This window comes from Mustela putorius, unplaced genomic scaffold (genome assembly GCF_011764305.1).
Source record: "Mustela putorius furo isolate JIRA1106 unplaced genomic scaffold, ASM1176430v1.1 tig00000407_pilon_pilon_pilon, whole genome shotgun sequence".
Taxonomy (NCBI): Eukaryota; Metazoa; Chordata; class Mammalia; order Carnivora; family Mustelidae; genus Mustela; species Mustela putorius.
The window spans coordinates 11,222,393-11,294,481 of NW_025421373.1; positions in this window are offsets into that span (position 1 = coordinate 11,222,393).

Sequence of the window (72,089 nt, forward strand, 5' to 3'; positions counted from 1 at the left end):
ATCTGATGCTGTCTCTAGATAAACAGTATCAGAAATTAGTAGAATTATAGGGCACCCAGGTGGTGTCTGAGAATTGCTTGATGATGTAGAAGCCTGCCCCTGATTTCCATCAGAATTGTTTGCTGGGAACCTTGTAAGTACCTTTGGCATTATGATTAATTCGGTTCCATGAGTGGTGTACTCTAGAGTTGTGCAACATGGTGGATCTGCCAGTGAACATGGGTGAGGAAGCATATATTCCCCAGTAGTTGCTGGTAGCCATCTTGTGACCATAAGGGAAGAAATCTTTGGGTTCAACACAACATGTGGAGGACAGATTAGAGACCAAATGAAACTTGGTTTTTGGTGACACTCTTGAGCTACTGGGGCAAGTCTTGCTGAACCTCTCTACCTCTGGTGGCACCAGATTTCCTCAATTGTTTAAGTTGGTTTGAATTAGATTTCATATTACTTGTAACCATTCATATTACCTATAATTAAAAAGGTCTGAACAGACATACACAGAGCAATGGATACCTTAGATTTGTAGCATTAGTCTCGTCACTGTAGATACCCAGGTCAGACCACTGGATCTTAGAGAGACTGTTTTGTCCTGAGTGTCCAATTTCACACCCTATTTATAGTCACCAGATAATTACTGAGAGTCTGTTTCAGCTTGAATTGGCCTGGGAATGTCTACACACATTTAACAATTCTCCTCAACAAAACTTCAGCAAAACTTCCTTTACACGAGGTACTTTGCTAGGTACAAAGTAATAAAATATAAATTTAAAATAGTAAATGTGTTTAAAACAATGAACAAGACAAGAACCCTGCCTTTAGGATCTTATGGTTTCACGCACAATAGGGGTTTGTAGAGGAGGTAGGAAAAAGAAGGAGGCCACAAATGCCTCCTGTCATATAAGGCACAATTGTTAAATATAAAAAATGAAGGGCAAATACATTGCCTAGGAGGAAGAAACTAATTCCGAGATGGGGCATCAGCAAAGGGGTCAAGAATAAGTTTGCCTATGAGCTGGACTTGAAGAATTCACAGAATTTCCATAGCTAGCAGTGAGGAGAAGGGCATCCCAGGCAACAAAGGGTAGGCAAAGGCCAGGAGGCAGGAAATTACGAATGAATAATCTAGTGTGGCAAATGCTGGTGTGTGGGAGTGAGGTAGTGAAGGATCAGGCTAGAAGGTAGAAGGTCCAGAGTGTGGGGGGCCTGGAGCTCTTCTTAAAGGAGCTGGACTTTAATACTAGAATAGTATTCATACAAATAACAAGTATTTATTTTGTGTCAGGAATCAGTCTAAAAAGCTTATATATATTGATTAATGTAATTTTTACAACACCTTCATGAAGTAAATACCATAATTTTTATTCCCATTTTACAGATGAGGGTACTGAAACACAGGGAGGTTAGGTCACTTGTCCTAGATCACACTGAATCACACTGGACTGGTAGAGGTGGAAGTCAAACCCAGGTAGGCAGGCTCCAAGGTCAGGTGAGTAGTTCTGTCGAATGAGGACTCAGGCACGACAGTGGAGGAAACACGGCAGTCGTGTTGTCCGAGTAGCTCAGGTAAGAAAACAAGGAGGGTCTGACTCTGTCAGTGGCAGAAAGAAGGAAGGAGAGAAGATAAAGTCAGGAGAGATACAGAGGAGAGACTCCATACAAGGATTGCAAGCTGGGGCACTGACCTGCAGTGATTCACAAATTTAATTTTGAATGCATTTTGATGTTGAATATACTCTGTTTTCCTGTATCCCACCCATACTCTTGCTATATTTCTCTCTCCAGCCTGACTTTTGAAAGCTAATAAATTTATGACCCTTGATTCCATAGAATTTGATGTAAGGGATAAATGAGTCAGAGATGAGTAAGAGATGTTGAACTTCAGAGTAGAATTGGGGAGTAGTGTCATCGTTGATGTGACTTAGTATATGAGAGGCCAGGGACAGAGGACTAACTAGCCAATCTGGGATATGGGAAGTTGAGAGATTCATGGTTGAGAGGTTTGAGAGATCTAAGAGATTTGAGAATGGCTAGTAGCTATATGGAAATATACCCTAGAGCTGGGGAGTTAGGAATGGTTCTAGTTATAGGAGTAGATAAACTAGTTAAAGTCAGGGAGGAGGTGTAGGGTAACACATGAGTTCTGGGAAAACATGCCAGGAATGGACAGATAACTTACTTTAATCATTCATTTGATCCATCTTACTTAGCAGGATTTAACTGTACAGGTTTAATTCAAAGAAACCAGTGGTTCTAGAGCCTTGACTATACATCAGAGTCACCTGGGGTGTTTTCAGAATGCTGACTCCAGGCTTCTTCTCCCCATTGATGAACTAATTTAGAATCATCTGGGCATCGGGTATAATTTTTGAAGCTCCCCATGTCCTGACAGGCAATCCGACAGGTAGGCAACACCTGGAAAAGTTATCAGCCGATTGTGAACTTTGTGGTAGAGAAAGAGAAAAGGAAATGGAAGAGGCATGCCAAGCCCCAGTTCTAGGAAAGCTCTGATATTGTGCCTATTACCTTGCCTGGAATGAAGGAGTCAGGTATTTGGTTAGTCAGAGCAAAGCACATTAGTGGACCTGGATAGTGTCTGCAGTAGACAGTAGCAAGGCTTAATGCTTAGACCCTAACTGTTACATGGAGCCTGGTTCAGCCCTTGCTTCTAAAGCCGGGTTAGGCCCCCATGACAGCAGTGGGACTGATCCTGCGGGTGGCGGGCACATTGCCCGGCTGTGAAGGGAGATGGATAAAGACGTCAGGAACCTGATGGAACATTAATGCTTTTTAGTGAGCACATGGTGAACTTAGTTCATCTTTTACTTTAGAAAATAAAGTCATCATCAAAGTAAAAACAGTAAATAGATAAATAGATAAAAGCACGTCAGGTGACTTCAATGTGACGCTAGGTGGATGCTAGTTCCCTCTCCTCTCCGACTGAACTGCATTTCATTCACTGTAGCTGAATGCAAGGACAACGAAGAGCTTACCTAATTCTGACTATTTAAAGTAAGATATAATTTTCCGACTACAAAAGTCATAGATGTTCATTGTTGAAAATTTGGAAATTGAAAAAGGGTAAGAGAACATCAGAATCACTCAAAGTCTTACTACTATGGATAACTGTTCCATTGTATTTCTCTCTGTTAATTTTTTCCCCCTGGGGAGCTCTTTGTTGTTGTTGTTGTTTTAAGTTTTTATTTTAATTCCAGTTCGTTAACATACAGTGTAATATTAGCTTCAGATGCACAATTTAGTGATTCCGCACTTCTATACATCACCTGGTGCTCCTCGCAAGTGCCCTCCTTCATCCCCATCACCTACTTCACCCATCTGTCCACCCACCTCCCCGCTGGTACTCACCAGTTTGCTCTCTATAATTAAGAATCTGCTTAATTTCTTTCTCTCTCTCTTACCTCATTTTTTGCTTATTTGTTTCTTAAATTCCATATTTGAGTGAAATCATCTGGTATTTGTTATTCTGTGACTTATTTCCCTTAACATTATACTCTCTAGCTTCATCCATGTCATTGTAAATGGAAACATTTCTTTTTTATGGCTGAATAATATTCCTTTATGTGTGTGTGTCCATTCGTCAGTTAGTGGACTCTTGGGCGGTTTCCATAATTTAGCTGTTGTAAATAATGCTGCAGTAACATAGGGATACATGGATACTTTCGAATTAGTGTTTCGAATTAGTAGCAGTCACACTACTACCCAGTAGTGTGACTGCTGGATCATAGGGTAGATCTATTTTTAACTTTTTAAGGACCCTCCATACTGTTTTCCACAGTGGCAGCACCAGTTTGCATTCCCACCAATAGTGCAGGAGTGTTCCTTTTTCTCCATAGCCTCACCAACACCTGTTGTGTCTTGTGTTGTTGATTTTAGCCATTCTGACAAGTAGGGTAATATCTCACTGTGGTTTTGATTTGCATTTCCCTGATGATGAGTGATGCTGAGCATCTTGTCACGTGTCTGTTGGCCATTTGTATGTCTCCTTTGGAGAAATGCCTGTTCCTGTCTTCTGGCCATTTTTAACTGGGTCATTTGTTTTGGGGGGTATTGAGTTGTGTAAGTTCTTTATATATTTAGGATACTAACCCTTAGAGGATATGTCATTTATAAATATCTTCTCCCATTCAGTAGATTGTCTTTTAGTTTTGTTCATTGTTTTCTTCAGTGTGCAGAAGCTTTTTGTTTGATGTATTCCCAATAGTGTATTTCTGCTTTTGTTTCCCTCGCCTCTGGAGACATATCTAGAAAACAATTGCTACTTGTAGTGTCAAAGAGGTTACCACTGCCTGTGTTCTTTTCTAGGATTTTTATGCTTTCAGGTTTTACATTTAGGTTTTTATTCCATTTTGAATTTATTTTTGTGTATGGTATAATAAAGTAGTCTGGTTTTATTCTTTTGCATATAGGTATCCAGTTTTCCCAACACCATTTGTTGAAAGAGACTTTATCCCATTGTGTATTCTCTCTGTTCATTTTATTTAAATTTTTGAAGATTGATTGACTTATTGATTGATTGATTTGACAGAGAGAGGAAGAGCAAAAGCAGAGGGAGAAGCAGACTCCTTGCTGAGTGGGGAGCCTGATTCAGGTCTCCATCCTAGGACCCTAGGGCCATGATGTGAGCCAAAGGCAGATGCCTAACTGACTGAGCCACCTAGGTGCCCCTTTATTCATTTTAAAGTGCATTCATGTATAATACATGGCTGACATCATGCTATAATTATAATTTTATGTAATTCTATTTTTCACCTGACATTATATTATAAGCATTTCTTCATGTCATTAAAGTGTCTTTGGAGACATAGTTTCAAATGGCTTCACAATTTTAACTTTGTATGGCTATACTATAATTTACTAATTATTTGCCAACCACTGAACACTTAGATTTTTTTGCTTTTTTGTATTATAAATGATTCTGATATTCTTTGTGTCTAAACTTCAGAATAATTTCTTAGACTGAATTCTTAAAAGTAGAAACACTGGATCAAGGAGTATAAATATTTGAAGTATATTCAAACTGTGGCTAGTTATGCAAAAATGAGATTATTGGAAGAAGCCTAGGAGGAGTTCTGACTGTCTGAAATCAGGCCCAAATTAATCAGCAGATAAGGGACACACACATATATACACGCACACATGTAGCCACCAGGAGAGGCATCATGAGCACAGCACCCAACAAAATCCATGGCTACTACATGAAGATTTCTAGAAACGAATTTCTGGGCCAAAAAAGCATGGATGTGTTAAAAGCCCTTAATGGAAATGGCCAAAATCTTGCCAGCAATGTACCAATTTATCTTGCATCTAGCATTGGTTAATATATATAATTTATATATGTTGTATTAATTAGTAATGTTAATTATATAATCAATATGTTAATGATAATATATAATTAATGTATTAAATATATATTCATGTATTAAATATATGCTGTAATAATATATAGACATATATTAAATATAAAAATATACATTTATTTATAAAATATATGCTAAATATATGTATTAATATTAATATTATATAGTCACATGTGAATTTAATATACTTATTAATATTAAAATAAAATATTACAAAAATAAAATAAAATATTACATATATTTATATATTATCCATTATATAACATATATTGTTAACATATTAATTATATTAATATATTAATATATTCTGTATAATATATAAATATTTATGTATATTTAATTTTTCCAAAATTTGATAGGTGGAATATTGTATCTCATTTTGTCATTTTAATTTACTTTTTTTTTCTTAGCATGCAGGGTTCTGAACATACTGGTGTTCAGATACTTGTGTTTGCTCTTCTTGTACTGAATCTTTGCTTCTGTCACTCACTTATAAATTGAGATCTTGGCTATGTGAATTATTTAAAAGCACCCGTCTATTCCCTCAAACCAAAACTCCTTAGTAGGTTCTAAAATAGCCATATCGTTGAGGGAAAGTATTTGTTTCCTTGAATAATGCAAGTGGTTTCAGTTTATACTTCATGTACCTCTTTAGTGTGCCAAAGATTTGGATCTTATTCCAAAAGAATGTTTAAGAAAACACAAAAGCTCCATATAAAAGTCTTAAAATTTCCCTTTATTAAACATGATTTAAAAGTCTTTGATTTGTAAAGTACTAAAAAATCCCTTTGCCTTGTGTGGGAGTTGGGAGCACCGTTTTTTTTCCACTCGCTGCCGGTTAATACTTGGAGAAGAAAAATACTTTCCTCCTGTAGACAGAGGAATAAACCTATCAAAGATTAGCAATCAGAGTGCACAGCCTGAGCTGTTTATGGATAAGGCAAGGAAGATATAAAATTATGGGGGTTTTAATTATCATTAAATAACTCTTGATGTGCCAAGTCTGGAGGTCCTTCGTTTTATGTTTCTAAAGAAAATCGTTTGAGGCTAAACAGTTCTTGGCTCCTCAGAATTTGAGATCTCCACTTTAATAAGGAGAAGAAATCTATAAGAAAAATAAAAAGAACCTAATTAACTTAAATTAATAATTTAATTAAACAAAAGAAGACATTAAACATCAAATGGAAACGAGACCAAAATCTCCTTTTTGACCTTTGTTCCATTTTGCGCTCCACCCTTGCCATTCTGTAAGTTTACATGGCCAGATGGTTCAATTCATCGTGCTTATCACAAATGCACTTTTTGCAATAGGTTTGATAAGTCCAAAAAAAAGACAAATTTGTTGAGTCTGAGGTCTCAAAATACTCCCAGTGATTTCATCAGTCCTTCGAATCATGTTGAGCTTGTAAATAGCTGGCCTGTCAGGAACCTCATAGAGATAGACTCTGTTTGAATTCATGTCCAGTCCTGTCCCAGGGCTCTATTTTTCAGCTTTATAGGGTGGAGGGGGGAAGGGGAGCAGGAGAGAGAAATGCTGCACACAGTATTTGGGTGGCATTAGCCTGACCCACATGGGCTGCTCTTAAAGGCCTAGAGGGGAGTTAGGGTAACACTACAGGCATTTGCAGTTAATTGAGATATGTATTTTTCTCACATCAAAAAGTGTGTGTGGGGGGGAACCCTCCAAGGTAAGTTACCAAGCTCCAGAAAGCTCTTTCCTATCTTCTGTTTGTGAACTACACTTCCCTCCTGGCTACAAGATGGCTGCAGGTCCTCCAAAATTTTCACATGACATTTTCCCAAACAGAAAGGGATAGAAGAAGGCAAATACGTTTTCATTCTGTGACTGGCTTTTCACTTCATTCTGTGGCTGCTTTTTCAAGAAAAAAAGTCTAGAAACCCCGAGCTGACTACTTCTTATATCTTACTGAGTCACCTGACCTAGAACTTGGTCATCTGACTGGCTTCACAGGTAAAACTGAATAGGCCTCTTGTAATTGGTTTAGACCAGTTGCACTCATCTCCTGGGGTGAGCACATTGCTACCTGGACAAAACTGGGGCTCTGCTAACAAGGAAGGTGTAGGCCTGGGTGTCAGAAAGCAGCCTCCTGTCCTGGCCTACTTCATAACACCTTCTACTGGCAAATCACTTTACAAAATAACCTTCAGTATGTGACAAGACTTTGTAGTTTACCATTAAAAATGGGCAACCGGGAGAGAGAGAACATGTATGAGCTGGTAGTGGTGGAAGAGGGGTAGAGATGAGGAAAAGGGAAGACCTTGTGGACCATCTCAAAGCAAAGAAAGCAGTTCACGGAGTTCCTGTTCTCTGACTGGGATGGTGCTAGGCTATGGTCTGATTCAGAGGTGCTGTAAATGTACACCATGGGCCTTATTTGCAGGGGGCTCGTAGAGGCTTCTTTTAGAAAAACAAGCTTGAGCAGTAGAATGTAGGAAGAGCCCACGGTGAGCTCCTGGCTGAATACAGTTGGCCCATCAGGAGACCCACCTTCCAAATATCAACAGGCCCTAACTGACCAATAGGCTACTTACAACCAGGCACAATTACTCAAAAGAAAAGGACTATTCTGTATATTGCCACACCCCCTCACCTTCCCTTTTAAAAACAGCCCCCCACCCCCTGCCTCTGCCTCACTGCAGACAACATCTCCTTTGCTGCCCTGCCCACCACTTTCTGGCAGTGTGTTCAATAAACTTCTATTTCTTTTGTTTTGCCTCAGGTGAATTCTTTCATCTCATGCGCCACCAACTTTCACGTAATTATTGCCCCACATTGGGGGACCAACATCTGATCAAGAGCCACCCCATTTAGACACCATAGGAATTACAAGCTGTCCTGGTACCAGTGAGAGAACAGTAGGAATCATAACATTTAGCAATGGGTTAAATGTGATGTAGGGAAAATAATGACTAGAGGAGATCAGGGTGAGGAGACATCACTGTGACTCAGAGTCTGGAGATGGCTTCAAGAGTGAGGGGTTTCAGGGCTGGGTGGGATTTAGCTGAGCAGTGAGGACATTCCCGGTGGGAGAATGTCGCAGTGTTGGGGAAAGGACAGTCACAGGCTGAAACAAGGATGAATGTGTATTTGTGGGTAAGAGGACCCATCAGGGAAGAAACCTGAGTTTGCAGCAAATTTGGAAAACAACTGCTAGAATTCTTGGAATGTTAACATTCCAAAGTGTACCTCTGAGAGCAAAATGGTGTCTGACAAGTGAGTTTTGCTTCACAAATGTTCCTGGAGGAACATTTGTGTTGTTGTTGGCAGCACAGTCTTGCCTCTAATGCTTACAGATATGTAGCCCTGAGTTCATTGGTTAGAAATGTTACAGATGGGGGTGGGGCTGGGCTGCTTCCTTCTGGGGACAAATGTCCATTTGTGTGTTGTGCACGTAGATTGCACAAAGTCAAACATTCCTTGTAGCTCTGAAATTTCATAGGGTTGCATTCAAAGAAATAGAAATCCTGCTCTGGCCCTCCTTGAAGAATAATATCCATCTTTATTACAGGTTTTCTTAAAGGGTGCCTACTAACCTCTTCAAGCATCTTGCCCTTACCCCTGAATTTCCCCTCACAGCAGCAGCTGAAACCCTCTTCCTCTATATCCCCCAAACAATGTTTCCATCCTGTTGACTGCCCCACCCCCCTTTCCTACACATCACAACTTTCCCAACAACCTGCACCCCGTCTCTACAAAGACTTCTACAAAGACCTGCAGTTCTAAACTTGACTCAAGAAACCTGGGAAAGGAGAATGGAGAGCTGACCCTATGAGGCTTCTGTAGGGGTTGCAGGCATGGGCAACCATGAAATTCGTAGAGATCACTTTTATCTCAGTTTACATCCAATCCACCAGCCTAACAGACTTCATTTTTAAATTATGATAAAATATATATATAAAATAAAATGTGCCACTTGGCCATTAAAAAAATAGATTTATTTATTTGGGGGGGCGGGGTATGAGAGGAGAGGGAGAGAGAATCTCAAGCACACTTCCTGACATGGGTCTTGATCTTTTCATGCCCCTGAGATCATGACCTCTGCCGAAATCAAGTCGGACACTTAACCAACTGAGCCATCCAGGCACCCCAATTTGATCGTTTTTAAGTGTATAATTCAGAGGCCTTAATTACATTCACAGTGTTGTGCAACACATCACCATATCTATTTCTAAAACTTTTTGATCACCCTGAAGAGAAACCCTGTACCTCTTAAGCAATAACTTGCCCTTTTTCCCTCTCTCCGGCCGTTGGCAACCTCTAATTTACATTCTGTTTCTGTGAATTTTCTTATTCTAGATAGTTCATATAAGTAGAAGCATGCATTATTTGTCCTTTTTTGCCTGACTTCTTTCACCTAGCCTGATGTTTTCAAAGCTCATCCATATTGGGGCACGTATAGACATTTTATTTCTGTTTATCACTGAATATTATTCCATTGCATGTATATACCACATTTTGTTTAGGCATTTATCTGTTGATGGAGATGGGTTGTTTCTACATTTTGGCTGTTGTAAATAATGTTGCTGTGAACATTGGCATGCAAGTATCTGTTTGAGTCTCTTTTCAGGTCCTTTGGAATATACCTAGGAGAGGGATTGTTGGATCATGTGGTAATTTTATGTTTAACTTTTTGAGAAAATACCTGACTGCTTTCTACAGTGACTATACCATTTTGCATTCCCTCTAGCAATATACAAGAGTCTTAATTTCTCCACATCTTCACCAACACTTATTTTCTCTTTTCTATTATAATCATCTTAACAGGTGTGATATGGTAGATCATCATGGTTTTGATTTACATTTTCCTAATGACTAATGATATTGAATATTTTTTCATGTGCTTATTTGCCATTTATATATCGTCTTTGGAAAAATGTCTATTCAAGTCTTTTGTCTATTTTTAAACTGATTTGTCTTTTTGTTGAATTGTAGGGGTTCTTTATATAGTCTAGATATTAATCTCTTATCAAATACATGGTTTCCAAATATTTTCTTCCATTCTGTGGGGGTATATTTTCACTCTTATAACAGTTTCATCTGATGTACAAAAGTTTTTAGTTTTAATGAAGTTCCATTTATCTATTTTGTTGTTGTTGCCTGTGCCTTAGTATCACATTTAAGAAAGCATTGCCCAATCCGAAGTCATGAAGATTTTCCTATGTTTCGTCTAAGAGCTTTATAGTTTCAGCTCCTAAATTCAGGTCTTAGACTCATTTGAGTTAAATTTTGCATATTGTATGAGGGGAAAGCCCAACTCTATTCTTTTGCATGTGAATATTCAGTTTTCCTAGTACCTTGTGTTTGAAAAGACAGTCTTTTCCCCTTTGAATGTTCTTGGCATGTTTGTTGAAAATCAACTAACCAAAAATGTGAAGGTTTATTTCCAGGCTGTTCGCTCTTGATCCTGTTCTATTGATCTACATGTCTATCCTTATGTCAGTACCATTCTTTTGATTATTGTAGCTCTGTGATAAATTGAAATCAGGAACCTGGAGTTTTAAATGCAAAGGCCTTTTCCATTTTGAGAAATCATACTTTCTCTACCTAGAAATTGTTTCAGTATTGAGTACAGATATTCCTGCCAGCCTCTGGTCTCTCTACTTGTTGGTCTCTACTTGTTCTAAGATTGGCCCTTGTTTAGGTCACAGTTGGGGGCAGGAGAAACCCCATCATTTTTAATTGGGGCAGGACTAAGAGAAAGCCTAAAATAAATGCACTGAAGTCTTTCCAGAGGAGCTAGGTTAGTTTTGTTGTTTGTTTGTTTGTTTCTCCAAGTAACAGTCAAGAAGGAATGGAAAATTCAGAGCCATCCCAAATAAGGGAGCAAATATTGATGAGAGGACATGAGTATCTGTCAGATTGTACTTGGGGATATGGGAACCACTTTAGATATTATCACAGAGAGAATTGAATTTAGGGAACAGGAGTGGAGAATTGGGGAAAAAGAAATAGAGGTAACCCAAAGATGAGAAAGAGCAGGAAACCCAAGGCCGCTCCCTAAATGACAGGAGCAAAGGAAAGAAACAGGTGGTAAGTTAACAGTTTTAATGTTACCAAAGCCTAGGATTCAGTATCATTCTATGGAGGCTCCGGATTATCAGGCAGGAGGTGGAGCCACAGAGGAGATGCAGCAACTGCAAGAAGTGTCACCCAACGCCGAGCAGGAAGGGGAGAGATACCCTGACTTTCCCCAGGTGCCACCGCACCACTAGCTGAACCCAGCCAGAAGTCACCTGTCTGAGAGCCTGGGGAAAGGCAGTCTGCAGTTCTCCTGGTTCCCTTTGCCCCTCCCCACCTCACCCCCTAGCAGTGATGGAGAACAGAACAGAGAAGAATGCTGCAGAATGGATCTGAGGCTATAAATAGGCCCAGGAATTGTGCACAAGGAAAGCAGGACCCTCCCTTCATTGGGGTGCTGTGATCTGACTTAGGGTGTGCCATTAAAGATAAGAAATTCAGTAATGACAGCAGTGTTACAGTTACTGAGTATGAGATGTGTGTGAGGCAAACTACTAGGTCTTGGCAAGTTTCCTACTTTCAACTCTAAAAGCTTCAGGGAGGCCAATGCGATTGACTAGTTTTAAAGACAGGGAGAAAGAGGCTCAGTTAACTGGCTTGTCCAAGCTTGTAATGTGCAAAGCCAGAATTGGTATCTGGGCGCATCTCTCTCTCCCAAGTCTGTGCTCTTAACCATGAGGTTTGCTGCTTCTCAGCAAAGGACAGCAAGGCTCACAGTTCGTGAGAACTGAATCTGCCCTGCTGCTGCTCTTTCCCTCCTGGCTGACTGTGACCCCCCAGAGAGCCATGGATACATGAGTTACCCCCAACGAAATTATGGACAACATGAAGGGAAAGGAGAGGGGGCATGTAATAGAGGAATTTAAATGTCACTGCCCTCTGGGTCAGCTTGCTACTACTTCTAGAAGTAGTTTTGCCTTCTCTCCAAGATGAAGGAAGAAAGAGCAACCATGTTGAAAATTCCTGCCATTCCTTAGAAGTGAGGAACAAGAGCTCATCTCTACAGCATGGTAAACAAGAACTGCCCCACCACGGAGAGCCTGGCCGGCCATCAGGCTACTGAGGTGGCAGATCTGGGGAAGTTCTGCGGTGCCCCCGTGTGTTTGGCCCATGGGTGTGCTTGGCCATTCTTTCATCCTCTTGTCACCAGTTCCCCGCATAAAACCCCTCCCGTGGCAGAAGGACTGCAGGAGTCCTCATGGGCCACCAAAGTGTCTCCGGAGTGAAGGGAAATGTTCATCTAGCGAGTTAATCGAGTACAGGTCCAGCAGGATCTGCCCCACACCCATCCTTCTTCACAGTTTTAATTTTCTAACTTTGCTTTCTGGTACTCTCTCCCGGGTTCACTTGCTGCAGCCACACTGACCCCTTTGCTCTTCCTTGGACACACTTAGCAGGGTCCTGCCTCACACGGGGCCTTTGCACTTGCCATTCCATCTGCCCAGACAATTTTGACTCATGTATCTGCTTTATTCTCTCCCTTATCTCTTTTATATGCTCTACTCAAAAGTCACCCATGTCAACGAGCCCTTTCTTAATTCTTTTAAAAGGGGACAAACATCCTTCTCCATGACATTCCATTCCCCTCAAAGCACTTACCACCTGGACTCAGACTCCAGCAGGTATCAATGACTAGGGGTGAGAAGGGGAAGCATGTTAAAATTCAGATTCTTGGCCCTACTCCCAGTCTCTGATTCAGTAGATCTGGAAAGGAGCATGAGAATCTGCATTTTTCAGAAGTTCCCAGGTGGTGATGCTGTGACTATCCCAGGACCCCATTCTGAGAACCACTGCCTCATAACTATCTATCTTTCTAATAACTGACTATCTACTAATATGTATATTCCAAGTTTGTTGGCTTTTAGTTTTTTTGTTAATAATTTATAAGAAAGTATTTCTATCATTATAGTCATTCTTTCTTTATATTATGTGCAATTTCCTCCCCCCATTTCATCACTTACAAACTTTTCAAAAAACCAACTTTCATTTTTCATATTCATTATTTTCTCTCTTTTTGCCTTATTGTTTATATTCCTTATTTTTTCTCATTTTTTCCTTCTTCTTTATGTATGCTCTGTTACTCCTTATCTTCCTGAATTGGATACTTAGCTCATTTTCCATCTTCCTTGTTTTTTGTTACATATATTTAAAGATTTCACTCCTGCTCTAAACAGTGCTTAAACTGGATCCCACAAATGTTGCAATGTATGCTTTCCTTGCCATAAAATTCCATGTTTTAGTGACTTTCTCTCTGATTTGCAGTTACACTTAAATGTTGTTCAGTAGTATCTTCTTTCGTATTCATTTTTTCCTTTTAATTCCAGCATTGTTAACACACAGTGTTATATTAGTTTCTGGTGTACAGTATAGTGAATCAACACTTCCATACATCACCCAGTGCTTGTCCAGATATGTGTACTCTTAATCCCCTTTACTTAGTTCACCTGTCCACTCACCCACCTCCCCTCACCCTCTTCCTCTCTGGTAACCATCGGTTTATTCCCTGTAGTTGAGTCTTTTTTGGTATGTCTCTTTTTTTTCCTCTTTGTTTGTTTAATTTATCAAATTCCACATGTGAGTAAAATCATACGGTATTTGTCTTTCTCTGACAGACTTATTTCACTTAGCATTATACTCTCTAGAACCCTCCATGTAGTTGCAAATGGCAACTACAAAGAAGATTTCCTTCTTTTTTATGGAAGAGTAGTATTCCATGGTGTATATACACCACTTCTTTATCCATTCATTTACTGGACACTTGAGCTACCTCCGTAATTTGGCTATTGTAAATGATGCTGCAGTAAATATAGGGGTGAATTCTTTTTGAATTAGTGTTTTTATATTCTTTGGGTAAATATCCAAAGAGGAATTACTGGATGGCATGGCAATTCTATTTTTAATTTTTTGAGGAACTTCAAAACTGTTTTCCATAGTGACTGTGCCAGTTTACATTCCCACAAGCAGTGTATGAGGGTTCCTTTTTCTCCACATCCTTGCTAGCACTTATTTTTTGTGGTTTTGATTTTAGCCATTCTGACAGGAGTAAGGTGATATCACATTGTTTTGATTTGCATTTCCCTGGTAATGAATGATGTGAGCATCTTTTCATGTGTCTGGTGGCCATCTGGGTGTCTTTTTTGGAGAAATGTCTGTTTGTTCATGTCTTCTGCCTATTTTAAATTGGATTATTTGTTATTTGGGTGTTGAGTTGTAGAAGTCCTTTATGTATTTTGGATTTTAAACCTTTATTGGATGTGTCATTTGCAAACATCTTCACCCATTCATTAGGTTGTCTTTTAGTATTATTGATGGTTTCCTTTACTGTGCAGAAACTCACTATTTTGATGTAGTCCCAACAGTTTTTTGTTGCTGTTGTTCCCTTGCCTCACTCAGGAGACATTTCTAGAAAAATGTTGCTGTGGCCAATGTCAGAGAAATTGCTGCTTATGTTCTCTTCTAGGATTTTTATGGTTTCAGGTCTTGCATTTGTGTTCTTAATCCATTGTGAGTTTATTTTTGTGTATGGTGTATGAAAGTGGTCCGGTTCCATTCTTTTGAATGTAGGTATCCACTTTTCTGAGCATCATTTGTTGAACAGACTTTTTCCTATTGCACATTATTGCCTCCTTTGTCAAAGATGAATTGACCATATAATCATGAGATTATTTCTGGTCTCTCTATTCTGTTTCATTGATCTATGTGTCTGTTTTTGTGCCAGTACCACACTGTTTAATTATAGCTTTGTAGTGTATCTTGAAATTTGAAATTGTCATACCTCCAGTTTTGTTCATTTTCTCAATGATTAGCTATTTAGGGTCTTTTGTGGTTACACACAGATTTTAGGATTATTTGTTCTAGATCTATGAAAAATGTTGCTGTTATTTTGATAGAGATTACATTAAATCTATATATTGCTTTGGGTACTATGGACATTTTAACAGTATTTATTCTTCCAATCCATGAGCATGGAATATTTTTCCATTTATTTGTCTCATCTTCAATTTCTTGTATCAGTGTTTTATAGTTCCAGAACACAGGTCTTTTACCTAGGAAGGTAAGTTTTTGTTTTTGGTGCAATTATAAATGGGATTGTTTTCTTAATTTCTTTTCTGCTAGTTCATTATTAGTATACTTCATTATGCTATACAGAAATGCAATGGATTTTTGTGTTTTGATTTTGTATCCTGTAACCTCACTGAATTCATGTATTAGTTCTAGTAGGTTTTGGTGGGATCTATAGGGTTTTCTATACATAGTATGTCCTCATGTTCTCTGTACATAGTGAAAATTTTACTTCTTCCTTACACAAGTTTAGATGCTTTCATTTCTTTTTCTTGTCTGATTGCTATAGCTAGCATTTCAGTACCAGAATTTGTGAGAGTGAACATCCTTGCTTGTTCCTGATCTTAGAAAAAATCTCTCAGTTTTTCATCATATTGATTATGATGTTAGCTGTTGGTTTTTCATATATGGTCTTTATTATGTTGAGGTATGTTCCCTCTAAATCTACTTTGTTGAGGATTTTTATCATGAACGAATATTGTACTTTGACAAATGCATTTTCTGCATCTACTGAAATGATCATACAGTTTTTATTTTTTCTCTTGTTGATGGGATGTATCACATTGGTTGATTTGCAAATATTAAACGACCCTCATGTCCTAGGACTTAAATCCCATTTGACTGTGTGAATGATTTTTTTTAATATGTTGTCAGATTTGTTTTGCAAATACTTTGTTGGGGATTTTTGTGTCTATGTTCATCAGAGATATTGGCCTATAGTTTGTTTGTTTGTGTTTTTTTTTGTACTTTTTCTGGTTTTGGTATCAGGGTAATGCTGGCCTTATAGAATGAATTTCAAAGCTTTCCTTCATTTTCTGTTTTTTGAAATAGTTTGAGAAGAATAGATGTTAACTCTTCTTTTTTTTAAAAAAGATTTATTTATTTTAGAGAGAGTGCCTGTGAGGTGAGGAGAGGCAGAGAGAGAGAAGGAGACATAATCCCAAGCAGACTCTCTGCTGAGTTAGTGAGCCTGATGTGGGGCTCGGTCCCAGGTCCCTGAGATTGTGACCTGAGCCAAAACCAAGAGTGGGACACTTAACCAAGTGAGCCACCCAGGTGCCTGAGGTATTAACTTGTTTTTAAATGTTTGGAAGAATTCACCTGTGAAGTTGTCTGGTCCTAAACTTTTGTTTGTTTGGGAGTTTTACTGATTCACTTTCATTGCTGTCTGTTCAAATTTTGGGGGAGTTTTTTTGATTACTGATTTAATTTCAGTCTGTTCAAATTTCCTGTCTCTTCCTGATTCAATTTTGGGAAGTTATATATTTCTAGAAAATTATTCTTTTCTTTTAGGTTGGCAATTTGTTGGCATATAATTTTTCTTAATATCCTCTTATAATTCTTTGTATTTCTGTGATGTCAGTTGTTATTTTCTTTACTTGTGATTTTATTTGTGTCTTTCTTTCTCTTTCTCTTTTACGGGTATGACTAAAAGTTTATTAGTTTTGTTGATCTATTCAAAGAATCACTCCTGGTTCCATCAATTTGTTCTATTGCTTTTTTAGTTTCTGTTTCATTTTTTCTGCTCTAATCTTTATTATTTTCTTCCTTCTACTGGTTTTGAGTTTTGTTTGTTCTTCTAGCTCCTTCAGGTCTGATGTTAGGTTGTTTACTTGAGATTTTTCTTGCTTCTCGAGATAGGCCTGTACTGCTATAAACTTCCCTCTCAGAACAGCTTTTGCTGCATCTGAGAGATTTTGGATTTTCATTTTTATTTGTCTCCATGTATTTTTCTTTTCCCCTTTGATTTCTTGGTTGACCCATTCATTGTTTAGTACTATGGTATTTAACTTGCATGTATTTGTGTCTTTCAGGTTTTTTGTTGTGGTTGCTTTCTATTTTCATTGCATTGTGGTCAGAAAAGATGCATGGCATGACTTCTATCTTTCTGAATTTGTTACGACTTGTTTTGTGGCCTAATATGTGATGTGTCCTCAAGAATGTTCCAGGGGCACAAGGGTGGCTAAGTAGGTTAAGCATCCAGCTCTTGATTTTGTCTCAGGTCATGGTCTCAGTGTCCTGGGAGTGAGCCCCACATTGGGTTTGACGCTCAGTGGGGAATCTGCTGAGAGTCTCTCCTTCTTCCTCTGCCCCTCTTCCCATGCACTGTCTCTCTCTCTCTAATAAATAAATCTTTACAAAAAAAAAAAAAAGAAAGAAAGAAAGAAAGTTCCATGTGCACTTGGAAAGAACGTGTACTTTGCTGTTTTAGGATGGAGTGGTTTGAGTATATCTGTTAGATCCGTTTGGTCCGATGTGTCATTCAAAGCCACTGTTTCCTTACTGATTTTCTGTTTGAATGATCTATGCATTGATGTAAGTGGGGTATTAAAGACCCCTACTGTTATTGTATTACTATGGCTTATTTTCTTTATGTTTGTTTTTTGCTGTTTTGTGTATTTGGATACTCCCATGTTGGGTGCATAAATATTTACAAGTATCATATTTCTTGTTAGATTTTTTCCCTCTATGATTATACAGCATCCTTCTTTTTCTCTTCTTTTAAAGTACATTTTGTCCAATATAAGTATTACTACCCTGGCTTTGTTTTCACTTTCATTTTCATGATAATGCTTTGCCTCACTGCATTCTCAATCTGAATGTGTCTTTAGTTCTGAAATGAGTCTCTGGTAGGCAGCATATCGATGGCTCTTTTTTATCCATCTGTTACCACATGTCTTTTGATTGGAGCATTTAGTCCATTTATATTCAAAGTAATTATTGAAAGGTATATGCTTACTGTTATTCTGTTATTTGTTTTATGGTTGTTTTTATAGTTCTGTTTTTTCATTTGTTCTCTCATGATTTGCTGACTTTCTTTATATACCTGGATTCCTGGTATACTTGATATACCTGGATTTCTTGCTTTTTTATTTTTTGCATATCCATTACTAGTTTTTGATTTATCGTTACATTAGGATTGTATATAACATCTTCTGTGTATAGCAGTCTATATTAAGCTGATGATTATCAGCTTAAGTTTAACCTTAACCTAAGTTTGAATACATTCTTTATTCCACTCTTCATCACATTTTAGGTATACAGTGACATACTTTATTACATCCTTTTATTTTGTGAATCCTTTGACTGATTTTTATAGATATACCTAATTTTACTGCTTTTGTGATTCCTACTTTTCTTACTTCTGCTTATTAAGGTCCTTCCTTTCCATTCAAAGAGTCCCTTTTAACATTTCTTGTAGGGCTGGATTAGTGGTGATGGATTCCTTCAACTTTAGTTTGTCTGATTAACTCTTTATCTCTCCTTCTATTCTGGCTGCAGGTTTTTTTTTTCCTTTCAGCACTTTGAATATATCATGCCACTCTCTTCTGGGTGCAACATATCTGCCAAAAACATAAGCTAATAGTCTTCTGGAGTTTCTCTTGTATATAACTGTTTTCTCTTGCTGCTTTTAAATTTTTCTCATTATCATAACTTTTTGTCATTTTAATTACTATGTATCTTGGTGTGGACCTCCTTGGGTTGATTTTTGTTTGGGGCTCTCTGTGCCTCCTGGATCTAAATTTCTGTTTCCTTCCCCAGATTCAGGAGGTTTTCAGCTATTATTTCTTCAAATAATTTTTCTGCCCCCCTTTCTCTCTTTTTTCCTTCTGGGATCCCTATAATGTGAGTGTTATTATACTTGATGGTATCATTAAGTTCCTTAAGTCTATTTTCATTTTTTATCATGATTTTTTCTTTCTCCCATTTGGCTTGATTGCATCCCATGACTCTTTCCAGGTTACTGATCCTTTCTTCTGTTTCCTCTAGTCTACTGTTTATCCCATCTATTATATTTTTAATTTCATTTATTGAGTTATTCATCTTTGATTGTTTCTTTTTTATGTTTTCTCTCTCACTGTTGAGAGAGAAATCCTCCAGTCTTTTTCCAAGTCCAATGAGTATCTTTATGACCATTACTTTAAATTCTCCGTCAGGCATATTACTTTGTTTCATTTAGGTCTCTTGCTGTGATTTTGTCCTGTTCTTTCATTTGGGACATATTCCTAGTCTCACATTTTCTAATTCTCTATGTCTGTTAGGAAAGCCATTTATATCTCCTGTCCTTGAAAGTAGGGCTCTTTTGAGGAAGAGGTCCTATAGTGTCTTGCAGTACAATGTGCCCTGTTCACCAGAACCTGGAACTTCAGGTGGGTCTCCTATGTCTGTTGCTGGGCCCTACTATTGTGGCCGAGTTGCTTTTTCCTTCAGTCATCTGCAGTGGCTCTCTCTGCATATTGTGAAGAGTGTTTGGTCCTTGTGTTGTTATTGGGCCAGCTTGGGGACATCTTGGGCTTGAGTTGTGACAGACCAGGTATTTGCCAGAGAAGTAGTAGCACTAAGTTACAGTACCCTGTCTTGTACCCTGAGAAGTTTTTGTTGGTGGGCGGGGCCTGTGGTCAGACCAGATGTCCACCACCAGCCCACTGCTGGGGCTGCAGTCTGACCAGTGTGTGGTTCTCTTCACTTCTTCTCAGGGCAGGAATCACTTTGGAGTGGTCCTGGACCCTCTCAGACCTGCTTACACTGCCAGCCTTATGGCACCACTTTGGATGGGCTCCTGTGAAGGGTGTAGTAGTGAAGAGGGCAGGTTCATAGGAGAGTATGGGGGCAGGGCTCCCAGTACCAGCAGGTCCATTGCAGAAAGGGACCTGAAGGTGGTGGGACCTGGCTGGGTTGGAAGGGGTCAATCTACAGAAGCTTGAGTGGAGGTGATGGGGGAAGACATGTGGTAGCAATGTTTCCAAGTGTCTGCTGTGGAAGGACACCTGAAACCAAGGCCTGGCTAGAGGGGCTGCTGTTAGCAAGTTAGGTGGTGAGTATTTGCACCACACTGATTCCTGTAGGTGTCTGTGTGCCTGGGTTGGTGGTGGAAAGGGGGAATTGTGCCCCCCAGTTTCTTTGTTGCTGGACATGTCTCCCAAGGATCGTGCCCCTCCAGCATGCACCCTGAGATTAGTAAACAAATCTCCCATTCAGTTATTCCAGGGGTTTTTCAAAATGCTTCTTTCAAACTGCTGTATCTCCATGGGGTGTTTGTTGTGCTGTCTCTAAAAGCGTGGGGACTCAGTTTCCCATTGCCTTCCAGCTCTCCCGGAGCTCAGCCTGCTGATTTTTTAAATTCCATGTATTAATCACTGCTGATTGTCAGAACTCACAAAATTAGGCCCTTCTGGTTTTCAAAGCCAAATGTTATGGGACTTCAGTTTCCCGTGTTGGTGCCGGGTGTGAAAGGTCTGTTTTTCTCCCCTCTCACTGCTGGTAGTATTCTTCCTTCCATCAGGACCCTGCAGGTCCCTTTTGCTCTCAACTTCATCTTCACCCTTCCTACCTTCTTTAGTGTCGCCTTTTCTCTACATTTAGCTGTGGAAACTATATTCTGCCTGTCTTTAAGTCCTTTTGTGGGTTATTACACTGACGTGGGTGTCATTTAGTTGTATCTGTAGATAATGTTAAACTTAGGATCCTCCTATTCTGCCATCTTCACCAGAAGTCACTATTATCTTCTTTTTTTTTTAGTTTCCAGACCATGGAGTTTTTTTAAAAAAAACTGTCATTTTATGGATTTTGACTTTTATTGCATTGGGTCAAAGAAGTTAGTCTGCATGATGTTGATGCCTTGAAATGTCTTCAATCTGTTTTTTGTTGTTTTTCTGTTGTTGTTGTTTTGCAGCCAAGAATGTGTCCAATTTTTGTGAAGTTTCATGTGAAGTTGAAAGGATATGAATTTTGTTTATAGGGAGTGAAGGTATAAATGTATAAATGTTAGTGCTTATATTATGGAAGATATATAGTGTTGGACTTATATTAACATGTATTAGCACTTATTATTCATGTTATTAAAATCTTCTGTGCATATGTTTGTCTGCTTGATCCACTATTTCCTTCTGTTTCCTTATTGAAATTCCTGTTAGAAAGACGTGATGCTTCCATGTTTACCTTCTACATTGACCATATTTTCCTAGCTTTTAATTGTTCTCGTAGTCTAGCCATCTCATCAGTCTTTCTTGATACCTGCAGGGATATTTTCCAACCTGAATATCCAGCTTGCAAATCCAGACCTTGTATCTGCTGTTTCCTGTCCTGCAGTGAGGACAGGGGTAGACATCATGCCGGGGAATGTGAGGGAGAGAAAATGATAGAAACAGGAGCTTTCTCCCAGAGGCTGGAGTGTGCTTCAGCTGTGCCCCCTGTTCCCTCTAGCATAAGGTCCTCGTCGCTACCCCACCATACCCTAAAACCCACAGCCAGCCCGGTCCGAGTCAAGACTCTCCCTGAGCGTTTCCCACCATGTTTGTGTTACGTGGCTGAGCACACTTGAGCTCCATCAACTTCCCCATCTCTCCTGCAGCATCTACAACGCTGGGAGCCAGCGGCCTATTCAGAGCCACTTCATGTCCGTCCCAGCTTATCTGTGGGTCCCAGTTCCCTGTTTTTATAGCCCCTGCTTGTCTTAATTTTAGCCTTTTCAAAATATGCAAGAAAGAAAATACCAAGAAGTTTGGGATCATTTTATTAGCAACAAATGTCTGTCAATATTAATTTATCCCACGTGTGATATATGAGTGAGGTAAGTGCCAAGCTATTAAATTCAACTTAAATAACAGGAACAGTGAAGAATGAACTGAAATTCTTGGCTAGTAGAGTAGCCACATGTTTTTTTCAACAGACTTGACCTGCTAAAGTTCAGAGGTCTGAAGTAAAAAGCTTCAACAGAGGTTGAGACAAGTACTGAATCTGGGATGCCAAATTTCTCAGGATACTGTCCCCAGGATTTTAGCAGAGTGCTTCCTCCACTGAGTGACCAGACCTCACAAATAAAAATATAGGACACCCAATTAAATTTGAAAAATTGCTTGGACTGCCAAATTTTTGTAATCTAGTAAAAAAGAAATAGCTGAATCCAGGACATTTAAGGGATCTTGATGAAGCCAATATATGACACAGGACAAAATCATTAAATACAGGCCATACCCTGTATATACAGGTCACCTGGCAGATTGAGTTCTCAGTCCATTAGCACTACTGGACGTTAACAGGCCTAATGGTGGCTCCGCGTCATGAGGAGAAAGGCCTTTTTCCCAAAAGTGTGATCCTTGACCACCACGGGAGAGAATATTTGACATCAGGACAATTCAGAAAATTCCAGGATGAGTATTTGCACGGAACTCCGCTTCCTTTATGGCAGAGGTTCCCACCCCCAAATGTACATTAGCATACTGGAGGTTGGGTTACCAGATGAAATACAGGATAGCAATAAGATTTAAGTTTCAGGGGCACCTGGGTGGCTCAGTGGGTTAAAGCCTCTACCTTCGGCTCAGGTCATGATCCCAGGGTCCTGGGGTTCAGCCCCGCATCTGGCTCTCTGCTCAGCAGGGAGCCTGCTTCCTCCTCTCTCTCTGCCTGCTTCTCTGCCTGCTTGTGATCTCTCTGTCAAATAAATAAATAAAATCTTTAAAAAAAAAAAAGATTTAAGTTTCAGGTAAATATGAATAATTTCTTAATGTAAATATGTCCCAAATATTGCATAGGATGTATTTGCAATAAAAACCAAACAGACACACACCCTCTTCTTGTTTATCCCAAATTCAGATTTAACTGAGTGTGGTGGGGCTTGGGATTCTGCATTTCTTACAAGTTCCAGGTGATGTCCCCCAGGTCAGGGAACTTCTTTGTTGACCACGTATTTAGGAGCACCTGTGGGTTACATAGTGCTAGATGGGCCTGAGCCAAAAACCTACGATAGCCGAGAGACAGTCAGCAACCCTTCAGCACCTGCAAGTTCCCAGTGGTTTGGTGTGTTTTCCAGGTCTTCTCCTCACGTAGCGCTGCGGTGGCACCAGGTAAGATGGACAGTTCTTTGGTCCAGCTTGTCTTTAATAAGCTCCTAAGGGTTTTCTTGCGGAGGATAGGATGTACCTGAGGGCAAGAAGGAAAATCTGGTGTATGTGTATTTGGAGGTGTGTCTTGGGATGGGGAGGGCAATGTCTGATGTAGCCCTACCCCCTGAGGAGCGACGCTCTGGCCCCACCTGATTTGGCAACCTCTGTTGGCCCAACTGAAGCTGGTGTTTGATCCCTAGAAATAATCTGACCCAGAACAGATTTTAGACTCCTTAGAACAGTCACTGTAGCTCTGCAGAAAATCATGGGACTTTGGCTGAGGTGCCTATATGGGGGAACAGATGGTATGGGGCAGCTATGCATACAAATGTGGCAAGGAGAATCTATAGAAATAAGTCAGATAAAGTCTGTGGTACTGGTGGTGGTGGTGTGTGTGTGTGCGCACACTTCAGGTTTTAACCTGTTTCTGAGTGGAGTTCTTGAGGCCTTGGTACCTCTGTCATCCAGCTCCTCCCCATCCCCATTGCTTCATGTCATGCCTGTCATACACACATGTGCGCACATACGGATGCACGCATATATTTCTTCTTTTTCCAACTCTGAGGGAAACTCTGAAAGTTTAGGTTATTGTCGCGATCACCAGGAAAATGTTGGCTCATTCCGCTGAGTTTCTCTCGCTCGGGTCACGTCTCTGGCAAGTGTGGAAGCTGGAAGAATCATTCCGAGAGTTACCACAGGATTGTTCGCTAGACCTGCATCGGGCTGCTACAGAGAGATGGGACCACGTGGGGCCCCGTTCTCATCCTGCCCGGGAGGTGCGGGCAGATTACCTGGAAAAGCAGTGTTGCTCGGAGAATAAGATTTGATTCCCACCTCAGTTTTGCCAGCCTAGACGTAGCATGACTTTCGGCAAGATACTTGACTGATCTGACTCTGTTTTCCACTCTAAAAATCGGGCTGGTGTTACTGAAGAGGGCCACTGGAGAGTTAACGAGAGAAGATGCTGGCAAAACCCGGCACAGTGCCTGGCACAAGGCAGCTGCTGGTGAGTATTAGCCAGCTCTGCCCACGAGGAGAGGTTCTGTTTCCACGACAACTTCGTGACCTTCGCATCCCCAGTTCTTGCTCCCAGACATGTGCTCTGAGGGAAGAAGGCCGTAGAAAGCAACCAAAGTGCAGTTCAAAGAGAACTGCAAAGCCGTGTATCAGCAGCCCGGCTCATGTTTATGAAGAATGGCATTTATAGCTGAGCATTTTCCAGGGTAGCATATTTCAATAACACAAAACAAATCACACAAAAATACCAGCATACACACACACCCCTTAAAAAAGTATTTACTATGAATTTTACGAGAAGTTGACTGAGCTGTTGAAAGAATGTTGAAATGAAAAGCCACTTCTGAAACATCTCTTCATGCTCAGAAACATTTTGGTGTATTATTAGCATTATTCTTTCTAATCTGGAGGCTCTTTGCCGCCCCCGCCTGCGTGACTGAATGAGGAAACGCTCCAGTTTGGTGAGCGGGAGTATCGCTGCTTATCTCCTCAGTGAACATTTGTCGATTCCAGATGAATCATCGCTTGGGAATATCGAGAAATGCCATTTACCTATTAGGTCCAGCAGAACTGCACTCGGTGAATTAATTATTTGATTTTTGTGCCAGTTGTGCAGACAGAACATTTTTTTTCAGAGGCTGGGGATGCCCCGATTTTCTTTTTTAATTTATGGTTGTAAAATGAATTCAGCCCCTCATTTTTAAATACTGCGAAGTGAGCAAACGGAGGAGGGAGTTTCATTTTTAGTCTGACCAATGTGGCCAGGCATAGACAGGCATATTGTTTTTTTGAATAATGACCTAATTCATATAATCCAGTTTAAATGTATTTTGGTATGGGTATTCATGTATGTATTTAGGTTAGACTATAAATATAAATTACGTATATATAAATATGTTAAATACATTGTGTTATAAATATATAATATTTTCTCTTTCTCTCTCTCTCTATATGACTAATGTACAACCTCTAAAAATGAGGTAATTAAGGAATATTCAATGAATGACGAGGGGAGATAGTAAAATAAGTTGAAAAAGGTTATAAACAATATGAGAGTATGATCCTAGCTTTGGAAAATTACACACACACGGAAAACAAACGCAGCAAAAATTAGGATACATTACACTGTGTAACCAGTGGTTAGAGCTGGGTGGTTGGAGTACTGGTGATTTTGTTTTCTTCAGGTGTTCAGTATTTTTTACATTTTCTTTAATAAACATGTATTATTTTTTAAAATCAGAGAAATCCCACAACAAATGTTTTTAGGAAATGAAATAGAAACTTCAGGGGTCCCTGGGTGGCTCAGTCATTAAACCTCTGCCTTCGGCTCAGGTCATGTTCCCAGGGTCCTGGGATCGAGCCCCGCATCGGGATCCCTGTTCAGCAGGAAGCCTACTTTCCCTCTCCCACTCCCCTGCTCATGTTCCTGCTCTTGCTGTCTCTCTCTCTCTGTCAAATAAATAAATAAAATCTTTGAAAGACAGAAAGAAGGAAAAAGAAAAGAAAAGAAAGAAAAAGAAATGCCTGTGTTTTCTCTGGCTGCAGGTTAGTAAGCTGCCTTGACTTCTTGGTCTTGCTGCTGAGACCTCGTGGGTCCCTCCACCAGCGTGGCCAGGGCTAGGGGTGACCCTTGCAGCAAAATGGCAACTTATAGGGTTGCCTCCAGCCGTGCAGCCTTGTCCAATGGAGAAACAGAGGTCCAGCTGCTATTAGGCTTTATACCGTGACCTGTGAAGCCACAGAGTTGAGCTCTGAAGGGCCTGGCGTTTGGCTGATATTCTATTATCATGATGTTGAAAGTCCAACTCATTTTTGAACAGAGCCCCGAGGTTTCATTTTTCACTGGGCCCTGCAGATTCTGTAGCTGGTCTTGCCTGAAACTCTGTCCTCTCAAAAGCAGAGTCAAAGATCATAAAAGAAAAAAAGAGTAAAAGAACAGCCTAACGTTCTGCCTCATGTGTGTGTTCTGCAAGAACACCATCCACGCTGTGTTTACTGGGAGCACAGTATTTCCTCCATAACATTTCACACTACTTCTGTTTATCAAAAACACAAAGCAAACAACCTCAGCGATGTTGGAGGCTGCTGTGGCTTTTATTCAGCTCATGGATTAATTTTTTTATCCTCTTTCATGTATGTGGTGGCTCTGGAGTGTGGCTAGGCCGGAGGACGTCCCTGGCCAAGCACCCTCCTAATGGGGGCTGTGGTGACACATGTATGGCCCTTCTCTCAGAGATTTCGGAGCGACCCTGTGTCATCAGCCACTGGGAAAGCCTGCTCTCCACTGCATAGGCCTGTGCTCTTCAGATTTTTGCCCTGGGACAATGCTCCCACTCTTCTCTTTGCTTAAAGAATGATTGTATTTTTTTTAAAAATGCTATCGGTAAAATTCACCTGCTTTGCTGGGTTGATGCACTCTTTAAAAGAAAAAAAAAAAGTCTGCATTTCATTTTGAACTATTTTTAAGGAAACTGAACGTTTAAAATGGCTGACAAATAACAGGCTTATTACTGACTCTGTGTTTTGCAAGAAAGAGGCAGAAAACCAATAGTGCAAGTCCCTTCCACACTTGCTGCTATTTTTGGTTTGCATAATATTTAAAACTGCATTTAAAATATTTATACTGAATAAAACACAAGCCTGCAGGGTGCACCATATTGCACTTCTACATTCTGCTCCTGGGCTAAGGCTCTCTCTCAGCCGGCGTGGCTGGTGGGGTCTGTGGTCACCTCCCGCCCTGCTGCCCTGCATTCTCGGCTGAGCCCTCGGCTTGGGCTTGTCATCTCCGCGTGGGCTGACCAGCTCCGGAGGGCTGGCCCCTGTCACAGCATGCCTTGATTAGTCTTGGTCTCAGTCGACCCTGTCCCAGGAACAGGGCTTCTCTTATTACAAAGTATCATCCCACCTCAGCTGTTGAAACCTGGTCATTTCGCACCTGCTTCGGTGAATTCTGAGGGACTTGTATATTTGACGAACTGCTCACTTCATAAATTCACCCCTCCCCACTTATCATCACTCGGTCACCACTCAAGTGTGTCCCCATTCAGCTCATAAGGCAGCACTAGAAGGAGGCCACTTTGATGCCTCTGTTCACATTAAGATTCCCCAATAATGATTTTAAGTCTGTCTGAAACCTTTGAAAGGCATAACAGAGGATAAAAATTGGATCCACGGCCTGACCTGAGGGACAACCACCCGTGTACTCCCCTTGCTGGAGCAGAGAAAATGCAGCATCATGTTTTTCCTAAAATTAAAGTAGAAGTTTGGTTCACCTTCTTACCCTCTCTTGGGGATTTGTTTGTTTTCCCTTTGTGAAATCACTGCCTGGGTTCTTTTTCCCCTCAAGGATTTTCAACACCACTAATTGCTGGAAATACAAAAATGCCAGGGGTTCCAGGGCATTTCTGGCATTTTAGAGCCAGCTCAAGACCAGGAAATACTTCAACTTTGGTAAAGGGACCTGATCTCTCAAGGTTTCCAGGCCAAAGAGTTTGAGTATCCCAGCCCTCACCAGCCTTTCTGAGGACAAAGCTGCCTCTCCTCTTTGTCTCCTAACTGAAAAAGAATCTTCTCTCAAGGCAGATTTAGACAGATTGGCATCGGCCCTTTTCTAGATTCTCCTGAGCAGCAGTCATTGTCTGTGTGGTCTGTGGTGTTTGATTATGCATGTGGGTATGTGCTTATAGGTGGTTGTCTGAGCGTGTGTATGTGTGTGTATGTGCGCGCGCATGTGCGTGCTGAGTGTAGACTCTGGGAATCTTCCAAATGAGAAACTCACTACGTTTACATTTATGACCTTAGTGGTGGAATTCAAAAAGTGAAAGTCAATAGCACAACCCTGGGCTTCTACTGACAGCCCCAAGTATCAGTGGTTTGAGAACTCCTCTCTGACTCTCCAACGTCTTTTTCCAGCTCCTTCTAGAGAGAACCAGAAAGGCTGAGGCTCATTCCTTAGGTGAAATGTGCCAGGCCCAGGAAAACCTCAGTCCTGACATCTGTCCTCAGAGCAAGCCCTTAGCAGGGACCAGCCCCAGAAAGCCCAGGGTATATATGCTCCCAGCCTGTCTGTATGTTTCCCCTGGCTCTGTGCCCTCACCTGCCAGAGGATAAAGGTACCCACTCCTTAATAAGCTGTACGGTTACCAGCTAGGATCATTTTTTTTTTTTTCAATCCAGATGTCATCTGCCTTCTGAGTCTGTCTATTTAAGGATTCCACACCAGCCCTTTGAGGGCTTGAACTCTAGGCTTCATCAGGGTCCCCTAGGAGATTATTTATTTATTTGACAGCGTAAGTGGGGAGGAGGATGATAGGGGCAGAGGGAGAGCCCTCTGCCCTCTGCTGAGCATAGAGCCCGACATGGGGTTCAATCTTAAAACACCGAGATCATGACCTGAGCTGAAATCAAGAGTCTGATGCTTGGGGCGCCTGGGTGGCTCAGAGGGTTAAGCCTTTGCCTTTGACTCAGGTCAGGATCTCAGGGTCCTGGGATCGAGCCCCGCATCAGGCTCTCTGCTCCCCCCCCCCTCTCTGCCGGCCTCTCTGCCTACTTGTGATGTGTCTCTCTCTCTGTCAAATAAATAAATAAAATCTTTAAAAAAAAAAAAAAGAGTCTGATGCTTAACTGAGCCACCCAGGTGCTCCTCCTACTGGATTTTAGCTCAGAGTCACGTCACTGGCTCCTCCTGCCTTGGACCAGCCTTTTGGACTCTGAATCCCACCCTTGGGGATTCAGCTGCTGGGTTGGGACTTGGGTCGCTGGAGTGGGGTTCAGAGAAAGCAAGTATTTCTTCTCCAATGCGAGGAATAGCCATTCTCATTGTATTGCTGATGCCGCCACAGGCCACGCTTTGGAGACCTTTTTGTCCTGGTAACAGCTGCCGGCCGCTCTCTGCCCCACACCGCAGACCTTCCCAGTGCGCCCTGTCTGAGGACTAGCTACCTCATTGTCACCTGCCCTCAGCAGGGAGGTAGACGTTGGAGTAGTAGCTGCGGCCCACGGACTGTGATTTTTCTGGCTACTTCTGCTGCTGCCACGCTTGAAAGCCCCTCTCTGTTGGGGACTGGGAGATAAATCTCTGGGAAACTCCCAGATACTGCGCCTCAGGGCCCACCAGCCGGAGGTCGTCTGCGCGGCTCTACTGAAGAGCTGAGTTGGCAGGCCTCCTGCATAGTTCTCTCCACTCTGGCATCTTCTCCGCTCTTCTCTTGGCCTCTCCCAGGTCTCTCGTGGTGGAGTTTCATTTCCACACACCGGGAGAGCTAGCACTCAAGTCCTTTCGAAAGGGCTCAGCTCAGTGTGATGGACACAATGGTCCCAAGCCTTCCACTGGGTACAGTGTGTCTAACCCAGCCCACCTCGAATAAGATAAGGGGCCTTGCCCCTAAGATTCTCCTTAATAAGAGCTGCTACCTAAGCTTTCCAGAATAATTGCTGCTTCCTTGCTAGGCTGCATTTCCTCATTCAGCCTCCCTACTGCCCTAGCTGGGGTATATCTGCAAACAACCTTGAGGGCCTGTGGACCTGAGCTCTCCCACTCTCCTCCAGAGGATGTCGAGGCTCAGACACGTGCTCCAGGGTTGATAGAAGGGATTACCAAATGTTTAGGCACACAGACTCTCCTCTTGTTATAATTGCATATTACTTTATTTCATTTCAAGAGATACCAATATGATAGCTTTGGAGTGGGGCGGGGCATCTGATAATTTGCAGACCACTTCTCTTCCCCGGTAGTTCTGAGGCAGGTAGCTCACAGATGTCCTTTTGAGAAAGGGTGCTTCAGGGTCTTTGGATTACATCCTCATTTTTTTTTTTTTAAAGTAAATACCAGGTAGTAGTTTTAAATATCAAAATAATAAGTAGTGATTGTATTGTGAGTTTCTGAGTTAACTGAGATTTTTGAGAAATCTGAAACTTTTCTTTTGGCTGGATGATCTGATGATCTGTTGTCTTCCCTGTGCTCAGATCTCTGAGTCACGGGAACCTAGAGAGCAGGAGACCAAGAAGGTATTAACCGGTTAAAACCTAACTATACAATGAATTTAATTGCTGTTCTCATATCATACAAAAATGATAGAGAATCCTTTCTCTGGTATGTTTGGGGTGGTCTGTGTGGGGTGTATAAAACATACTTTGGGAGTCCCCAAAGAGATGCTATCAAAGAGAGGGAAAGTTACCTTCTAGGGTCACCAAAACTACAGTGAAGAACCAACTGGCAGAGACATGCCATTGGTATTGACACTGTGGACAGCACCATGTTGAATGTTGGCAAGGATGTGGAGAAGTCCGAACCCTCTTACGTCTCTAGTGGGAATATAAAATGGTGAAGGTACTATGGCAAAAACGGTTTGGCAGGTCCTCAAAATGTTAATCACAGAGTTACATATAATGTGGCAATTCTGTGTCTAGTTATCTACCCAAGATAAATGAAAAGACATGCTTGCACAAAGCCTTGTATGTGGATGTTTATTCCAGCATTATTTATAATAGCCCCAAAGTGGTAACAATTTATATGCACCTTAGGTGAGGAAGGGAGAGACAGAATGTGATAAGCCATGGCATATTATTCAGCAACAAAAGGGAACGAAGTGCTGATACATGTTACAATATGGTGAGCCATAAGGACACTGGGCACTTTATGGAAGCCAGTTACATAAGACCATGCATTAAAGGGTAGCTCTGGTGAGACAGAGATCTGTAGAATAGACTAGTGATTGCTTGGGGTTGGAGAGTGCCATTTCATGGGTATGAGGTTTCTTTTGGGAATGATGAGAATCTTCTAGCATTAGATTATGGTGATGGTTGCACAACTCTGAACATACTAAAAACCATTGCACTTTAAATTGGTGCATTTTATGATATGCAAATTATATCTCAAAAAGTTGTTTGTTTTTTTTTTTTTTAAAGAAGACACTCTGGACAGAAAATATAGTCATTTCAGTCATGAGCCCATAATAAAAAAATCACAAGGACAGACCTTCCAAATTGGAACTAGTGTAGGTAGAACTGTGTCCCTTGGTCCAGGGTTTTTATTTGATTGAAGATTCTGCCCAGCAATGCTGTGTTCACAGCTGGTCTCAGAGAGTAAGTTATCTGGTGACATGCTTCCTGAACCAACAGGCTCAATGTCCCCAAGTGGTTGAAATTTTGCGCCGTAGAGGGTAAGCCTCCACTGCAGCTCAACAACACCCTTGAGAGCAGAATTTCAGCAGTCCCGTGCTGAGCTCAAAGTGTTTTGCCTCTGACCCGTTAGCTAAATCTGGCCCAGGCAACAAGCCATGATCCAAAGATGATCCTTGTGAAAACTATGTTACTTGTATAAAAACCTTTCCATTTTGAAAAATTGCTCCAGGTGCACCTGTGTTTGTAACTTTATTTGGTCCATTTGGCTGGAAAATGGATGGAATTTTTCAACATGACCATTTTATAGCCTGAAAGATAAACTTTTTTTTTTGTTCTGCTTCAAATATTCCACTTGTTGTTAACATTCTGCCAATGAAAATTGAGCTCTACCCTTAGAATTACTTACACTGTCTTCTGTAATTCACTCTGAGTATTGTCTAACCTTAGAAATGGAAACTCAAATTTGGCACCTTCAAACTCTGGAGTTGTAACACCTTCTTCTTCTTTTCCTCCTCCTCCTCCTCCTATTCCTCTTCCTCCTCTTCCTCCTCCTCCTCCTCCTCCTTCTTCTCTTCTCTCTTCTTACTCTTCTATCATTACTATTATTATTATTATTTTATTTGCTTGATCTTATGAAATTTCCCTACTCCTCAGCAGAGAACCTGGATATGAGTCTGGATTGTAAGCACTAAATTGTGTGTTCCATTGAGAAAATACTTATTAAAAGTTGAATAGTGCTGGACAGGACTTTAGGGAACCTTCGGTTTACCCTTTCATTCTATGGATCAGGGAAGATCTCCTTTGGACAGTTGTGACCATGTCAGAAAGCTAGTTATTTCAGGCCTTGGTTGATTCATCTTTAAAATAGAATGTTTAATGTTTTCCCTTCATTACTACTGTTGCTTCATTCACAGGATTATAAGGATAGAGTAAGGTCATCTATGTTGATATGTTTTTGAAAAAACACATTAGAAGAGCTAAATAAATAGTATTTTTAACAAACACATGCAAACTCAGTTTTATTCTGAGAAGGTTTTTATCTCTACTGAGAAAGTTTGAGACCCTCGGTGGGGGTCACAATGCTAGAGTGAGAATTTAACTGTTCCCGTCTGATGAACATCCTCTCATGTGAATAGAAGAGTTAAATCAGTGTCTCATGTCTAGGAGGAAAACTGTATTTAATAAACTGTGTTTCCACATGTCTTTTAGTAGTCATCAGCTTTGTAATTTTTCACTAAAATTAGTTTGTAGAAATTGGAGCAATGAGAAAAGCTTTACACGGTTTCCTATGTCAGAAGACAACTTGGGGTGAAACTGTTCCCACCATGTCACCAGGGTAAGAGTTGATTTAGAGTAACCACAGGAAAGGGTTTGAGACAAAGCAAAGAGTTGGTTCCAGAAAATAATATTAGAAAATTTAAAATTGGTGTAACCTGTTGATCTGGATAGGGGAGGGTGGGGGTAATTTAGATGTTTATGGTTTTAATTTGAATTGAGGGAATGTTTCTGAGGAACTATATTATGTTATGAAAGCAATGACAAATTTCCAAGCCAGTACAGTCACGTACAATTGTGTCAAATGTACCCATAACTAAGTGGGGTGATAAGTTTTAGGAGAGAAATCAGGCTGAGGAGCTATAGAAATACAAAAAGAAACTCCCCTGGAAATTATGTGGAAAAAACTCGAATGACACTAAGACTTCACAGGAATATACACACCTCTTAATATAGTCTTTAAAAAAAATAATGAGATGCTTTGTCATGCTCAATGAAGCTAGTTCTTCATAGAGAACCAAGGAAGAACAAATTACAACTTTTTCTTCCAGCTGAGAGAGAGAAATTTGTCTTGGTAGGTTTTCCGCAAGTTGAGTGAGATTCAGAATTAGATGATTATCTTTTTACCAAAGCCCACAGCTGAACGTGTTTTCTGTTCAGTTCAAGTGGAGAAAAAATTTGGAGGTGACAGCCCAACCCATGCTCCCTATCTCTCAGAACCTCTCCTGCCACCATCATAGGGATGGGACCCTATGGCATATCTTCATTGTGTAAACTCTCCCTCATTGTCAAAGCTGATTGGATGAATGGAGGACACCCAACCCAGGTTGAACCAAGCCAATCTCTTTTCCCAGAATACAGGATTAGGATTCTAAGATGCTGGCCAGATTCAGCTGAATGTTTGGGCCAGGCTCTGATGTGAAATTGGGTGTCAGGCAGAACCACAAAGACCAGTCTGCAGAAAGGGAAACATAGAATGCTGCACATATGCACATAGAAGCAGAAACGAGACCACGTGGTCCCAGAGAGGTAAAGGAACTGACTTTGGGTCTGATAGCTCCACAGTTTCTGGTCTAATACCTTCTAAGGCTATACTTTTCTCGGTTATTATAAAATATCCTTCTGGATCCTGAAAATAATTTATCTTGGGTATTTTTTTAGAAAACCTTAAACTATAACACATTTTTAAAATGTCATATGAATATCATTCACATTATGACATACCAATGCCACTTTAGCCAGAAAATACACAGTTCTTAAATTCCAGCATAGTAGGGACTCATAAATATTTGTTGTTGAATGAATGAAACTTTTCTTGACAGGTATTTACTGAGCCCTGTTCTAGTATTGAGATAAGTCATGGATTAATGCTCTCGGAAAATTTTTGTACCTTTCATTGAAAATATAAATGAAACATTTTTGTGGATTTGCTAAAAAACATGGCCTACATATGCCATGCAGTTTTATTTGCATTATTTCCATATAAGAAATTTATTGTCTCATAATAACAATTAGGGGAAGAAAAATGATATGGGGCCTTTGAAGATATAGTTTATGGAAAGAGCCAGCAGTTGAATTTTCTATGTGGGAAAGATTTCATTTAGAATTTATTCGTTCCCAATTCTGAGATGCTCTGTAGATACCTGAATGTAAGGTTAAAATTATTTTCCTTCATTTTAGAGTTAGACCTGGAATCAAACCAGTGTCTCCTGTCTGGGAGAGAAATTTGCTGCTTGTCTAAATTGCATGACTTCGTTTCCAGAATTACCTTAAAATTATTTGTGACCATCATCTCAGCTGCCCAGGAGAAGAAAAAGTTGTTCTCTACTGGATCCCCCTGAGGTTGATTCACAGGGGTCCTTAGGGACACAGGTGGGGTTCATTAACCTCAGCTGACTGTTAGAAACCAGTCATTCGATGGGATAGATGGTGGCTTCTGGTTATTACCATATGAGCTACCCAGCCTTTTGGCCTAGAAATTTTCTGAAAGTTAATATGACAAGATATTTCCTGAAATACTCAACTGTTGCTGCCCATTTTAGGCCCCAAATTGATAATAAAATAATTACTATTCTGTGATTTTAAAAGGATAGGTGCTATATATTTTCTAAAGCGGTATGCCATTTGAGGGCTTTCTTTTGCCTACATTTACATAATAATAAATTGCAATTTTTGAGAACTACCATAATTTAAAAAATTGCGATTTTTATTGGCAATATTCTTTCTTCTAAATAAAGTTTAAATAATCAAAATAATGAGAGAGTAACTTAAAGATGTGAAGGAAAACCACGAAGACAGTTTCCCCACCCCCCACAACATGCAGAATCAAACTCTTATTTAGTTCAGGGAAATAGATGGGTCTGTATTTACTATCGGTCATGGCAACAAAGATGTTTATGGGAAAGCAAAGAGGATTTATCCTCCTCGTCTTTCAAAAAGTCCACAAGTAAGTGGTTTAGTCCACAAGTCATTGGCTCAGTGGCTTATGGATACCAAGGCCACAGTATCTGGGAAGATCTGGGAGGAAAGAGAAATAAGTGGTGCCAGCCTGCCAGATCTGCCCTTTAAGCCCCGCCCATAAGGCTTCTGCTCATACCTCGTGGCCTAGAACTCTGTCTGGGAAGATCTCACACCTGTCAACAAAATAATGATTTGTGAAGAACAGGGGCAGTGACTAGCAAGTCTGCCCCACTATCACCTCCAAGTAAAGATGAGGGGTAGTAGCCTAAACATCCCTAGAAATTAACGCCTCGCTACTGATCTATGTCTCAGGTGTATTGCCCTAAACGTATCTAAAACTTGTTTGAATCTCTTTCTGTTTTCAGCCATTCTACTTAATGTCACAATCAAACTCAGAAGTAGTTGTTTCCAACAAGTTAGTATTTTTCCGGGGGAAGATAAGAGCACAGTGGTCAGACAGTTATGAAACTTAACTATTTTGGGGTCCTTGCTCACTTCCTAAAGAACAACATGGGGTCATTAATACTTGGAAAGACTTCCCTGTCTTCTCCACTCCTCATCCCTCCACACACATACCTGTGTTCAAACCTTTCATAGAAAGGAAATTCCATCCCCTCCACAATGAACCAGACTCTGTCCTTGAGGTCCATGGTGTTCCAAGGCCTGGTTCTTCTCAGAGGTTCAGTATATACAGCAATTTGTGATTGAGCTGAAGTGGGAATTTAAATCCTGTATGTATACCAGACTGGATTCGTTTTCAGTGTTTCTCAAAGTTTGGTTCAGTGACCACCTGCATTCAAAGGACAAGTTCCTAGACCCCTTGGACACATTTGAAACTGAATCTCTGAGGGAGAACTGAGGAAAAGTACTGGGGTGCTGCAGGGTCCGGGAGGGCAGGGGCGATCCGCTTCCCCTCTCCTCCTGGCACAACACTGCCTGGCATGGTGCCTGTCTTGGGTCAGCACTCACAATTATTTGTTGGAGGTGAGTCTTCACTGCGCTTCCTATGTCGTGGACATTATTCTAAGGACTTTTTTCTGTAATACCTCATTTAATTCATAGCACAGCCCTTTGAGACAGGCACTGTTGATATTCCAATGGAGCTAAACTGAAACACCAAGGGATGAAAGGACTTGCCCAAGGTCTCTCCTTATAGGTAGTAGAGCTGGGGTTTGAACTCAGGCTCTGAACAAAATTAATGATGGACATTGAACTTAAAAATATTAGGATCAATAGGAAGGAAATGGAAGGAAGAAAGAAAGGAAAGAAGGAAAGGAAACCAAAAAAGGAAGGAAGGAAGAAAAGAAATTACTAGCAAATCTAGAAATCCATGATAGTCCCAGAATGTATCTCTCAAGACTGTCAGGAGATGGTTACAGTAGACCCTGCAGATACAAAGATGAAAAAATGGGGTGAGACAGACAAGTTAACGGGGTAATTGCAAAATTGACACACACGACACAAGAGAGCGAGTAAGTGGCCCATGCACTGGAAGCCCTTGCAAGGCCAGAGGAAGGAATGGGAGAGGCAGCTGGGGTGGGACAGTGGGGAGAGTTGAGGCTGGAAGTTGATGAAGGATGTTGCTTGCCTGGATGAGGACACATGGAGCATCAGAGAGTGAGCCAGAGCAGAGATGGGTTTTGCTCGGGGCTTCTAGAGGGCATAGGGAACAGAATCAGAAAATGCATGAACTCAGGAGCATGCATTCATCTAATACCAGTCATTCCTATGGCCATTCAATAAGGCCAGTAGTTGTTGAGCATCTATCTGTGATATGCCAGGGACAGAACTCTAGTCATATGTGAACTATGTCACCTCATCCTTGCTACGGTCCTGTGAGGCTGTTAGTCCTCCCATTTTATGAATCTGGAAAAAAAAAAATGACAGAGCAATTGACTTAGCCATTTCTAGGAAAAACCAGATAGTGCATAATGTTAAACCTCAAACTAACAGAAAGGAAAGGTCCAGAAGGTTATTATGAGGAAACATAGATGGCATACCAAATCTGATGAGGTCATCCTTTGAACACAATTCACTGTCTTTTCTCTTTCATGTACGCATTTGTCAGTGCATTCTACTGAGTGTCAATTTCACGAGCGTTTCAGATTTCCAGCAGTTCTGAGCACTTCTCTAAAGCTGATTATTTCATATATGAATGGGATGACTTTCCCTTAAATATAGTTTGTTTGTCATAGATGAAGTAGAAGCCTTCTTTTGTGAAAGGGACAAACCAAGTCTGTATGAATCTGAATGTGAAGTTTGTATGTGGGCCAGGGGTGCCTGCGTGTGCACAAGCGTGTTTTCTTCAGCACACATGAGGCTTCTGGGTAAACACAGTGCATGGGGGACGCATATGTAAAGGTGTTCCTAGTTGCAATTTCCCAATTCCCGCTTAGGACCCTAAACTTTTATTTCTCTGTGAAATGTTGTAGACATAAAATTGAATAATTTGGGGAGGAAAAAAGAGACCTTTATCTTTTATAAAATCCTTAAAATTCATTATATGTTCAATGCTAGCAGAAACAAGACATTACCCCCCAATACAGTGAACTTTAAAAGCCTACAGAAAAATACAAATTGCCATAAACTTCATAAGAAATTATTAGAAACAAGTTTTAATTGAACAGATAATTTAGGGAATTACTAAATTGATGAATGGCTTTTACAGAAATTAATTACAGAAATTGATTTCTGGAAAGTTGACCTAGACTTCTTTCTACATGTATCATTTAGAATCGAGTGGGATAGCCTACAAAAGAAAACATAAATGACTGTGGCTTAAGATACAGGTTTATTTTCTCTTTTGTAAAAGAAGTATATCTGCAATCCAAACTGTTGTGGATGTTTATAAGATCATCAGTGTTGCAGGCTCCTTTTATTCTTCTTCTTAATCATCCTTAGGGCTTTCCTTCCATCCTCAGAGTTACTTCATGGTCTAAGATGGCTGCTAAGGCTCCAGCCATCACTTCTAGGGTTTAGACAGGAAGAAGGAAAAGGGGAGAGGGAAGCAAAGAGCAAAAGGACATATACTAGCTGCCCATTCTTCTTTTAAGGAGTTTCCCGCAAGTCCCACCTGACAAGTGCCACTTACGTCTCAGAGGTCAATCCTAATTACAAGGGCAGCTGAGAAATACAGTCTTTCAGGTGGTCACATCATTTCCTGGAATAAAATTAGGGTTAGTTTGGCAACAAAGAAAGTGATCATGATGGACAATCTTAGCCACACTACACCAAGATCCTGAATTGTTTCTGTACATCAGGGCCCACATTTTAAGGAAGGAAGGAAACCTAATGCCATCCTTTGGGAACGTACAAAAAGGATGAGTTCTCAGATCACTGGCTTAAAAAAAGGACATTGACACCCCAGCAGGCAGCTATTAATCTAAAGCCACAGGAACATTCCAACTTGGGCTGAGTAGTGAAAAACTGGCTCAGAGATCTCTTTGACCTTTATGCTCATGTCTGTCTGAGAATCACCAGACTTAACCCAATCCCAAGTGATAAGATAAAAGGTGACAAAAGAGAGGGCAGAAGAAAGGAGATTACTATTATAACCCAAACTTTCAGGGATGACCATGAAAAGATGTGTTGTTTTTTTTTCCCCATCAGATTTACTGAGGTGTAGACCAGATACAGAATTACTTGTTATGCAGTGTAAATGGTTAAGCTACAGCATAAACTGCTGGATCCTTTGAGCTCTTGGTTGAGTTGGCCGTGCTTCGGGACAAGGATGTGGGTTTTTTCACATAAAGCCTTTACTGCTTCAGCACGGGAAGTGCCGTGAGTGGAAAGTGCTCAGTGCAAAGGATAAGCTTCCTGCCTGATGTGTTGTTCATCTAGAACAACATGAAGCTACTGGCCCATCCTGGGTGAGGCATGGGATTTGTGTGACATCTCCTGTAGTGGTGTAGAGTTTCCACTCCAGTATTTGTGTTCCTATTCAAGTTTGATGTTGACTTGGGCTCTGCCATAGCTCTGAGCATTCTGAACACAGGTAAACTGAATGTGTGATAGACACTCCACCAAAGACAGGCCCCTGCTGTCTGTGACATGTAGGGACTTTACAGAGATAAGACACACCAAATAAATCAAAACCATTGACAATTGCCTACCTTCTTCCAAGAGTCTCTGGATTGTACACACTCTACCAGTTCTACTTCCTTCCTCTTGCTTCCTCCTCTTTCTTTCTACATGGAGCCTCCTGTTATTCTAATCTTTGCTCCAAAGTCACCGAAAGTTTCTGGAGCACCTTGAACTTGCTCTATGCCAGGCCCAACTTTCCTATGATGTATTGTGTTCTGTGAGTCATGAAGGATTTTTATCTTTTTTTGGTTTACCCCAAATTCTACTGAAAGTACCTATGTTTGAAGGAAAAAAAGTAAATCCTTGGGAAGTTAGCCGGGGGAGAAAATACTGTGACAAGGGGGTCGTGAGGAAGACGAAGTTGGGGGCCCAGGGGCTGGAGTGGGAAGAGTCAGGAGCCTGTGGGACTGCAGTCGACAAGTCCACAGGGCAGGTCTGAGGACAGCCTTGTGTGATGGCCCCTGCGTGTCAACCATGGACCTGCCTCCCAAGGACTAGAAGCTACTACATACATCACCTGCCTCCCAAGGACTAGAAGCTACTACATACATCACCTGCCTCCCAAAAGAAACTTCAAGCATTGACACTGCTGTTGAAGGGCTTGTAACTGGGTCAGGACTCGATTCTGGGGCTGCAAGTTTGGAGGTTGTTGTGGTGGAGACAGTGGAGAGAGTGGAAAGCCATTCAACCACTTCTGAAGACGGAGGACAACACTTGTGAAATAAAAATGTAACTCAAGCTACATATGTAATGTGCTTTTTCTAGTGCACATGTGAAAAAATTAAAAAGAGATGAAATTCATTAATAATATGTTTTATTGAATGCTATACAGTTGACCCTTATATATAAAAAATATATTTTATTGAATGCTATATAGTTCCTACCATGGAGGTTAGGAGCACTTACCTACCCCCCCCATACAGTCAAAAATCCACATACAACTTTTGACTTCCCACAAAACTTAACAGCTAATAGCTTTCTGCTGCCTGGAAACCATACCAGTAACATAAACAGTTGATGCACACGTCTTGTATGTTACATGTATTTTATACTGCGTTCTTACAACTAGGGAAGCTAGAGAAAAGAAAATGGTATCAAGAATATCATGGAGCAAAAAAAATATGAGGAAGGGAAAATATGTTTACAGTTCTGTACTGTATTTACCAAAACAAATCTGCATGTAAGTGACCCACCCAGTTCAAACCGGTGGTGTTCAAATCTGTGTCACTGTGTATCCCAAATATTACAATTTTAAAATGTAATCAAATATAAAAATATTACTACTTGGTGATCTTTTTTCTTTTTGTTCAAAAGTCTTCACAATCTGATGTGTATTTTGTACTTTCAGCCCATTGCTATATTTCAGGTGCTCAGTAGTGACGTGTGCTAATGGCCGTGATATTGATCAGCACATTTCTAGGAATATCCTTTACTTTAATATATGACACCTACTTTCATCTGTCTTCCCGATGTCTCCCCTGCCCCACCTCTCAGATCATTCTGAAATCTCTCCTTTCTTTCTGCTTGCCCCATCTTCCCCCAATTTCTTTTCCAATATTCTCTCTTTCTCTTTCTCCTTTTCTTTCGTTTAACAATGACCCGTATAAATCATTTCTGGAATCACGAGAAATGAGAAGAGTGGATCAGAAAGAAAGGGACAAAGGAAGATTAATTTTATGATATATTAGAAGGAATCTGGAACAAATGTTATGCAGTTCTAGCACATCAAGCTCCAGGAAGAAATAATATTTGTAGGTGAATTGTGTATGCACAGGAGTTTATTGAATTAATTTCATTCATAGTGAAAAATAAATACTAACTCTCCTCTATGACTTAATTACTTGATGCCCATGTATTGTTACATTTTCCAATAGAAACCATATGGGATGTTTCGGTTGCATAGAATCTATTTAATTGCTCAATCCCTGTGAGTTAGCATCCATGCCCATGCAGAACATGTAGGGACCATTTTAGATACTATATTTCTCTTTGCTAATTGAAACCTTCCAACCCATATCTATATTTCTTAGCAAACAGGAAAGGACACACCCTTTTCCTTCTTCCTCTTTGATATTTGAAGACAGTTGAGCAGAACGTAGGGGGTCCTATAATGTGGTGGTTGGCTCTGAACTGTGAGATGTCAGTTTTGCTGGGGTTGAAAGCTGTTTCTCAAAATCTTGAATGTATAGGAAGTCTAGCTTGGGTTCCCAAAGACATTAAACTTTCCCCCAATTTTCTACTTTTGATATGGTCCTACAATACTCACTATTGTTAAATCCATCAAAGATCGTTTTTGGTTGATTCTGGATATATATATATTTTTAATTATCCCAACTCTCCCCTTTTGTTGAAATAAATGCATGATGGCTATAAAGATCCTTTCCAGAGTTTGGATTTGGAAACCTATTGAGGTGCTGTCTCAAAGTCCTGATCCATTGAATTAAAATAAGTCAAACCATTGTTCTGCTTCTTAAATAGAAATCAATTGGTTGGGTGAGTGTTTTGATTGCTCATTCCTACATTTAGATATAATTTTGGCTGGATGTTACTCTCTTTTTGATTTAGTCTCACTGACTATGCTGAACCAAAGCTTGTGTTGTTTTCTGTCTAGCTTATCCACCACCCACTTCATTTGACCTTATAAACATGTTTAAATAGATTTCTCGGATAATGACCATTTTAGCTGGCAACTTCCCGTTTAGATATTATAGCAGGCACAGTGCAAATTAGAGGGCAGAGCAAAAGCACTAAGAATCATGAGACCCTGGATAAATATAGTAGAACCGCTCAGCCTCGGTTGGACAAGGCTGGGTTCTGATCCCAGTTTACCCACTGACTCAGTGAGTGACTGGGTAGGCCGAGTAAAACAATCATTGGTTTCATCCACTGGTGACTAAGTCATGTTGATCTCGATAATGGGGGCCAAAGAAAGAGTTTACTGTCACAAAGACACCTCGTTTCACTGTTCCCTAGACTTGCCTCTCAGTTCATGCTGAGAAAAACAAAGACATCCTTTATGCACTAGAGAGGGGAAACAGGGTGATCACCAGCTGACCTTATCAGTAATAAGAAAAATCTTTCTAAAGGTTAGCAGATGGGTGACTAGGAAGAGCCAGTCAACCTGGTATTAAAAGGGAGCCTTCAAAAGGTGGCTTTGTTCAATTTCGTGTGTTCTTGGTATAATGTGCTTTTTATTGCTCTTTGAATTCAGGAAAAACCCAGGTCCACAAATGACTCAGACTTTCAGTAAAAAGCCTGAGGTTCTGCTCAGCACCCAGTCCCAAATTTTGCATACACTGTCTACCCAGTGGGTGTTGAATGAGTGAATGAACGAAGAGCTGAAGCATTAGGTGTGACTAAATTGTAAATGGCCTTGGTTACATTCTTTGACAGCAGCATTACTTGTGATTTTCCACGTGTCAGAGTTCTCAGCTCTGAGCTTCCTCAAGTCTTCCTTTTTGGGATTTCCAGAATAAGGGTTGACTTAGGAAGCACTTTCAGTTACTGTCTAGCCATCTGATGGGTCTTTTTCATCCAGTTATTTGCAAGGGATCATATTTTTGGACAAGAAGACAAATATTTGGGATCAATTTTCATCAGTCCTTATTAAATAAACTGAGCATATACCCTTCCTCATCCCACAGAAATATATTTCCATATTCTCTGAGTTGGAACAAAAGAATGAGAAAGTATAATATATAAAACTACATAGCGGGGTGGCTGGGTGGCTCAGTGAGTTAAGCCTCTCCCTTCGGCTCAGGTCATGATCTCAGGGTCCTGGGATCGAGCCCCACATTGGGCTCTCTGCTTGGTGGGGAGGCTGCTTCTCCCTCTCTCTCTGCCTGCCTCTCTGCCTACTTGTGATCTTACTCTCTCTGTCAATTAAATAAATAAAATCTTAAAAAAAAAAGTATAAGCAATTTAATGAACAACTGGATTTTTTCCCCAAAATGCATACAAACAAATCTGTATTAGAAGAAAAATCAACTTTTAAAATAAATGACAAAAAAGTTAACTAATTCATATTTTTCCTTTGGAGAGAGAAGCAGCAACTTCAAATGGATGAATGATACTACTATTGACTGCTTAATAACTATTTAGTTATTTTACATTTTTTTAAGCCTCAAATACCTTTATGTCCTCATAAAAATTGCCTGAGGCAAGTAGTATAGATGTAAGACTCTGCTTGAGGGGAGGTGGTTTCTGAGCATTGCTGGGGATCTTGCAGTTCATTTGTAAAATTAATATATGTGTGGGTGTATATCTATGTGTATGGGTATATATCTGTGTGTGGGTGTATATGTGTGTGTGTGTGTGTACACATCTATGTGTGTGTGTGTATATCTGAGTGTGGGGGATGTATATCTGTGTGTGTGTGTGTGTGTGTGTGTGTACATCCATGCGTGTGGGTATATATATAAAATGAATAACCTCAGGCAGATTCTCAATGCATTAAATGGTAGGAGTTCAGACAGTGGTGCTATTACCTCCCTGTATCTAGAAGCCTTTTTGAAGGAGGGTGTGTTTATAGTGGGTTAGTGATGCTAAAGCAAGTAGAGAGAATTGTTGTTGGTGGATCAGGGACACAGAGAAAGGAGGAAAACCAAATACCAGTAAGTCTAATGATTTTCAAGATTCCTTTGGTCAGATCGGTTTCCAAGTACAGACACTGTTAAGTTAGACTTTGTGTGTACCGATTATATTGGGTTTGGGTCTTGTTATGACTGTCACAAAAACCAGATTCTGATAGTTTCCTGAGATAGGCATGGACAGCTTTAGAACAGATTTCAGCTAAAGGATGCAGCATCTCTGACCAGGGGAGTAGGGGATGCTGCCTGCTCTACTCAGATGCCCCCTGATCCTTTTCTCCATTTTGGTGTTCTTGTCTCGGGCTTCTGTGTGTTTTGTTTATGGATTCACACTTGTGATTCTCTCATAAGACTGCTTCTTTGTTTGCCTGAATCCTGGAAGTCAGAGCACCTAAGGGTTTATATCTCCCTGCGGAGCCCTTGGCCAATGACTGACCAGCAGAAGAGAATGAAAGCCCAGGCCCATTGCCTCAATTCGGGATAAACTTGGAGGTTTAATCCACACTTCGGAGTTCTCCTGAAAGATCAGACACAAATACCTTTTGTGAAATTTTCCCTAAAACCACAGCTGTACGTGGCTTTTTCCCCTTCCTGTCCACCATCCCTCGTCCTCTACCTCCTTATAAAACAAATCTTCAGAATCAGCATCTGGGAGAATTGCCTGAAAATAAAGAAACGTGTCAATCTTCCAATGTGGGTAAAAGATCTGTAAAAGAAAGTCAAGAGGGAGGGGTAATGATGCAGCTGAACCAGAAGTGAATCTCTTACTATCTTCCAGCATAGGAAGACTCTATTGTGAATCCTTTCTTCCTTCAATTCAAAAGCAATGGAAGCTTGGAAATGGTCAACTCTGATAACTGTTCCCTGAACAGAAGAAGCACAAGCCTTCCCTCCATCCTCAATGTCCCCAATACAATCTGTGTTCATAATCTGCAATTTGGAAACGATGATGACCAAAAGCATAATCATAGTCAAAGCCCTGTCTCGCTGCTCCGTACCCACACACCCTCTTGCTCATCCCAGTGATGTTTACCAGGAGGCAACTTGCCAGAAAGGAAATCAGCTGTGGGGGCTGCACAGTTCCAGGAGCCAACCCATCAAGAAGGCATTTTTGCCTTTAAGGAGTGGGGGCGAAGTAGAACAAAAGTAGTGTCTGTTTGCTTGTGTCATGAGAACAGCACTGTGAGAAATTGCTGCTGAGCAACCAATGACAGTTGGTGGAGCCCAGACTTTGAACGCCAACTAGTTGCCCATCAGGAAGGATATCCAAGAGATGAACCCACCACCATGACTCTCTTTCCTTCTGTTTGATTTTTTCAGAACGAGTGCCAATCCGTAATAGGCTGTCCTCATGTGATGATTACTCCATTGTGTATCCCCTGACACTAGTGATGTACAGACTTTCCAAAGTTCAGCTGTTCAAAGTAATTCCAAGAGCATTTCTGGATATAAGAATGGAACTACTGTGACATATGGACCATATCCAATTATTTTTCTGAAACTGACCAGCTGAATTTTTTTCTTTAAAGATTTTATTTATTTATTTGACAGACAGAGATCACAAGTAGGTGGAGAGAGAGGAGGAAGCAGGCTCCCTACTGAGCAGAGAGCCGGATGTGGGGCTCGATCCCAGGACCCTGGAATCATAACCTGAACCGAAGGCAGAGGCTTTAACCCACTGAGCCACCCAGGCACCCCATGATCAGCTGAATTTTTATCTCCTTTGTCTCCTTCTAATCCCTTAAGAAATGTGAATTAATCAGTGTTCCATTTTCCAATTATCCCAAAGCAAGGAATAATCAATAGTACTTTATACTTAAAAGAGGGGCTTTCAAAGTGTGTCACACAGAATAGGATGTTGTGAAGTCTCTGGAAAGTAAGTTTGTATCTCATCAATTTTGACTTATGGAGATGTCAATCTTAATAATCATTATTGTTAATTAATGACTGAATTCTAGAATATCTAGAATATTTTATACAAAAATTGAAATGTCACCTAGATGTTTTGATTGCCTTGATAAAATTAAGATATGCTATTATTAGTGCCTTTATCCACCACTCCAGGGGAAAGCATATTTTGTTTAAAAAAAAGATTATTTTGACACAATTTTGTCATATGATTCTCTGATTCCTCAAAGATGGGGCTTTATAATCACCACCGAAGGGGTTTTATCAATTCTTGATAAGATGAATGAATGAACAAAATATGATATCATGAATCCATCCTTTATTCATCGTTTTAGTTAGCAGCTGTATGCTTTCTCAAATGTTATTTACACTGTGAATTAGTTTTCTAAAATTCTTTTAAAGCAAAGGTAAAGTTCAGTTAAGTCACTATCTTATTGAAAATATGAAATAAATAAAGCCTAACTTTATAGTAGTCGACATCTACAGCATAGATAATCCAGACTTTTATCAGTTCTATATGATATCTGTAGGATGTTGGCGGAAGAGAGGCTGCCTTTCGCACATATCTGTTTTTATCCAGAAGGAAGTCTTCCCAGAATCCCCCAAGCAAGTCCTTATGTAGCATTGGCCAAGATTGGATCCATGCTTCTTTCTAAACCAATCACTGACAAGGGAGATGAAATTATAGTAGTTAAGATTCAACAAGATTTGCTCCCTGAGTCAAGGAAACGGGGCAGACCTGAACTAAAGGAAGGAAGGGGAAGAGAGGATGGCGGCCAAGAAACCAGACTGTCTGTTTCAGGGATCCGCTTCTCATGCCACGGTTGTGGGGAGAGATGTGTTTGAGGGGTGTGATGTGACTTTTTGTAAGGGTGGTTGATAAGTGAAGATGTGGGGCTTTTAAGGTATGATTGATGGATGAACCTGTTTACCTTCACTTCTCACTAAGGAGTCTTCTGAAAAGTCTTACCTTATTTCTTTGGGTTAAATTATTTTATCCAGAGGACTTGTGCAATTCTGCCAAAAAATACTTAGGTTTATATTTTGTACTTCGAAGGTTCTTGGTGGTAGGTCCAGAGTTCTGGAATTCACGTCCCCAGCTATTTTAACTCTGAGCATAAGTTCTCAACGAGATTTATGCAAGACCACACTATATATGATGGATTCTAATTGAGGATTGGGAAGTGGGAGGTGTTACAAAATAGCGAAGATGAATTCTTTAGACCTTATCCATATACATATGTAAAAGGAGATATTGTAATTTTTAATTCAGTATTGAGTCTTTCATCTGGTGTGCACTGGAAGAGCATGTTGGCCAATATCCATCCTATATTTGTACCACGTTGTACCAGTGAATGAATTGCTTAATGATCACCACTGCACAAAACACATAATTACAAATTTAAAGAATAAAACAAGTAGAGAAAAATAAGTTGTGAAGCCTCTAACTTGAACACTTCTATTCTGGTATGCCCTGTGTTAGATATGGCACCTTCTGGTGATTTTCTGTCTATATTATCTATCTATATTAGGTACTAATATATGATATATATGATATAGATGGATAGATTGTAATATATCTATCTATATTAGGTATTAATATATGGAGAAAGAGGAAATTATTGTAGTTCAGAAAGCTAAGTGGTATGTTGAAAAGATCCCTTATGAAACATTCTTCTCAACTAGAGTTGATGGTTCAGTACAATCAGAAAAGTTTCCAGGAAAAAAATTCACGTAAGATGCTGTATCAGTTTCCTATTGCTTCTGTAACAGATTACCAAAAATTAAGTGGCTTAAAACAACACAAATTTATTACCCTATGTTTTTGGAGGTCAGAAGTGTGAAATGGGTTTCAGTGGGTTTAAGTAAAGATGTTAGCCGGCTCTATTCCTTCTAGAGGCTCCAGGAAAGAATCTGTTTCCTTGACTTTCCTAGCTTCTAGAGGATGCCTGTATTTCTTCGCCTATGGCTCCTTCCATCTTTAGAGTCAGCAATGGCTGGTTGAGTTGCTTTCACACCACATCACTCTGATTCTAACTCTTCAGTCTTCTTCTTCCACGATTAAGGGACCCTTGTGATTACAATGGATCTATCCCCAAAATCTAGGATGGCTCTCCATCTCAATAGCCTTAACTGAATTACCTCTGAAAATGTGAGGTAATGTCTTCATTCACAGGTTCTGGGAATTAAGATGTGAACATGTTTAGGGAAACAATTATTCAGCCTGCCACAATGGGTTTCCAAATGTCAGTATTCAGATTTTAGTGTTTGATTTTAGAGAATCCATTCTGGCTACCACCTCAAGCATTTTCTTTGTGAAGTTTGTGGCTGAAAGACAGGATTGTTTTGTCTTTGGGAGTCATAGTGGTGTTGAATTAGAAGATGGAAATAACTGTGAAACATAGAAATATAGAAAAAGTTGAATGGGCTGGAATCAAGAAATCTTTACAAAAACTTACTGTGTAGTAGGCTTATGCTAAGTGCGACGGGCAACAAAAAAATAGAAAAAAGCACAAACCTTACCTTTAAAGAGCTTCAAACTGTAAAGGCAAAACAAATGCACTCATAACTAAAGTTTGTACATTAAGCCATCATTTGCTGGGAGGAGTAGACTTCCTTGTGCCTGCTAGATAAACTGCTTTGCTTATATCCTAGAAGCTTATCTCACAGCATGTGTCTCTTGATCTCAGCGTTGGGAATTCAAGTCCCACACTGGGCATGGAGCCTACTTTAAGAAAATGAATGTAGCAATCATAATCTAATTTCTCATTTTGAAAAGTTGTTCTCTCCAGAGTCCTGCATCTCCTGGTTTGTTAGGATAGAATGGGAGAGCAGAAAAGGAGAGAGCAAAGAGAGGGAATTTACCTGTATCAGTCATGTACAGCTTGCTGGCGGTTTCACCAGCATCCTTCGTCCCTTCTGGACAATCTGTCATATTATTCATGCTTTTATAGATATAGAAACTGAGGATCCGAGAGGCTTTTAAAAAATACAGAGAAAACCCTCCAACCTCCTTCTACCAGGTTATATGGTTAATAAGTGGGAGGCGTGAGATTTGAAGCCAGAGTCCTCTGATTTCCAGAATATGTAGTTTTCTATTTCTTCCAACTGCCCATGGGACCTGTGGATATATTTAATTGAAAAATTTATCTCTTTGTATTCTGTTACTTCTAAGAACCTGAAAAAGCGCTTCTTTTCTTTTTTCTCCCCTAGTCCTCATGTAGCATCTGTCCCTTGCAAGAGGTCTGTCTTTTGCTGTTAGAAATATTAGAGTAACGATCAGCTGATTTCCTCACACATGGGACTTGCTCTTCTTGAATGACCTAGAGCGTGTTTCTCCTCTGTGCCTTTCAGCTCTTGGTCCCTCACCTTGCCTCTGGCTTTCACTGCAGTGCATTTAGAGTCATCAGCACTTTTATCTTCAAACAACAACAATAGCGACAGTGAACTTGTAGGCTGTTTTTGTGCCAATTGCAGTAGTAAGCTTTGAGGACACTGTGCTGTATTCCTTGGACTCCCTGGGCTTATATTCTTCAGAGTGAAATAATGTAATGCAGGGCTTGTCAACAGTGGCTATGCATTTGGCAACTTAGAAACACTTGGCAAGTATATCTTTAATACCTGGGCCCCTCCCAGAGATTCTAATCTGTGGGGTGGAGGTGGGGAGTCTGGGGTGGGTTCTTGGTAAGAGCATTTATTATTATACCCTGACAATCCCAGTGGGTAGTTGGCATTGGTCGCTTTAATTAATTGATAGATTTAATGTGTTAGCCATCAGAGGAATTAGGAAAAGGATGTTTGGGGCAGTGGCCGAAGGGACATATCCTGAATGTAGAGTTTCAGATGTTGTAGCTTTGGATAAAGAAGTTTGGGGTTTGGAGCTGACAGCCCTTCCTACCACCGATCAGTTCACACTGGGTAGTGACTCAAAGTGACCTCGATGGTCAAGTCAGCCTGGCCCCACAGCTCTCTGATCGCAGGGCCGCATGTAAGATGATTGGCGTTAGTTACTGCTATAATTAACTTACCACCGTAAGTGCCACCTGCCTGTCTTTCTCACAGTGACCCTGAGAAGCAGGCCTTCTGATTTTCATTTTACAGATGAAGAAACAGGAGGGTGGGTAATAGACCGGAGGCCACACAGCTTGGACATGAGAAAGCCAGTTCCAGCGTTCCGCTCTAACCCACAGGGCCACATCCCACGGGCCGAGAGTGTGGTGCTGAGCAGGCTGGCTTGAGTAGCGGGACCAGAAGGAGCCATTCCCAGAGCCTGTCAGCCTGGAGACCCTGCAGCCCCTGGGCCACACTGTGGCATGCATAGGGTGGGCAGCTTTTATGCCTGGAATTGTGCTGCCTGCAATCACCAATGGGCCCCATCTCCAGTCTCAACATCGCTGCTCTTGGAGCCCTAGCAGCATTTCCATCCTGCACCATCTTTCCAGAAAGGAGAGTCTACGGAAGACCTTAGATGACACGTCTTCCCTTCCCCTTTTCACCTGCTTGTTGAGATTGCCAGGGAATCGAGGGCTGCGCACAACTGGCAAGTGACTGATCGGCATCTTTGTCATCACCGTCCTCGCTTCTGTACTTTCTTCCGCTTTGTGGAATCTAAGACCTTTAGGCTTTTAAAGCAAAACTTTCTCTCAGGAAAGGGTAGGGTCCATTCATTAGGCTACGGTGTACATGACCGATGGCGTCCCACGTGCCGCCTCTCCCCCAGACAGTCCTATTTTAACAGGGGACAAAGTCTGACACACATGGGCTTGAATCTTGGGCTGCCTACTGGTTATGTAACGTTTGGCAAGTAACCTAACCTGTCTTAGTTTCAATTTCTTCATCTCTAAAAAGAGAATAATATCTCAGAGGAGATATTAATGAGGATTAAGAAGCTGGGAGAAGGAGCCTGCACGGTGTGTGGCACAGGGTAGCTGCCCGTTCGGTGCTGTTCGTTCTTCATTCCACCCAGTGACAGAATTCAGGCGAGGCAGGGGAAAAGTTAGGCAGGGACATAAGGGACATATTTCTGAAATCCTGCAGCAGCGAATGACCTCCTGTTTCCTCTACTCCATAGATGACACAGGGTGTTGTAGAGGAGCACACGGAACTTTTCCCCGTGAGTGCCTCCCCCCAAACACACTCTCTCTCTCTCTCTCTCTCTCTCTCACACTCTTTTTCTCTCTCTCTCTTGCTATGTGACACAGATGGCTCATGCAGGAAACTTGTGACTACACTTCGCATCTTGGCTTCTCGTCCATCCCTCCTTCCCACCCTGAAACCTCCCCAGAAATCTAAGTGTGAAGATTCATAGCTCCTCTCTGAAGCACTGTGTGTTTGGATACATTTTGGACAAAACGACCTCTTGGTCTTATTTTCCACAGAGGCCGAAATGCAGTTCCTTGGAAGCTCTGAAGGAAGAGCTAGCACGTGTGTCCGTTGCACGGTGTGGCTGAAATGCTCGTGTGCTCCTCAGTATGCACTTTTATTCCCATGCACTCAAAAGATGGTTGTTATTGGGGCGCCTGGGTGGCTCAGTGGGTTAAAGCCTCTGCCTTCGGCTCAGGTCATGATCCCAGGGTCCTGGGATGGAGCCCCGCATCGGGCTCTGCTCAGCAGGGAGCCCGCTTCCTCCTCTCTCTCTCTCTCTGCCTGCCTCTCTGCCTACTTGTGATCTCTGTCTGTCTAATAAACAAATAAAATCTTAAAAAAAAAAAAAAAACAAGATGGCTGTTATTAAAGAAGAATGTCAGCCTCTAATGACGAAGCTTTCCAGGGAGCTCCATGCGCAAGCCTGCCTTTCAGTGTCTGTCTCTATCATCTTTACAAAACATCCCATTAGACTTAATTCTGAGGCGGAAAAGCCGGGCCCACAATGGAAAGTGAGTTGTTCTATTGATACTACCTTTCTAAGTTGAAAGTGCATTTTTTTTTTCCCTAGTTGTTCCAGAAAAAGGAGGCTGGATTTGAGGGCCACATTAGGTGAGCCAAGGATTGTGGTAGAGCTGGCTGCTGCTTCGAAATTCTTCTGACATTGTCGGTCCTGCCCAGTTTCTGCAGGATTCTGATTTTGCCTTGACTTGACTGGGGGGTAGAGGCCCAGTCTGGTATCCTGCGTTCTGGGTTCAAGCCATGCTGGGTCATTTACTGGATGGTAGATCCTGGTAGTCGTATAATCTCTCCATGTCTCAGTGGCCTCATCAATAAAATCAGCAGAATGATAGTACCTTCGAGGGCCTTCCTGAGGGCAAACGGAATTTATGGCATTCCCCGTCACACTGCCCAGAGGAAAGTCAGCGAATGCTTCTGGCCTTTCTCCTCTCTGTGCAACCAAATGTAGTTGGTCCAGAGTGATTACATTTGATGAAATCACATAAAGTGGGCCTCAAGGGCAGCATGGACGGAAAGAAAAGTCACAGGAAGAATATACCCTCTGTGTGCATGTGTGTGTGTGTGTGTGTGTGTGTGTGTGTGTGTGTGTAAGCCCCAGCTTTTGAAACTCAAAGTATAAACTGCGAAAACTCTGGTCCATTAGGAGAGCTACTTTATGGCAAAGAGTATAAGCAGATGCCCCAGCAGCAGTACCAGCAAGAGGAGCCATTTACCTGGCCTGGCTGTGTTAACTCCCCTCAAAAATGTCATGTGTGTAGCACAGGACTGGATGAGTTAATTCAAATCTAGTAAAGGCATTAAGTATGTTGTGGAATAAATAACAATGGGTCGTGTATTTCTGAGACATGTTTTCGGACCTTTTTTTTTTTTTTCTTTTAAACCAAAGTAGTCCTTCCTGCCTCCTGAACACAAGCCATCCTCATCTATTTCCTAAGATAATCCGTTATAAATTATGACAGGCTCCCAGGAGCCTGGCGGGCAGTGTGGCCCAATCTGTGCCCCGGTCTCACTTTTCTGTCCTGGTCATCTCCGACAAAGTCCCATGCGTGACCGGTCAGGAGACGGCTAATTCCAGCCCAGGCATTTTTCAGATGAGCCTCATTTTATTTTTAATTTCCCCACAAATGCATGCCAGGCGCAGATTTCGTCAGTTACAGACATAGCTCTCTAATCTGTGCCGCCCTTCCGTAGCTCAAACTACCAAATGAATTAAGGTCCAGTTACATATAAAAGTGATTATGATCAGCAAAATGTCTGCCCAGAGTGGCCTTCCCCAAAATGGGCAAAGATTTGAGGCTCTGGCATTCCTCTTGGGCCATCTCAGGGCCAGGCACTGACTGTACAATAAAAATGAACTCATCAACAACCTTCTCAAACCTACCTGGCCTTCAGAGTCTATGGCCCAGTGGCCTCTGGTGACAATGGAGCAAAGAAATTAATTATTTTCTCACAACTGGGTGAAATTATTTGTTTTTCTGTCCTCATCCAATAAGGTTTCTTTTCGGGACAACTGACCTCATCTTTTTGAAAGCTTCCCCTCTACAGGCATCTGGCTTTTGCTTGGAGGTCAATGAATACTCCAGATCCCGACAGTTGAGAGGCAGGACTCTACATTATCTTTGGGATTCTTGTTAGGTTCATTCTCACATTTCTCGGGGCAGTTCAGGTCTGTGCAGACTCTCTGTTTTCCCCTCAAATCATTAGGGGCCAGGGGCACCTGGAGTAGCATTGCACAGAAGCTATAAGTTAAATTAGGACCAGAGATTGAAGGAATAAAGGACACCCCTTCTTGCAGAGAGTTCATAGTCTCCCTCAAGGAAGAGGAAATATTCCCAAGGATGCATATTTACCATACTTTATCATCTCAATGTGTTAATGGGATATGTACAAGATAGAACAAAAAATACTGTAGCAGAAAGGTGATCAGGGACCAAGAGAAAGTATGTGATCTTGTATGATCTTGATCTGCCTCTCTCCAAACGTTGGTCCTCATGAATGTAAAATCTATAATATACTAGGCTTTTATGATGAGGGTCAAAAGTGCTGGGGAAGTCAGGAAAGCTTCTGTGCAGACCACAAAGCAGATGTGGCAAAGTTTGTTCAAGCCCCATGATAGAGTTCTTTTGGAGTGGAACCAGTTTTATAAAAGATCCCACAAACTTAGATCTGAAGGCCCCAGAGCAAAGCCTGAGGTGCAGTGGTAAAGGCGGAGGAAATGCTGCCCCCAGCGGCGGAAGCGTGTGTTACACCTGCTCCCTCCAGCAGGCCCGGCCAAGGCCAAACTGCCCCTGGGGACCAGCCAACCTTGGTAGTCGCCCAACCTGAGAATCTTTTGAGCTCTTCCTGTCGCCATGCCCCACCCCATCCCATTCCACCCTCGCCTCTCTTTTTCTCCTCCCTGGCAGCCACTTTGTTTTCAGATGTTTACCCTGAGTTAGAAGCTCCGTGGCAGGCATGAGGCCTGGGGCGGGGGGGTGCCTCCTCTTTGTCTGTCTGAGAGATGGCGTGTATGTGCTTTCCCTGGTTGACAATGGTCTGTTTCTCCGGGTTGCAACGTTCTAATCCTAGATGAGCCCAAGTCAGATGCTTTTTGGGGAACACCAGTGCGGTCTAGGCTCCCAGTGCCCCATCTCAGTGGTCTCAACTTGATCAGGACATCCGGGTTTTGTAACCTCGTTTTGTAACTATTCTCTGACCCTGGTGCCATCCTTCAGAGCTCTGAGGACATGTAGCTGGAAGCCGCTCCAGCACCCCCCTCCCCTGCAGTGGACCCGTGTCACCTGCCGCCCTGGCATCATCACCCAAGCATGCACTGTCACACTCCCAACCGGAATGTCAGCTTGCTGTTTGAGATTCACACCGACGCGCGGTCCCCAGAGGGCTGCTCCCGGAGCCAGGGCGGCCTGCGCTTGGGAACACATGAAAGCACAGGAGTCCCCTGGCTGTTTGGCAGCACTTCAAGCGCCAGCCCAGCGGAGAGATCTTGACAGCATACTTGTAAACTCCACGGGCCCCAAGGGCTCAAACACCACCATATTTATGCTCGCCGGCTGGATAGCCAAAATAGTTGGGTTGTTATGCAGACATGGGTCTCTTAGTCCAGGCCAGCATTGCTGACACCTGTTAACTGGTATTTGCAAGGACTGAGTCGAGGGGGGCAGGGAGCCTTTGGAGCTGCTGCCAACCTGTACCTGAACAGCAGGGAGTCCAGCAAGAGTTTGACCCACCCCGCAGCTAAGAGATTCCCTGGTGGGATGAGCAAATGCGTCCAAGGCTTGCCAGAAAGGATAATCAGAGAAGGAAGAAAATAGAGGAAGAAGGATGGGAAGAAAAGGGACCAAGAGGGAAAGAAAAAAATAGAGGGTGGGTATTTTTAGATTTGCTAGCACAGAGCTTTGTGTTCGTAGCACCCTGGGCTCTGTTTCTGCAGCACCAGTTCCCCTGGCCCAGGTGGGAACAAGCCCGCCTTGCCCCTTCTTTTCTGAGGCTGTGGACCCACCACCTTTCAAGGTCAGCAGCAGGACTACCTCCTCCAGTGAGCCTTCTCTGAAAACCCCAGAGGCTCCGCCCTCTTCCTCCTTGATGCTTGTTGGAACGCACACTGCCCATTCTCCTGGGTGCCCCCTTGGACCCCTCCCCTTCAATTGTCCCCTCGCTGCTTTATTGATTCCTTGGGATCATAATTGTGACTTTCTGGCCCACACTGCCCAGTGTCGTCCAAGACTCTGAGTAGGCTCTCGGTTTCCAGCCTGTTGGGTTGGTGTTCTCTTTCCGGGTGTCTTTCTTCTCCTGTTTTAGTCCTCCCACCATGGCGCCCACTCAGCAAAGCACCTGCTCTGTCCCCACACAGCTTCAAGCTGACCCAGGGGAGGCTCCATGAGGCTTCTTCCTTATACTTATCTCAAGGTTTGGATGGTGCACAACTTGACCTGAGGGAAGACTGAGCTTATTAAAAATGATTTCTGTATTTCATTATTAGTACACAAAACATTTCCAGAAGATCCGTATTTATGAACTGGTTTATGTTCCAAAGGTCTGGGTGAAAATTTGTTGTTTGAAACTGGAAGTCCACAGAAATAATATTGTCAATGAATTTGTTCATTCATTCGGCAGACACATCTTGAGCACTCCAATACGGCAGGCACTTTTCTACACACTGGGGAGTCTGCAGGGAACAAAGCATATAAAAAACCCTTGTTCTCAAGGAGTGTGTACCCTGGGCAGGGGAGACAGAGAAATGCAGAGAAGTAATATCTATGATCTGCTGAGTGATCCTAAATGCCATGGAAAGAAATACACTAGGGAAGGGGAAAGAGGAGTGCCAGGATGGGGCTGGGATTCTAACTCAGGAAGGCCTTCTCTGACGGAGACCTGAAGGAGTGAGAGAGTGGGGGAGGAAAGTTCCAGACTCAAGAGTGAACTTGTTATATTTAAGGAACAACATGAAGGCCAGAGTAGCTAGAGCCCAGTGAGCACTGGGGATATAAGAATACTGGTTGGTTTCTCTGGTGGTTGACTTAGCCCTGTAACAAGTCTGAGCTATAATTCTAATTCAGTGCAGTACACATCTACTGAATGCCTTCTCTCTGCGGTTACTACTTCTCTCCACTACCATAACCGTGGCTCTATGGGAATATCTCTTTTGAGTGTCAGCAAGGGAGGGTTAGGGACTACAGAGCCCACTGAGGGTATGGGGGCCAGATAGTTAAGATGCAATGAGAAGTAGACAAAACTCTCCCTTCTGGAAGCAGCTTGGAACATTAGAACCATCTCTTTCAATTTGCTCTTAGACTGGATGGCTTCGGCCGTCTGGGGTGGTTAACCATCTCTTGATTTAGAGACCCTGGCACTTGGTTTGTTGCTAGGTGTTGGTTTTTGACACCTTACCTAACCTTCTTGATTCCCTGATTCCCTGGTAGTGATAATGACTGCTTTACCTTTTTTGGTAAAAATTAAAGGAGGTTAGCATACATAACAGAGCCCTGTAAAACCAAAGTCTACTGTGAGTTGTGATTTTAGAGCTGTTACTCTGTCTTCTATATCAGGGAATTAAGGGAAAGGGGCTCAGAAATAGACATCTTTCAGTGATACCTTCATAAATGGAAATTGCTGGTCAGTTTTTTTGTTTGTTTGTTTGTCTTTAGGATTTTATTTATTTATTTGACAGACAGAGATCACAAGTAGGCAGAGAAGCAGGCAGAGAGAGGAGGAAGCTGAATCCCTGCTGAGCAGAGAGCCTGATTTGGGGCTCCATCCCAGGACCCTGGGATCATGACCTAAGCTGAAGGCAGAGGCTTTAACCCACTGAGCCACCCAGGTGCCCCTGTTGGTCAGGTTTATGTTGGCTGTCTAATCTCCTCTGAAAAGGTGATGGGGAGAGCGAGTCTGAAGAGGGCATGTAGCTCTGCTAAAAGATCCAGATGGGAGAAGAAAGGGGTTAGTAAAAGAGAATTGCCTGACTCTAGGGGAGGCTGTGGAGTAGAATTTGAGGAAAGGTATATAATTCATTTGGAAAATAACAAGACGATAGGCCCAGATGAACCATTATAGAGGTAAAAATCACATTTCCCTTTTGGAACTGCTCTTTTCTCTCTAATTCCCTGCTTCCTTCAGGCTCCATTGTCCAGTGAGTGGTTAAGCCGCTCAAATATAGTATGTCCTTTCCATTGGAGGAGTCATGACCATCTTCAATTCTTCAAAATTCTTAGCCATTACTTCAAGTATTTCTTCTCCCCATGCACTCTTTTTCTTTCACTGAAATGATAGACGCTATCGTGGAACTTGCCAGTTAACCTTCCTTCTCCTCCTGCTCTTTCATGTTGGTCTTTCTCTTCCCGAGCTATGTCCTGCGTGAATTCGTCAGAACTGCCTTCCAATTTACAAAGTCTCTCTTTCACTGGGACCAGGGGAGTGGTGTATCCAGTACCATTTAATTTAATTAAATTTATCTATTTTAATATTCCCTATGATTCCACAAAAACGGAACTCCAAAATTTGGCTTCTAGCTGCGAATTACTTTACCATTCCATTTAAAATATTGCACAAAAATCTCCCTTAATTTAGAATATAGCCTTTCCTTTTAAGGTCCTCCTTTTACATTTTAACTGTCATGGCTATGGGTAAGGAACAATAGGGGCCTCAAATCGGGAACTTAATTCTCTGTCTTGACTTTCTCTCTGTCATCCCTGAACTAGCCTCGTATGCCTGATCTCCTGAATTTTCCTTATCAGAATCACTGCCTCTGAACTCACTCTGTGATGCCCAGAGTGGAATGCACTGTATTCCAGTGAGTAGTCTGTAAGCCAGAGACAGAGGACACTGAGCAAGTAGGATTCTGATAACACATGTTCTTTTAGAGAAGTGTCTATAGCAGAGAAATTTCTTGGAGGCCTAACCTATGTTTCAGGGATATTCACAAGGTCTTCAGGCTAATGGTAAACAAGGCCTCCTGATCCAGGGGCAATCAGGCCACATTCTAGGTAAGCTGAAGGGACAACATAGCAAAGAAGTCATCAAAGGCCAGCAGGAAGGGGTCTGTGCAAAAGGAACGCCATCTGTGCCTTTGGCTTTGGAGGTGATAATGGTTCAAAGTAATCAAATGAATCATAACCATGCGGGCCTCAGCTTGTTCTTAACACCATACAGATCCATGGATGTCTTCTCTCCTGTCACTCCATCGTGGTCTAGCCCTAGGTCAGGTTTGCTAGAGACCAGTTGGAGAGCAGGAGCTAACTTCTCTGCCACAGGGAAAAAGAGTTCTCCCCGTTCTCAGCAGAAGGATGGGTTTAGAAGGAGAAGATGATCACAAGTCATTATGATTGTTTTTCAGTCTTTTGAAATACCTGTGGTGAAGCCATCTGGTGTAAGAGCATGTAAGAGCAAGGTGTTGACAGTTATTAGCTCCTTTCAAAATAGTGTGTGAAGTTGTCTGCTGAAAAAAGCACGAGTTCTTAATTCCAAGCTTTTGAAATCACAGCCTTACCATTTACTAGCTGTGTGAGGCTGGGGTGCTTTCTTAACCCCTCTGAGTTTCAACTTGTACTAAATGGGATAATGATACATTATTATAAATGTAGATTAAATGAAGTAATGCATGTCAAGGGCATAGAGTAAGTGTTCAGTTGTTAATAATATTGGTGTGCATTCCTTTTACTGGATGTCATTTGACAGAACTGGGGATGCAAAAGGAAGCAAAAAGGTGAAAAAAAATGAAGGGGATTTTTAGGAATGGAAAGAATCGTTAAGGACTGTTACAAAGGAGCCTGAAGCCACTCTGGCCATTGGCGATGTATGGAACCTAACACTAAATATTGGTCACCTCCAACAGTTAGGGACAGGTGGATCTTCCTATCTTCTTCCTACACACCCTGGCTACGGGGTGGTAGGCAACAATAAAACCAAGTCTCAGAATCTGTTCTAACCCCATTCTGACATTGACCCGCAGTCAGGTCCCCAAAGGACTATGCAGGCTCAGATCCCATAAGCTCAGAATGTCCCCACTCTTGGTTATTTTAGACAATCTGTCAAGCATATTACTCCATTTGAACAGATCGCCCATGTTCTCTGGGTCCCCTAGTGTCCAGTGCCCTCCTGTCTTTCAAGATTGAGTTTCTACATCACCTTCTATACCACAGGAACCATGAATAGGGACCAGAAGCTTACAAATTGTTTTTAGGGCCAGAGTAGGGAGCAATGGAAGGACAGTTGGAAAGAGGTGTGACTAGAAAAAGAAGTCTCTTCCCACTCTTGGATTCTACAAAAGGGGATTTTCCCTACCCAAGCTCCCCACTTCTGTCCACACTTAGGAAAGTACAGTGACTTCTCGGACTGCCGCACTGCACAGGAATGCTAGAGCATGTTCCGCTCAGCCCTGTCCTCCTTCCTTTTGGGATCAGAATTGTCTGCCTTATGGACATCTCTGTGCTCCAGTCCACGTGCCTGGGGCTATGTGTGAGAGTCTGCCTAATGGGGGCTGAGAGCTCAGTTGGCTGGCCTGCTGGCTCTCGGACGAAGCTATATTCTCCAATGTAGCCTTTATCAGTACTAAAGGGGGTGTTTCAGCTATGTTTGCACCCTTGTTTTATTTCATAATTTTCCCAGAGCCCACGCAGGGAAGAGGGATGTTGTGTGTTGGGTGCCCCGCCAGAGAGAGGACAGCCAGACCTGGGAGGGCTTGGAACGCTCCGCCTTGCGTTTGGAATCCCCGGAGGAGAGGGCCTGGAGGCGGAAGCAATAAATGCAGCCTTTGCAGGACAAGTGTGGATTCGGGTGTCAGGTGGACTGGGGGCCAGCCCCAGCTCTGCCACTCACCATCTGGATACCTTTAGGCAAGTTGCTTAAACTTCTCAGGCTTCAATTTCCTCATCTGTAGAATGAGTTGGTTTATAAAAATCTTTAATGGCCCTCTCCAATTATATAAACTTTATAAAGGGAGGATTTCCTCACAGGAGGAAGTTTTGAACATTGGGGCAGGTTATGGAATTTCTTTCCTAGGAGACCTTGATGAAGCAGCTGGTTTAGCATTCAGTTTAGATGAGAAATCTATGAGAAATGTTATTTGTATGTGGCAAGTATTTTATTACAAGCATAATGTGAACTCTTTCATTTAATCTTCATGCCAGCCTATGAAGTAGATGATATTCTCATTCTTCATTTACATACAAGGAAACTGAGGCTCAGAAGTTAAATAACTTTCCCATTAATGAATAGTAAATGCCAGTGCTGGGCTTTGAACTTGGGTGGTCTGGCCCCATAGCTGTGCTCTCCAGCACTCTGCAGCACTGCCTCCATGCTACGGGGTAGCTCTGCATTTTTTCTCCCCCAAAAGCCCATCCCAATTCATGGTGTCTCTAGAGGAACCCAGTTTGCAGCTTCTCAGACACGTGCAAAAGGCAGGTGCTTGGCTAGTGAGAGAAACCAAACTCCTTTTGGCTGTCTCTTAGCTCTGTGCCCCAGGTTTGACATTCAGGGGTGAGAAGCACTTGTTTGGCAATTAATAACGCAGGATGTGTGACATCTCTTGTATTGATGTCTTTATTGTTGTTCAGTTTCTATGTGCTTATGATTTGTCCCCTTCCTTAATCCCGACTGCCTGATCACCACACCAGGAACTCTTCCACACCCTTTAAATGTGTTACTTCATTTAACTTCACTTGAAAACCACAGTCCTTCAAGGTAGGTGCTATTATTATCCCCAATTTACAGCTGAGAAAACTGAAGCACAGAGCGAGAGATGGTGGTCTACTATTGATAGAACATAGAACATTGACCGTGTATCCTGAGTCCTAGATAAATATTTGCAGATGGACCAATTAGTCAAGGTTCATATATTTCCAAGATTCTCTTTGCCCAAGGCTTGCGTGGTCTTCTGTTTAGTCTCTATTTAGCCCTATATTCCTATATTTCTTTTCTTGGCTGCGCGTAAGATGCTGATTGAAAACCGAAACAGCCATCCAAGTGTGGGCTGTTCCTAAATACTTACTCTCGTCAGCCCTAGGGAAGCCCACAGGAGCCTTCCAATCCAGAAGATGGCAGAAACCTTACACTCCATAATTCTGCATTACTTGACTAACGTATTGATGGCATATTGGTTTTCTTTGTGATTTTTTTGGTAAACATGTTTGTTCATCCTGTTACGAATTTTAGTCCTGATAGAATTTTTCTTGATTTTGTTATCGTTCTTTATTCCCCTGACTTTTGGCTTTTCTTGCTACTGAGAAGTAGAAATAGGACAAAACTGAACTCAGCAGAATAGGGGCTGCATGAACTAGCTGTGCTTTTCTGAATTGGCGTGTGTGTGTGTGTGTGTGTGTGTGTGTATTTATATTTTTGGAGGGGGGATGGGGACGGTGAAAAAGAAAGCCCTCTCCTCTCTGCCTCTTGAATGTCCTAGGAACTGTGTCTCAATGTCAAAGCTACAACTTCTATATTTTTACTTTGGGCTCCGTCAACGAGCACTTGGTCTTCTCCGGTGGGGATGTATCTATGGTAGACACGCCAATCTACATTACCATTACACTTGGCACACCAGCCCACCCAGCTGTAGCTGGGACAGCAATTGGAAGTGACAACAGCAACAATTCACACAAATCAGAGACTAGATGGATTCGTAAACTGAGGTCAGTTTATCTCGTGTGCCCAGCACCTCTTCCGGCCATGACTTGTTCAAAGCCCAGGTGGACAAAGTTAAGTTTTCCATAAGAAGAGTTAAACCAAAACTCACACAGTAGGCTTTTTGCTTCCTCACGGCTGACCTTTCTTTGGTGAACGCTCTGCTCCAGAGTTGCAGGGAGAGAAATCCCCAATTCACCCTTGGGCATGTTTCTTTTGGCTTCACTTGTGACATGTCTTTAAATAAATGTTAGCATTTTGCAACTGTGAAAAATACCAGGAATACACATTTCTTCATAAAACCCAGGAAACTCTAGGTGTTAGAGCATGAGCCCCAACTCCATTTTTTTGTTTTTTGCTGTGCAAAATTAGTGTGTGTAACCTTCTTCCAGAGCGTGCTTAGGCCTCCCCAGATCAAGTGATGCAGATGGCCATCTGGATAGAATCAGCATCAGCTCAGCAGCGGGGGCCGTAAGGACCCTGAGTTTCAGTTCTCTAACAGGAGACTCATTCTCCACGTGCCCTCGCTGGTGTGAAGAAAATATGGATACATGGACTGCAACCAAGGAAGGATGATGCTTGTCTACAAATTCTTGTGGCACAAGTAGGAGCTATGCTAGAAATTCCTCAAGAATGCATTGCACAAGGGTGAGATCTGGTCATGCAATTCATGACTTTCCTGGGATAGGGAGTAAATGGAGTCCATTCACGTTGAAAATCAAAGGTAGGCAAAGAATATGAAGAGGCAATTCACAGAGGAGGAACATGAATGGCCGCTAAGCATGGCAAAATGAACTATCGGGATGATTCTTGGTAAAATGCAAGTGAAACTACAACAGGCTACCATTTTATGTCCATCACATTGGGCATACAGTGCTTGACAGTACAAAGTGATGGTATGAATGTTGCACGACGGGGAGTCTTGTGCCCTGCAGGGCATACATACATCAGTTCAAGTACTTTAGAAAAAAATTTGTATTATTTAGTCAAGGTGAAGATGTATATTCCATAAGCCCCAAATAGACCACTATTTTGGCAAGTATAACATGAGTGTGTTGTTTAAAAACAAACAAACAAACAAAAAAAAACAAAAAACTAAAAAAAACAATGGAAACGACCTAATGTCCATCAGTGGTGCCTAAATAAATAGTGACCTCTTCATATAATCATTGTGAGACAGGGCTGAAAATGACCAAGTGTTACCTGCATCAATATGGATAGAGGTCGCAAAGAAAATGCTAAGAGAATAAAAGTCACTTGTAGACTAATAAATTTGGTATGACACAACTGATGTGGAGTTAAAAGCAGGCAAAAATGTCACATAATTTTCATGGATCCATATATATGTGTATGATAAAAGTATAAAGAAATGCTTGGAACAAAACGCACAAAATTTAGGATGGTGTATTTTTCTGGAATAGAGAGCACACTCTACAAGAGGATACACAGAAGGTTGTCTATTACACTGATAACTTTTATTTTTTAAGTCACGTAAGTATTCATTGTATCATTTTTTATATCATTTTGTATCTCTTAAATATTTTATAGCACATTTTTAAATGTTCCTTTGAGGTGCCAAAGAATTTGAGAGATAGAAAGGCCTTAGAAATAATCTAACTCAACAACGACCTTTTAACATGATGACAAATAACTAAAATCAGAGATGAAAGAGGAAACATTGCAAGTGATATCATGGAAATACAAAGGATGTCCTAGCCAGAGCAATTAGGCAAGAAAAAGAAGACATTCAGATCAGGAAGGAAGAAGTTAAATTATTTCTGTTAGCAGATGACATGATCTTATATACAGAAAACCCTAAAGACACCACACAAAAAAGAAACTGTTAGAACAAATAAATGAATTCAGTAGAGTTGCAGGATATAAACCAGCACTAAAAATTCCATTTCATGTCTGTATCAACAGTGAACAATTCAAAAAGGAAATTAAGGGGAAAAAATCCTATTTACAATAGCATCAAAAAGAACAAAATACTTTGAGAAAAAACTTAACCAAGGAGGTGAAAGACTTGTACACTAAAAACTATAAAATACTGATAAAAGAAATTAAAGAAGACACAGGTAAATGGAAAGAGAGCTCATGTTAGATTATTTCCAGTTAGACTGGAAGACTTAATATTATTAAAATATCCATACTTCCCAAAGCTGTAAACAAACTCAGTGCCATCCCTGTCAAAAATCCCTATCAAAATAGCATTTTTTCCATAAAGAGGAAAAAAGTTGCAAAATATATACAGCATCTCAAAGGACCCCCAAATGACCAAAATAATCTTGAGACAAAAGGACAAAACTAGAAGCCTTGTACTTTCTGATTTTGAAATGTGTTACAAAGCTATAGTGATCAAAACAGTATGGTACTGGCATGAAGTAACAGACCGACTGGAACTGAATAGAGAGAGAAGAAGTAAATCCTCACCTAAGTGATGACATGATCTTATATACAGAAAACCCTAAAGACACCACACAAAAAAGAAACTGTTAGAACAATAGGGAAAGGCTATTCTCTTCAATAAATAACATTAGGAAAACTGGATATCCACAGGCAAAAGAATGAAGATGGACCCTTATCATATACCATATATAAAACTAACTCGAAATGGATTAAAGACCTACATGTAAAACCTGAAACTATAAAATTCCCAGAAAAAAACATAGAGAATATTTTCATTACATTGGAATAGGTAATGATTTCTTGGCTGTGACACCAAAATATAGATAACAAACTTAATATTTTCTGTACAGCAAAGGAAATAATCAATGGAATAAAAAGGCAACCTACAGAATGGGAGAAAGTATTCGCAAACTTTATATTGGATGAGGGATTAGTATTCAGTATATTTAAAAAACTCCTAAACCCCAGTTTAAAAAAACCCAGATAACCTAATTAAATGGGCAAAGGACTTGAATAGATTTTATCCAAAGAAGATAGGCAAATGGCCAAAGAGTTTATGAAAAGATGCTCAGTATCACTTAACCATTTGGTAAATGCAAATGCAAATAAAAACCACAATAAGATATCATTTCACACCTGTTAGGATGGCCACTATTAAAAAAAAAAAAACAGAACAGAAAATAACAAGTGTTGACGAGGCTGTGGAGAAATTGGAACTCTTGTCAACTGTTGGCGGGATTACAAAATGATGCAGCTGTTATGAAAAGGGGCATAGTGTTTCTCAAAAAGTTAAAAATAGAACTACCTGTGACCCAGCAATCTCACCTCTGAGTATATATCCAAAAGAATTGAAAACAGGATCTCTACGAGAGAGCTGTACACTCGTGTTCATTGCAACATTATTCACAATAGCCAAGATTGGGAAGCATCCTAAGTGCCCATCAGCGGATGGATAAACGGATAAAGAAAATGTGGTGTATATACCTGCCGTGGGATGGAAATCTTGGCATGTGCAATGACACAGATAAAACCTGAGGAAGCTATGTTAACGGAAGTAAGCTAATCACAGAAAGACTGTGTGACTCCACTTATAAGAGGCATCTAAAGCGATCCTGTTGATTGGAACTGAAAGTAACATGGCGATTGCCAGTGGCCGGGGACAGGGAAAACACAGAGCGGTTGTCCAGTGGATATCGTTTTATTAACATAAGGTGAAGTTCCAGGATCCATAATATAACACTGCACACAGTTAAGGTTTGACAATCCTGTGATGTACACTTAAAAACTGTTTAAGAGGGTAAAGGTATGTTATGTGGTTTTTACAATGAAGAAGCAAAACGTAAACGGAATGCAAGCAAGGGCCAGAAAGACGGATGTCCTGCCCAAGATGGTACACTAGTTTAGTGCTGGGACAGAATCGGGGCTGCCCATGCCCGGATCTTTGGCCTCTCCTTGTTCTGATTTCTGTTTTATTTCTTACCCTGTTTCAGAGGTGGGAGATGGCCTTTTGTGACGGGGGTTCTGGAAGCCAATCAACTCTGTTGCACACTCATGTGTCTAAATGTTTACTATTATCCTTGGGGGAGGCTTTGCCCTTTGAAGAGCAGAGGCTCTGAGTTCCTGATTTTACTGCAGGCAATCCCACCTTGATCCTTTGCTCAGCTCTCTGTACCTTTCTGAGGTGGAGCTCGAGGCCCTGGGGAGGCAGCTAGGATTTGCTTCCGGGGTAGAATGACAGCTGTGTGATGGAGAGAAAAACCACGAGGCTCAGGGAAGTGCAAGGCCTTCTCTCGCATTATACTGGCGAGCCAGCCGTATTTTAAGTTCACAGTAGCTTCTCTCCTTCACTTTAGAGGCTGATTATCTACCTCATTTTCTAGTGGTGGAAAATGATCGAAATACAGAAATAAAGAAGTTTTAGGATCCACAGGCCCACCTTTTGCCCTTGGAAATGACCTCCTTCCTACCAGCCTCTGTGATACTCAAATCTTAAGGGTTTGGTGAGAAAAGCAGAAAGCATTTCCTTGATTCTCAGGACACTTTTCTACAGATTTTCATAACCGTGGGGAGCCCTGAAAGGGAGAGGGAGCACAGGTAATCCTACCCAGAGCAGGGGTGTTGGTGTGAAAATAAGAAGTCCTTGCAGATGGAGGTTCCCAGTCAAAGGCATCCTGAGTCATAATTCAGTCCTTGCCACAGCAGTCATAATTCATGATTTCCCAAACGCTTCCTGAGGGAAATTAGGGGTGCCTTCTTAGGGGCCCATTTGCCCAATATGGGACACAGTCAGGAAGACAGACCCCCTCTGGGCTGTCTGGTCTGGGCAACTCTCTCTGGGCACCTGGTCTGCCAGCCTCCTGGTTCAGCCCAGGTTCTCGGTTTAGAAACAGAGGCTGCTGGTTGTTTACACCATCTTCCCTGATGATTTGCTTCCTTTTCGGTGAACTTGCCTAAACTGGGTTCCAGGAAAAATGCCACTTTGCAAAACACAGAAAGGTGGTGGCAGAATAGGGGTTCCGGGGGGCCCAGATCCCTGAGACCCCGGTGCCTCACTGTGTGAGAACGGCCAGAAGTCCGGAGCCCCTGCTCCCCACGAGGAGTCTGCTGGAGCACCTTGGGCTCCTGTGACCTGAGCGTTTGTGGACGAGCTGTGTACCCTGATGGCCAGGGATCTCACCCCTTGCCTTCCTCATTCTCAGGGCACGTTGATCCCCTTTTGGGCCTCGGGCCTGACCTCTGGGTCCTGGGTGTTGGCATGGATTTATGACCCTGAGCTGTTTTTTATCTCTTCGGGAAGTAAACGTTTTGGTTGGGAAGTTTTTCAATTTCCTCCTGGCCTGGACCAAACCGCTCAGGTTTCCAAGGGCAAGAGTCCCCTCTCCTCCTGGGTCCTCCGTGCTCTGGAGTGTGACCAGGAGCCTCACTGGGCGCCGCCTGCAAATGCAGATGGGGGAGCCGGCTGCCTCGGGTGCACGGCTGACTTCAGGCCCTCTGCATGCAGGCGGACTCCTCTGTCCTCCACAGGACAGGACCTTACCCAAGGGCATGGGGGTGGGAGCAGGGGCATGGCCACGGGCCTTCCCTTCACGTTAGCCAGACAGCCCCCCCCCCCAGGACAAGGCAGAAACCGATGCCTCTCCCCCACTGCCCAGGCCATTCTGATACACCCCAAGTTTTAGAGCCCGTGGTGTAGAGACCGTCCGGTGGCTGGAACAGGGTGCAGGGGGTTACAGTCCTCCTCCTTTTAATCCTCCCGAAACCCTATAGTATCATCCTCAAGAAAAGAAGGTGAACCCTGGGTGGTCTAGCAGCACCATATTGCCTTCTATTTCTTTTTTTTCCTATGCGAAGACATTTTCCTCCAACTACACACATATCTATGTTTCCTCTGCAGGACCCCCTCCTCCTAACTCCCGTACTCACCCTCCCACGCAGATTTCCCTCCTAGCCTGGTGCCCAACCCCACGCGGTGTCATTTGAAAGTCAGGGAAAGCGGTAAAGTCGAGGCATCCCTTTTATACCTTTGTGACTCTCTTCCGTTTGGATGGGCCCTTTTATCCTGAAACGCTTTGCCCACTTTATATCCCAGGATAACTTCACCCCCCACTGAAGTCCCGCCAGCCGGCCCCGGGAGGGTGAGTGAGTGGCAGCTGCCGGCCTGTTTAAGGCAGGAAGCGAAGAACATGATATTCAATTAAAACTGCGGGGGGAGTTGAGCGAGACGGCAGGGGCTGATGGAGACCGCTGGCCCCGGGAGATCCGCCGGCCTGAGTTCTATTCCCATCTCGGCCACCAGCTCATGGGGATGACCTTGAGCCTGTCACTAAAACTTTCTGGGCCTTCATTTCATCTGAAACCTGGTGGTGATGAGACCTGCATCCTCACAGGGATAGTTAGGAGGATTAGGGAGATTAGGAAAAATACACAGGGCTCCTTTGATCCCTTCAAAGTTAGCAGTGAAGGATGGATGGTCGGCGGTAGGCTGGGTAGAATCGACTGCCAATTACAGGATGTGATCCGAGGTGTAGTGCAGAGTCTGCCAGCGTCCAGACACCTCCCAGACCAGCCGGCCGAGTGGCTCTGGACCCTGGCCGCCGGCCCCACGCAGGGAGAGCAGGTTAGCGTGGGGAATGACGTGTGGGTGGCATAGCCCGCTCCCGACTTAGTTCCCCGGTTTCCCACTCGGGACAAAGGGCCCCGAGTGACTGAGGGAGTGGGGCAGGTCCGTGCGGGCAGAGGGGGGTTGGTACAAAGAGTGAGAGGCCAGTGCTGGGGCGATGGTGGGGTAGGGAGTGGTGCTACAGAAGCGGGCTTGAAAGCCGCTCTAATGAGTGTTGTGTGATGACTAACAGCAAGTCAGCCTTCTTGAGGCGAGATTTCCGATGCCTGTCCTCTCTAAGACACTGTACCCCTCGTTTCTTACTGACCTTCGCTCTTCCTGGAACTCGCTGTGCTGGACATACGTGTTCATGGTGCCAAGAAAGACTCAGCCTCGTGACAGCCGCGTGATGGTGAGGAGCAGGTTGCGCTGGCCCGTATTCCCGTTCTTATTACGTCCGTCCACATTTGCTCACCATCAGGCGTCATACCAGGGCGGGCGGTGGAGTCCCAGGGCTTGCGTTGGATTTTCGGCTCTGTCCCTGATTGTCCTGGCCCTGAATGCTTGCCTTCTGGGAACCCAGCTTCATCATCTGGAAAAGTGGGGTAATGGTTCTACCTCACAGCGCTTTCCAGAGGATCAAATGAGGTGGTGGGATGTGGGAAAGGCATGTGTATGTGGGACGAGGGCTGTGCCCAGAGGGGCCACGTCTGCTGCAATAGTCCCAGCGTTTAATGGTCTAAAGCAGCAAAGGTTCATTTCTTACTCGTGCTGTGAATCTCCAGCAGTTCAACATAGGGGGCACTCTGCTCCCTGAAGTCACAGGGGGGACGCAGGCTGATGGAGCAGCCTCAGCTGCTGGGTCAGAGGGGAGAAAGAACATGGGGAAGTCTGCACTGGCTCTTAAAGTTTCTGCTCATAGTTCATTAGCCCAAGGAGGTTACACAGTTATATCGACTGCAAGAGGGCAGGGGAGGGCAATCCTATCGTGTGTCGGAAGGAGAAAGCTGGAGTGTTTATCCGCGGCCCTATCTATGGCAGGCACAGTTGCTAGTCTACAAGGATGACTACATTGTGGTCTCTGCCCTCAAGAAGTTTACCCAGAACTCACTTCCAGATCCTTCCTGGAGGCCTTAGAAACATCTCCAGATTCTGCTGTGAATGCCCGCTCTGCCTCACTCTCACATTAGAGCCTTGGCTAAAGGCAGCTAAAACATACACTTGTCTCCTTGGCCTCTGCCACCGGTTGTAAAGAACCCCAAGGCCCCTCACTTTCAGAGCTGGTGTCCTGCCTTTGTCCTTCACGTGGACTGTAAGGAGGGGTGCCCAGCCAGCAGGGACCTCCTCGGGGTTCAGCTAATTGCACCATGCTTGAATGCTGCTGGGAGGAACAGCTCTTCCTTTGCCTCCAGCCCTGCTTGTCCCAGATGCCTGCTGGCCTGCCTGTGGCTCGAGCTTGGGCCTGTCATTCTAGCTTTGGGAAGGAACAGGCCAACTTAAGTCGGGCTTTGCCCCTTCCAACCTCCTTAGAACTATTTTCCTGCTCTTCTGCCAGAGGTCTGACATCTCCGACACCCCCTTCTCCATCCTCCAGAGATTCCTGGCATGGTCTGAACCTCAGCAAAGGTTTCCCTCCTTTCTCCTGAATCATATCCCTTCTCCTTGGGCAGTTCAGTTGGGACCTGAAAGAAAATAAAAAGGTTCAGAGTAATATTACTAGTAAAAATAACAAATATAATAGCTTATCATGTACCAGGTTTTGTTTTTAGAGCTTGACAAGTAGTAACTCATTAAATGTTCACAATGAGAGAGGGATTATTACTATGCTCATTTTACAAACAAGAAGGAAGCAGGCCCAGAGAGGTTCAGTAATTCATCCAAGGTCACACAGCCAGTAAGTGGCAGAGCTGGGATTTAACCCAGGCAGTCTGACTGCAGAGCGCATGCAGATCATTTTCCAACATAGCAATTATTTATTCAGTGGTTGAGAGAGGTGGTTCAAGTTATAGGTTGTGAGAGCCCTTCACTCCAGGATGCTCATTTTGTGGATGGAGAGCCTTCCCAAGGCATTATGAGGGCATGACTGCCCTCTGGTGGTCATTGCTGTGCATTGCCACTTAGGGAGCCTAGAGCCCAAGCAGGGCCACAAAGCGCTTCCCGGGAGACTTCAGAGAGGAGCTGGCAAATACACATGCAGCAATGGCATATTGACTGTTTCTTCTCTCTGGTTTGATGCGTTTCACATTTGAGTGCTGAAAGACTCGTGTTTTTCAAGTTTAGCCGTTTTAGATTATCTGTGTTCAAATAGAAATCTGAGGTCGCTTTTTGGTTTGGTGTTGAGAGACAGAGGTGGCCACTTCTGATGAGGCTGTAATCCAACAACTTAGCCTGAGAACTAGCATTTCAATGTTTTCATCGGGGACCCTGGCTTCTTAGAAAGCCTCAGCAGAGACCCGTCAGATGAGGTGGTCCTGCCCAGTAAATCTTCAGGGGAGTCAGGGAAGGAAGGAGGAAGAGGAGAGGGGATCCCCTTCTGCAGACACAGAAACCTGATCCTGAAGGCCATTCCTGGAGATTGTCCAGACGAAGCCCCGCTAACAGGTGGCTGACCCAGGAATCACGGCTTCTGGAGGTTGGGTGTTCAGCCCCCAGACAGAGAATCATCAGCATTTGCAGCTCTCCACTTGGCTATTTAAAGTCCCCTCGAGAAGACAGAACAAGGTATTCACATAGGGAACCCAAGTCACACCAAGTCATCGGTCAGAGATCCTCTGTGTGTTTTTCACTCCCTGCCAACACACCCCACTTAAATAAATGTGGAAATCACAAGAAAACTGCTGAGAGGAAGAGTTAAGAAGGAAGACCTATTTTGAGGACATACCTTGGTATCTATATGTACTCATCACCACCCACAGGTCATGCCTGGACCATGTATGTTCATATCCTGTCCTTAGGCAACTTTTCTCCTCCATGACGATGCCTTCAAATCATCATCTCAATATGGGCCACTTGCAAATCCATTTCCTTACTGCTCCCTCTGTCCTGGAGTCCCAACTTGTATCCAGCTGCCCAATGAAGAGCTCCATCCAGATGTCCCTCCATACCCTCACGTAGCATGTCCAAAGCCAACCCCAATATCCTGTCCTGGGGAGTGCCTCTCCTTGATGTCTCCATTTCTCTTAATGGCATCACCATTCTCCTGGGGATTCCAGCGCAGAACCCCAAACCCCTTAACTTTGCTTCATGTTTCCATCCCACCCACTGGACCTAGTCACTTGGTGGCATCTCTTACATCTATCTTCTTCTTACTGCTACCCCCCCCCCCCCCTCCCAACCCCATGGCACGATGTAGTAATGCCATAGGCGAGTATGAGTTTCAGAGTCAGACATGGGTTCAAATCCCAACTCTGCAGACTTTTCACTTCGTGCATTTAAACTTCTGGAAAATGGAAACAATAAGTACCTTATAAGCTTTATTTCCTTCATTCTGGGTTCACTTTTCTCACCAGGACTAACTCAGTAGCTTCCTACTTAGTCCTTGCTTCTTGGCTCTAGGACATAAACACTGCTCAAATACTCCCTTTTTGCCAGGCACTGGGCTAATCTCTAGGAAGAAAAATCTTAATTCACAAGGCCCTGCCCTCATGAAGGTTGAAGTTCAACAGAGAGTGTAAAATTCTCTTCTTCCAGAGATGTATTTTCACTCTTCTGTCCGATGAATCTTGCTGAAGCACAGATCACATCATTTCATTTCCCTGCCCAAGACTG